This window comes from Rattus norvegicus, chromosome 2, assembly GCF_021556685.1.
Source record: "Rattus norvegicus strain SHRSP/BbbUtx chromosome 2, alternate assembly SHRSP_T2T, whole genome shotgun sequence".
Taxonomy (NCBI): Eukaryota; Metazoa; Chordata; class Mammalia; order Rodentia; family Muridae; genus Rattus; species Rattus norvegicus.
The window spans coordinates 212649522-212721404 of NC_141535.1; the positions used below are offsets into that span (position 1 = coordinate 212649522).

Here is a 71883-nt window from a genome sequence, read left to right on the forward strand (position 1 = left end):
TTTCGGCTTGGTGAGGTTGGAAGAAAAGTGATACAGTTCTAGGAACAAGTGTGAAAAGCCCAAGGCAATCTTTAGTTGCATAAAAGACATCATAACTGAGCGCTGTTCTAAAGTTGATCAAAGGAGCATGCATCTATCCAGGTCATGTGGATGGATCTGAAGATTTGAGGACTAGCTAGGGGTATGATTTTTTTTTCTTCTAGACTGGGAATGCCTTGCCAGTGCAGCAGGCTGAGCTGTTTACCCGCTAGGAGCAACCTGGAGGCTGGAAGCTCACAAGAGATCTGTTGGATAATTTCTCACATGTGTTCATAGCTTCTCCTGAGGGGAGAGTCAAATGTATAAATGAGTGGCTCTATGAATTGTTGGATATTCTCCCCACAGCTCAGAAAAAAAGTAGGTCTGAGGGTCTGAGAGAGGCATAGGAAGGGCAGCATTTGCTCTGAGGTACAGCATCTTGACTCTTTCAAGTGGACGGTCAGTCGTCTGAGCATGAAAACCTTTGCTCAGCTTGCTATGGGTTGTGAAACTGATCAGGCTAGAGAACACAGAGTCCTTCCATCTCTTGGAAGGATGGAGTTGCAGACAGCAAATGCCCCCAAAGAGGCATCTGAGGAAGCACACAGACTGAGGGAACAGGGAAAGCCCAGTCACCTGCTGCGTGGACAACTGCAGCTTGGGGTGAGCTTTTAAGTGTGGCCAGACACTGGTTTCAGCCTTTCTAAGCTCTATGGAATGAAAATGAACCATTGGCCCTTGATCTTCAGTTTTGATGACTTAGGATAAAGTAAGGTAAGTTTGTCACTGGCCACTGTATCTCACACAAGGTTGGTTTGGTATTTTGGCTACATTCTTACATTGTGATTGCTGTGGTCCAGTGTGGCTGCCCCAGTGACCACTGGCACATCACAAACTAACAAGAAATAACACACACACACACGCACGCACGCACGCACGCACGCACGCACACATACACACATTTATTTCCTATGCTCACAGATAGTAGCTGAAGCTTGGGGAAAAAAAGGCTTGCCATTCATGTTTCATCACCTGGGAAGGGTCAAAATCCAGCCCCAATCTCGGTGGTTGGGGACTGGAATTTTCTAGAAACTTGTTCTCACACTTGTAGTACCCCAGTCTAGAAAGTGCATGAAAGCTGGAACTGCCAGCCAAAGTGTCTTCTCATAACATGGCAGCCCTAGAGTCGTGAGAATTCTAACACGTCAAACATGTCATCTGGCTGTTTTTTTAACAGTAAGTATTCTACGAGAAACAGGAGAAGATGAGGGCAAGGGACAGGACGCTGTTCTGTTGATGCAGGACAAGGCTGAGAAAGGCCCATCACTCCATTCTGAGCTACGAGATGGAAAGTTCCGAAGTGATGTTCTCAGTGGTCCTTTTCATCTTTTCGGTAAGGTGGCTTTCCATTCTTTGCAGAAAGCAGCTTGACCAGAATCCTCCTTGAACAATTTCAACATCTCCTGTGACTTCCTGGGGCAAATGGAATTGCTTCTTCTCAGCCGCACCTGGATTCGGAAGGCAGCTAATTTTAGACTCCTTGGTCCAATGCCAGATATCAAAGGAGAGTTGAAAGAATAATCTTTGCTCAATTAGAGTACAAATTCCTTCAACCGGGACCGATTCTGGTGCCTTGTATTAAGATAAGGAACCCCCCATTTATCATGTACCTTTAATCTGAGATCTTTCAAGTAAAACAGGAAAGGGGCAGGGGCCACATCAAGAGCTTTAAGCAAATTACTCACAGAGAGTTGTGAGGAGGAATAGTGAAAGTTGTGTGGATATGAGGTGATTCGTGTAATATTTGTATTCCTTTTGTGAGTGAGAATCAGGCATCTACACATTAAACATTTAATCTTAAGTTAATTTGGGAGTGATGTGAGGGCAGATGCATTTCCTAGCAAAAATAATGGGAGTTTCTAGAAATTGGATTTTCTTCAACTTGAACCAACTTGTATCACATAATTTCCAAGTAATTGCTAATATGACTTCAGAATTATTTTTTGTCTTCTGTCTGCTGAAATATCCACTTTGGATATTGCATTAATTTCCTTTTACTTCGTGTTTTATATTTTTATAAATACAGTGACAATGAGAAAAAGATAATAAGAACTATGAGGACATATTGGACAAAACTTACAAGCAAATATATCCCTTTCTAGTGGGAATCACGGTGGAGATCAGTACAGAATTACCACATTCAAGGCCAGCAAGATGGCTCCATGCTTAAAGGCATTTGCTGCCAAGCCTGCTAACAAGAACTCAATCCCTGAGAAGCATGTGGTAAGAGAGAACAGATTTCTGCAAGTTCTCCTTTGACCTCCACAAGCATGCATAGTGTGTGCTCCCTACATATTTAATAAGTAAATATGAAGAAGAGTTACTGTAGACATGTCCTCACATAGACACGCACCATCATTTCTTTTGTTGAAGGACTTCTTAGTGTCATTTTCAGGCATACATAATGCTTTGCAGCTAACATGAACCATCTTGTAATTTTAAACGTAATGGTAGTCTGAGCATTTTGAGCAGGAGAACTGACCATGTGGGTATTCAGTCAGATGTTGATCTGGAACCCTTCTAATGCCCAGGACTTCCTTGAATGTTGTAGCTGAGAAAGGAGACATCAGAATGTTTCTTTCTCTTCCTACCTCAACCTAGCTACCATCTGAGTTTGGTGCACAGGCCACTGTCTCAGCCGGTTTCATTCACAGCATATCATGTCAAGCAAGAATGTAGCCCCAGACCATGTGACAGTGAATCATCATGACACTGACAGGCATCACGAGTGAGGGCTCTGTAAGATCATTACAGCTGGACCTTGGGCAGATATGTCCCCACTATGATTTATTAGCCATAATCCACATTTCCTAGGGAAATTGTCTTTCTCTTCCCGATATCCCACGGTGCTGTTCTGATAAAGGAAATAGACTACCCTCCCCTCCCACAAAGACCAGCTTTAAATGGTCACATTAATATCTACCAGGTTATTAACCATCAAAACAATTACATGTTTTGTAAACCTGTGACTTACTAAGTAAACCTGTGACTTACTAAGAGTCAAAAGGTTGTCACCAGGAAGTTAGAATTATTAATGGCCAAGGGATTCTCAAAGAGAAATCAAACAGTGGAAAAGAGCGTCTGGAGCTGGGCGCAACAGCAGGGACCTGTGCCAGGAGCAGTGAGGAAGAGCAGAAGACCGGGCAGTCTACATGTGGCTCTGGCAGCATTTATGAGCAAGGCATCCCTTAAACAATGCATGTGACAGGCCGATAATCTCTTGAAAGTGACCGATGTTTTATAGGCAAAAAGGCCTTGGTGGTAGAAGATCAGAAGAGGAGGGAATTATTCTGGGTTGTTGGGTAGAGCTTTTCTGTGCAACTACAAGTATTTTTATAAAAGGCAGAGGGAGACTTTACATGGGCAGAAGACTGTGTGGCCATAGACTAAAGATTGGAGTGATGTAGCCACGAACCAAGGAGTGCTGGCAGTCATGAGGAGCTGGAGGAGACAAGAAGGGATCATGGGAAAATTAGAACTCCCCTAAGACATGTTCTTACTGATCAACCTCCTCTTAGAGGGAAGCTTTCCTGCCTATGAGGTATTTTGTGCTGATTGGCTTTTGTCAAGTTGACACAAGATAGAGTTATCTGGAAAGACTCTCCATTAACAGTCTCTACAGCAGCAGTTTTCAACCTATGGGTCACAGCCTCTTTGGGGGTTGAATATCAGATATCTTATGCATCAAATATTTATATTACAACTCATAATGATTCATAACGATGGCAAAATTACAGTTCTAAAGTAGCAACAAAATAGTTTTCTGGTTGGGGAACTGTATTAAAGGGTCACAGCATTAGGAGGGTTGTCAATGGTTTGGTGGTTAATCCTGTCAACTTGATTGAGTTAAATATTGTTTTAGGATTCCTATTGTGGCCCTAAACACACAACAAACACCATGACCAAAAGCACTTGGGGAGAAGAAGGTTTATCTCATCTTGTAATTCTCAGGTCACATTCTATCACTGAGGGAAGTCAGGGGAAGAACTCAAGGCAGGAGCCATGGAGACATATTGCTTTCTGGCCTGATACTCATATCTTGCCCAGTGTGCTTTCTTATATAATACAGGACTATCTGTCCAAGGCTGGCTGTGCCCTCCCTCATCTATCTTCAATCCAAAATTACCCTACAGGCAATCTGGAGGGAGCAGTTTCTCAACTGAGATTCTTCCTTCCAGATAACTCTACCTTGTGTCAAGCTGACAAAAAACAATCAGCACAAAATACCTAGGAGGCAGGAAAGCTTCCCTTTGGGAATGTCTTTGAGGGTGTTTCCAGGGAGGATCACATCACGAGGACTCTGGGTTAAGGAATGGTTTTGCCTATTGATAGACTCAAATTTGGAATATGTTATTGGGGCGGCAGTGGAATTTCCTGCCTAATGGGAGGAAGTTGGTCACTAGGGTCATGTCGTTGGGGAGCTCAATTTTTTCCCCATGATCCTTTTTCATTGCTGAGTTCTCCGCTTCCCACACTACAAGATGAAGAGGCTCATCTACCACAAATTCTCATCACCATGATGTTCTGTCCTGGTGCCTGGGCCAAGCAACCATCTATTAAACCACCTGAAACCGTGAACCAAAATAAAAATAAATCTTCATTTTCCATCATTTATATCAGACATCATAGCTAGTAATGGAGGGAAACGGGAAAGGAGGCATTTATGGGTCTGTTCACTCTGGAGACATTGGACACCAGGTTCAGGGAAGCAGACATTTCCATCCTCTTAGAGTGAGTATCTTCCAATTAACTCCCAGTCTTGGCTCTCAGCCAGGACTAGAGGCACTTGGTGGGACATTACTACTGGTGAGGTTGGAGTTGACATGGGTCTCCAAGATCATAGTTATAAAAGGACTAGAGATATAAAGCAATGTGCATGTGTAAGACAAAAGCTTAACATCACGCCAAAGGGGTTATATTTTATCCCAAAAGTAGTGGAAAAGTGTAGGACAGTTTTAAACAGGGAACTACAAGGCCTGCTTCATGCTTGGGAGAGGCAACTCTAGCGGACGTGCAAATCAGATTGAAGGGAGAAGGCATAAAGCAGAGAAACTCACTAGTGAGCTATTTCAATAGTGCTGGTGAATGCAAATGAGACCCTAAAGTGATTTGGTGGTGATGCAGTATGGGGGAGGCGATGTTGAGAGATAATTAAGAGATTTGGTCAGCCACATGGAATGATACCACAGCACTGTGAATATGATGATGTAATGCTACCACTCTAGAGAGGAAAGGTAAGAGAAGGGTCTCAGGAAAGCTGAGGGTTACCCTCATGATAACCATAATAGTCTGGGCACAGATACCAAAGCCTGTATTACTGGTCAATAAGCACTGTTTCTAGAGCCTGTAGATAGAAGCATCTAGTCTAATCAGAATGGAGTCTGCCGATGTGTACATTTCTTTTACTCTATTACTCTATTCAAAGACATTTCAACTCTATCTGATGGTTAGAAACAGTGTCAGATGTGTATACTCTAGCTGCAAGGGAAGCTAGAAAGTCAGTACCTAGACTATTTCCGATTCTTACCTAAAGTCTGAAATTCTTCAACAGAAGGCTGGCTGAATGGGCTGGTCAACTACAATTTTCAAATGTCCACTAAGAATATGAAGAATTAGGAAAACAAAAGACCAAGACCAGAGTCCTGAGGGAAAAATTATTTAAGGAACAGAAAGAGTCAAGGAACACCAGTAAAACCAAAGATTCAGAATAGTACACGAGGAGAAAGGATTGAGGAGGTCTGAAGAGCCACTGTATGCAACGGTGTGAGGCGACAAGTGTTCTCAGGGGAGAGCATTTGCAAAGTCAGGTAAGGGTGCTTAGGAGTATGGAGTTGTGTTAAAGAAGACAGAGGAGAATCTCTTCCACGAAGTTTGACTGTGGAGGGGCAAAGGGAAAGAAAGTCGAAACTAAGGTGTGGCAGAGAGTGGAGGGTGTGGACTTGAGTTTTTGAGCCTGGAGCACCTTGACTACGTACTGGGCCAACCCAGTGTTCCCTAAATGTGCCCACAGGCTGTTGGAAGAACAAATTTAGCAATGGCCTCTCCCTTTCTGTTGCCTCGATGAAGTTGCTCTGTTCAGCAAAAGGTATTAGTGTTCCTTTTAAGGTCCTAAACTCCCTATGAATCTGTTACTTTAGGGATTAAGAACATAGCCTCGGCTTTAGTTACAGTGTTTGCAAACATTCACTGTTAAAGACATTCAGGAAGGGTGGAGGCAGGAGACTTGACTTGAGCCCAACCTTGTAGCATCTCAGCTTGGTGCATCTCTACCGGATCCCAGATAGACATGGCATCCAGCCCAGAATGTTTAGTGACTGCTGCTGTCAACTCCCTTCTGTATCATCCTTGAAGACACAGCAAATTGGATATTCTCAGTATCTTCTCACCAACATGCTTGCAGGTCCAATGGCTGATGGACAATCAGCCACCTTCCCTAGACAGAGCACAGGAGAAGCATCAGATCTCTATTTGTCTGAGTTGCAGTACCTTTTAATCCAAAGGTGTCTAACGATTAAAAGCACAGGTGCTGTATATGAATTCATAAAAGCTCCCATCTTCTGAAGAATTCTAAACACTTCTCCTTGTGTTATCATCTCTGCCAGGAAGATATCCACGAGACTTACCCTTCAAGTCGGGAAGCTTCCAAATAAGTGGGGTAAAACAGGTCCTTGCCACCATTACCACCACAGCTTTCAATGTCCGGGAGAGACAAGGGATGTCCTGGGCACTTTCTTCTGACAACCGAATAACAAGAGAGGTCCAGGAGAAAATAGATGGGAAGTGGGTTGGAAAGAGAGCTATGCATCTCGGTCACCCGCCTGTGTCTGTGCATGCTACACAATAATTTTGGAGTGTCATTCTCCATTGACTGTTCATCATCTTTTGAGACAGGGTCTCTCATTGGTTTGAAATTTGCTAAGTAGACTCGGCTGGCCAGTGAGCTCTAGGGATTCACCTATCTCTGCCTCCCCATGTTGGGGTTTTAAGCGCACACAGCCAAACCAAGATTTGTTTTGTTTTTTGTTGTTTGTTTTCTATTCTTTTTTTTTCGGAGCTGGGGACTGAACCCAGGGCCTTGCGCTTGCTAGGCAAGTGCTCTACCACTGAGGCAAATCCCCAACCCATTTTTGGGGGTTTTGTTTTTTAATGTGGGTTTTGAGCATCGAATTCAGGCCTTGCTCAAGCACTTTACAGACTAAGCTACCTCATCAGCCCTCTGTCACCCACCTATAATCCACACAACACGTTTTAGTTTAAAAATCTACTATTTGCAGTATCTGCATAACCATAAGAATATATGACAATCATTTCTTGATCAGTAGGCCACTTTGCTCCCCTCACAAATGCTGTTGAAAGGGGCTCTACTCATTTGTTGAAGGGTAGGCTGACTCTGAACAGCTTCCGCACTGCAGAGCTGAGAGCAACCCCCCTGACCCCTCCACAGCTTCTTAATAGGGCCAGAGGGTTGCTGGAAGGACCTGCTTCTACCCTGTATGGCAGGCCCTACCCAGGTGACTTTTCACGTACACACCCACCACCACCGGTTACTGAGAAGGGTCTGTTAGTTTGTGGTCCTCTGACCCTCAGAGATCCCAGAATCCAAACAAGGGTATAGCTACTGGGTAGGGCAGACATGTATGTGCCTGATTTCTAGCTAGGTTTCCCTGGAGATAATTAAGCTAAATGCCTCTGAGTCTTGGCCAAACTCACGGTAAAATTAGGCAAGGCCTTGAGGAGGAAAGAGAAACTGTACTTTGGGCAAAGTTGTTCATTTGCTGCTTTTTGGTTCCTTTTTGTTTTGTTTTTCTTTTCCTTCATACTGGACGGCAGCTTGCTTCTGAGGAGGTTTCCTTGAGGGCAGACAGGAAGTGCATTGCAGGATGCAATAAACCATGTCAGTCAGGGGTATACAGGAGAGTGAAACAGGGAAGGTAGAACAAAGGGTTCTGCTGGCCTTAGGCTCAGTACTCTTTATGGCTACCAATGCAATTGGGAAAGTAAGGTGTTTCCAGAGGTATCCAAGAAGGAGCCTAGAAGGAAGAAGCAGGCTGCTCCTGGATGCCTCATAAAGGCTCTTTTCAAATCTAGCCTACCTGTGACTGAATGCTGTTGTTGTGGTCCCTGGGTGTGTGGAAGAGTCGTCTTTTTTTAGAGTATGCTACAGAGAGTGCTCCAAGGGTTGTAATTTGAGAGGCCCAAGGAAGCTCTTAGATTCCACCCTCCCCCACTTATTTATTTTATGTATGTAAGGGGTTTTTTTGCCTGCATGTATGTATGTGCACCGCATGCATGTCTGGTAAGATCAGAGGACAGCATCTGGCCCCCTGGAACAGGAGTTACAGATGTTTGAGCCACCATATAGGTGCTGGGAATGGCACCCAGCACCTCTGTAAGAGCATCAAGTGCAATGAATAACCACAAAGATATCTCTCCAGCTTCTCAGATCCGCAGTAGGGAAGGCTCCTGAGGGAGAAGCACCGTGCCATTCCTATGGGGAGCCCCTGAGGTAGATTTGTAAGAATTTTAGAGTCTATCCCTTGGGAGAAAACCAGTGCTGATCAGGACAGCTCGCCAACTGCATCTTACCTGGGTTTAACACTGGGAAGGGGCTCTAATCAGGGGAAATGATTTCAGTGCTAAGTTTTAATATGCTACATACCTACCAACTTCATGTCCTAAACCTTAGCTTTTTAAATCTAGAAGGTAGAGCCAATATAGTTGCAATAATAAAGGAAAATCTTAGGTAACTGTCACATACAGTATGGATGGTGGATGGTGGTGGCCATTGTTCCTAGCTCCTGCCACTCAGGCTACAAGCCCACGTCCTTGTCTTGTCCCATTACCTTTCCTGCCACCATCTGTCACCCCCTACCATCACATCCCCCCATGTCTGTCTTAAGTGTTCTTTTTACGTGACATTGTATTCTCGGCACCATTAAATTTTAACCCTCCTTTCACAAAGCAGACAACAGCAATGTAGACAGAGAGATGACAGGCACATGGGCCAATGGGTGATCTTTATACAAAGAGGCCCACTAAGTAAATATTGGCTTGCTTGATAGCAAATGATGAGTTCAATGTACCTAGGAGTAGCCGGGGGAGAATGGGTTGTCTGTTCTCTCAGCGAAGTCCCACATCTCTTTCTAAACAAAGGAGTTAGCCTGGGAAAACACCACCTGCTTGAACCAAAGTAGTCAAGTGCCTCCAGGCAGAGCTGTGAGAGAGTTTTCCATAAAGGTGCACCTTTCAGCAGTGAAGAAGGCTTGCTGAACGAGGTTAAATGAATAAATCTTACGGATCTTCCACTGCAGAAACTCAAAAGCTCGAGACCGAGCATAGTCTTGTCACAGAGAAGAATATACAACACGTAGGCTGACCATTCCAGCAGACAAACTGGACAAGGTGATATTGTAGTGCTACTTGACTCTGAGTTTCCATGCATTCGTGACTGGAAAGAGAAGCCTTTAGTAGGAGATAGACGATGGTGTTGGGTGTTATGGGAAAGTAAGAACGGGATACTTGAAACATACTGCAAGGTTGCAGAAGGCGAGCTAGCTAGCTTTGCTGTCAACTTGACTGACACAGTCCAGCATTCTCCGAGAGAAAAGTCTTGATTGAAGAATGGCCCAAGTCAGAGTGTCTCGATGGGATGGATGTGCGGATTGTCTTGATTGTTGACTGATGTAGGAGGGCCCAGCTCACTGTAGATGGTACCATTCACCTAGATGGTGGTCCTCGGCTGTATAGCAAGTTAGCCCAACATGAGCCAACCAGCGACGCCCTTGGCTTCTGCTGTACTGATTTGGCCATGAAGTGAATTCCTAACTCAGAAGTAATGCTGTGTGGTAAGCAAGCCTGCCTCCAAGTTCCTGCCTGGAGTTCTGCGATGACTTCCTGCAGTGAGGGACTGTCACCTCTGATGTAAGCTGAGATAACTTCAGTGAGCGGAAGATGGGCAGACAGAATGGTGCTGCTCTGTCATCCCAGCAGTGCAGAGGCCAGCACAGGAGGGTCCCAAGTCCAAGGCCAGTCTGGCTATGTAACAAACCAACAACAAAAAGGTCATTTATTTGCCTGTGGCCCTGAAAGATGGGCAGTCCAAGAGCATGACCGACATATGACATCTAGTGAAAGCTTTATTGTTGCTTATGACACAGCAGGGCATCACATGGCAAAACATACCAGTTTATGTCTCTTATTTTTGTAAAAAATATTTATTTATTTTATGTGTATGAGTACATGTGGTTACCTTCAGACAAACCAGAAGAGGACATCAGATCCAATTACAGATGGATGTGAGCCACAATGTGGTTACTAAGATTTGAACTCAGGACCTCTGGAAGAACAGTCAGTGCTCTTAATTGCTGAGCCATCTCTCCAGTCCCTTATATCTCTTCTTATAAATCCACAAATACCAATACAGGAGCCCATCCAATGTTAATTACTTCTCAAAGGCTCCACCTCCAAATACCATTTGTATATGAATATGGAAATTTATATTTCTAGCACATGAACCCAGGCTCTTGCTAGGCAAGGTCAGGCTCTTCCACAGAGCTACACTCACAGCTCACCAACAGGCCACTCTTTGAGGATATGTTCAAACTACAGCAGAAGCTACCCCAGACCCCAGAACTGGTTAATTTGAGAGCCCCTAAGGTGGCGACCATGGCTCATTGTCTTCTAGCCGTATTCCATACAATCTCCCCCCACTGATTTACACCTGGCCCGTGGGACCATAACAGTATGGCAGAGAGGAGGGAAGAGTAGAATGACTGATAGGTTGAAGATAGTCTATCAGATCATCCTGGAGGATGACAGCCCTCTGCTTTAAGGATGTGCAAGCATCTGTGGAGAGATGGATTTAGAGATGAGCTGAGGGTCCCTGACATCTGTCAGCATCAGTGTCCCCATGAAGTGAGCAAGTCATCGTGGGAACAGATGCAGATGGCCGCAGCTCTAGCTAATGCGTTTCATCATTGCCCTCACGAGCCAGAACCAAATTCCTCACCACAGACACCACGAGAGAGAATAGACTATTATTATAGCGTTCGGCTGTTGAGTTTTGAAGTTATTTATTTTTGTACCCACAAATAGTGAAGCTAGTACTCAAGTCATGAGCATGGGTCTTCTAATAGCCACTCCAGAAATCCCTTAACTGTTCTATTCAATTTCCCACTATCCTAAACTTTTAAAATGTCGTGTGTGTGTGTGTGTGTGTGTGTGTGTGTGTGTGTGTGTGTGTGTGTATTCATATGCGAAGTCGGGAACATGTATGTGTACATATGCCAAATGTGCCAGCAGACACTTTGGGCATCATTCTCAGGAACCAACTACTTTGGTTTTTTAAGCCAATTCACTGCATAGAGCTTACCAAGTAGGCAAGACCCGGTACTCAGCAAGTCCTCAGGACCCCCTCCCGTCTCTTCCAACTGCTGGGGCCACAAGTGGGTGTTGCCATGGTCAGTGTTTTTAACACATGTTCTGAGAGTTAGACCCTCAGCTTGCACAGTAAGAATGTTACTGACCGAGCTATCTCCCCGGACTCCTAAAAAGGTCCCAACTACAGAGGTGATTAAGTAGCTTTATTAATATGCTATAAGGACATGTAACACCATATTTAATAAAAATACACTATATGTCTGAAAAAGGAAGAATGGTTAGGAAAGATGTTTGCAAAGTTACACAAGCTCTTCATTTTCTTCCCAAGTCTCAGTATGAAGGAGGTGGCATTCCATGGCCTCCCTTCAATCACTTTCTTTATATGGTGGCATTTTGGCAAGAGGGTTTCTTTCCTGTGTGGTAGCATTTCTGAAATAGCTGTATGTGGGTTTTATTTGTTTGTTTTCTAAATAGCAGGCTTACAAAAAATGCCCTTGTTTCAACTTGTAAAACAGTGCACTTCAGCAGAAATTCACGGTTCCTGTCAGTGTTTGAACGCAAGAGACGTAGTCCCAGCGAGCTTGTTCTCAGACCCATTTAGCTTAGGCAAGGACAAAGACAGACGTGGGTAACAGCTGCCTCTCATAGGTGTGAGCTCCATTTTGAACAGACCCAGATGCTCAAGTGAGTGAGAGATGATGGGACCTGGCAGGTGGTGGGAAGCGAGGCTGATTCCCTCAGGAGAATTGGTTTCAATCACAGCCCACACAAGGAATACTTAACTGAGATTTGGGGGGTTATTAGGAACCATTAGCACCCCCTCCAAAGCCTGCCTTACAGCCTAAAACTGCAGCCTCTGCCTTCTTCCTAGGCTCCAGAGTTACTTAGGCAACTCTGCTGGATTCCTCTCAGAAGAGCCCAGCAAGTGTGATGTCCCTCACTCTGACTCTTCTCTCTGCTAAAACCTTCAAGCTGCCACATTACTCTTTCGGAGAGATTGTGTCTTCATTGGCACATGCTGCGTCAACTACACCCTCACGGTCGGTACCCAGGGTAAACTGAAAGCGAGTAGTCAGAAATGCTGGCAAGAGGTGCTGACCCAGCACTTTCCCAGTCTTCACCCTAGACCACGGTCTAACAGTGTGATTGGGGGGGGGGGAGACCCGGGCTCCAATTCAAACCTGGACCCTATCACTTAATATCCGTATCATCTCAGCAAATTAGTTTTAAGGATGCCCATATGCATCCCTGAGAGCATTAGTTCTCAACCTTCCCGATGCTGATACCATTTAATACAGTTCCTCATGCTACGGTGACCACCCCCAACCATAAAATTATCTCTTTGCTACTTCATAATGATAGTCTGGTGACTGTTATGAATCGTAATGTAAATATCTGATATGCAGGATATCTGATATGGGACCGCTGTGAAGGGTCATTCAATTCCCAAAGGGGCCATGACCCACAGGTTGAGTCCCACTGCCTGAGAGTGTTATGGTGAAGACGATAGCGACCTGTCATTGTACACTTGCTATGGGCCAGGCATTAGGTGTTGATTTAGTTAATCCTTGCCGCCTTTTGAAGTAGACACTTTTATCCTCTTTCTATTGATAAAACAACCCAGGCACAGAAACACCCTCTTAGTCACGGAGTTGTCAGGTGTCAGAGTCATGCTTCAAGTCCAGGTGGTCTGACCCAAGTCGGATCTTACATTGCACTGCACTGTCTCCATGGAAACATCAGATATTATTAATAATATGGCGACTTCTAGTAAGTATGTTCTTTTCAAACTGCAAGCCGATATCTCAGTGTGCACATTGCTGTCACTGGGTTGCCTGGGCCCAACCATCAATCCCTACCAGTTAGAGCTGCCTCCAGGTCCCACCTCTTGAACTATTTGAGTTCTGTGACGCATTTCCTGAAGAGGCCTGGCAGACTTGGGTGCTGGGTGCCTGATGTCAGCCAAGCAAGGACTGGAAGGCGTTGAGTGTAGTCCAGAGGTGGACTTGTGTTCATCTGTAGCTGTTATCCAGCCAGCCAGAGGCAGAGGATGTGGAAGCCAGTGGGCACACAGCTGGAAACACAGCCAGTACTCCAGGGGTAATTCCTGACTTCCTATTAGAAATAAACACATAGCAGGCAGCTGGTTTTCCCATTGACTTCTTGGCTTTGACAGCTGGTGTCTCTTGCCTATGGCCTAAGATAGCAAAGACGTTAGGCCAGGCCACCGGACTAGAACAGAAAGGGTGGGAAAGGCTATCCCCTTCCTGACCTCTGCTCTGCTCAGCTACCTGTGGGAATCCAATCAGGGGGCTGGAAGAGGATGGGCCCGGAGTGTGGGGGCGGGGGAGGCAAAGGTTGAGCAGGAAGACAAGATAGGAAAATAATGCTGAGTGGGCAGATTAGATCAGCCCAGGGACACCTTCTGATTGAGGTCCTCTGATCTTTGATGGAAACCCCAGGTTTCCTCTATAGCATATTAATAAGCTCGTATTTGGGTGAGGACTTCCCCACAGTAGCTAGTGGAAAGGTGGGTGAGGAGGACACTCTTCCCTATGGGATTAAACTGGATGGCCCAATCTGTGACCAGAAGGTTCCATCACCACAATGGATGCCAGGCTGTGTGCTGTTTATACCTATCTGGGCTAAAGACCGTCCCTTTGGACATGCTAACTGTCCTGGCCTAACGTGCCTCACGTGCGACTCTGCCAGCATGTGGTAGTGGGATGGGCACTCACCCAGGGGTCCACATCCATGTCTGGGAGACCTGACTTCTCCAATGACAGTGCTTCCTGGTGTTACCTCCTGTGTCTCTGTCACAGAGGGTCTCCAGGCTGGCATTGGCTCACACTTTGGACCACATCCTATTCCCCGAGGACGGGATTTACAGAACTGGGTGTTCAGTCTCTAAGCCCCTGGCTTGGAAGTTCTTAGGAGCTGCAAGGTGGCAGCAGAATTAAACTAGCTGTAGGGTCCTTCTGAGTTCAGGGACTTACGCTTGTTACAGCCTATGACGGCCTGATGGAGCTGGCTCTGTCACGGGGTCACAGAGGCTCACACTCTACAGGCAAGGGTAACCGGGTCAGAGACATTACACAGTGCACCCTTTAAGTCGCTTCACCTTTGAATATTAAAATATTGCATTGCAAGATCCAATTATCAAGTTTTTTAACAAGTCATTACGGGATTTATAAAACTGCAGAGGACCTTCGCTTTGGGCAGTCAGAGTCTCTAAGTGCTTATGTGTTTACTCAGTAGTTTGTGCTCACTACGTAGCCTATCCCTCACTTCTCGTCTTCCCTGCATGCCAGGGATTTCATCTTGCAACCCCGCTAAGGCCCGATGTACCCTTCTAACTGGAACCAAGATCCCTTGAGCTTGGCACGAAGTCAGACTACCCAGAGAAGATATTTTCTCGGGGAGTCGAAGTTTATAGCCCAGTGGTATGGCTGAGACCAGAAGCCAGAAGACTAGTTCAATGCTTAGGGGAGGACGAGTGTTCAGTAGCATTCAAGGTTGGACAAGGAGGGTGGAGGTAGTACCTGGTCCAAGCCCACCCTTTCGAGGAAAGCATGCTCTCAGAGAAACCGAAGCTCTGACAAGCCCTACCCTCTTCTCCAGGGGCCCTGCTCTCTGACTCAGCTCCGAAATTAAGCTTCCTTGATCTGAAGGATCCTAAGACCGTCAGACTTAGCAAACAAGGACACAGGATATGAGTCAAATTCAAATTTCAGCTCAACAACGGAATAATGGTTTAATCTAAGTATGACCTTTCGAATAATTACTTCGCATATGAATTCTCCATTGTCTTCGATTTCATTTTGACCACAGATTCTGCAACTCGTCTGCCCCCTTGGGTTGCCACTCTCCCTCCACTTCTCCCAACTCGGGTCGAGGACTGGCTTTTCACAGCTATACACAACGTCGGGCTCCAGCAGAGCTTACCAGGCTGTTTGAACTTAGCTGCTGGTCTGCCCTGCCCAGTCCAGCCCCGCCGAGGTACACTTCACAGACGCGCTGTTGGACAAGCTGCTAACCACTGTGAAAGATCTGGTGCCTGGCAGCCTCGTCTCTGACCCGAGGCCAGCTCTGTTGAGCTTCAGTGCATTCCTTCCGGGCTCAGCTCATCCTTGGCGCTGATACCAGCAGCAGGAGGAGGAGGAGGAGGAGGAGGAAGAGGCTGAGCCCAAACTTCTCTGCTGCCAGCCTGCAGGGTGGGCTCCTGGTGGGTTAAGGTTGTGATTATGGCTTGGGGCTGCCTGTTAGATAAGTGTTTCTGTATTTCATTCCTTGATTTCCATGTTTGGAAATGAGCAGATTTCTTAAAAGTATGTCATTCAATTTGCTTAATACACTAAGGTTGGCCATCTTGTCCCTATTTTGACGTTGAGAAAACTATGATGCTTCAGGCTTATCATAGGTGGGTGCTTAAACTAAAATCCAGCCTTTCTAATTCAAACCTATGTCCTATATACTGCTCAACCTCATCTCTGACCACACATTCTAAGCCTCCAAGTGGTAACCGTTCATACTTCTTCACTTTCTACCCAGTCTTATGTCTTTCACGTCTTGCCATTTGATAAATCTATCTTAATTTTCTTGAGCTTCCTCAGAAAAATTAACACGAACTCGATGAGTTAACGCAACAGAAATGCATTGTGGTAGTCTGTTGTTGTTACCCAATGCTGAAGGGAATACCTGAGGCTCGGTAACCTTACAAAGAAAACAAGTCTTGTTTATCTTACAGTTTTGGAGGCTCAAAAAAAAAAAAATCACGTAAACCCCATTGGTTTGGCTTCTGGTGCAGGCCCAGTGGTAGATGCTATCATGGCAGAGCACCTGTGGCGGCAAGAGATAGCATGACTAGACAGGAAGCCCCACAGAGACCTTGGCCAGGTTCCAGCTGTTATAACACCTTGCCCTTGTGAGAACTCACTCCAGAAGAACAGCATTCCCTCTGAGGACAGCACCTTCAGGGAGGGACCTAACAGCCTACCACAGAGCTGCTCTCCTTCAAGGGTCCCACCACCCCATGATCATCTGGAGGGCAAACCACATCAAATAAAACTGGTCTCACACCTCAGGAGCCAAAAAATCTTGAGTGAGCTATGAGTGAGGCTGACTCCTGGAGGCTCTGAGAGAAGGAAGATGTCCTCAGTCCTTGCTTGCTCCTAGAAGTAGGCATCATGTGGCCCTCCGTGGCTTATGACCTCGTCGCTCAACTTGCCCCAGCATCTTTTATTCTTAATAAAATATTTTAATTTTAATTCAAAATATTGTCATAAAGTCTATTTTGAGGATGCTTTCCCCTCTCCCAATTCCTCATGAGTCCTCCGGCCTCCCTACCCACCCAACTTTATGTTCTTTCTCTTTTAAAAAATAAGACACGAAAATAAAATAAATAATAAGTGAAACAGACAGACAGACAGGCAGATACACCCAACCAAACCAAACCCCTCCCTCCAATTGAAACAAACTCACTGGTATATCAATCACACTACAGGTTAGGCCCCAAGTCCTGGAGTTGTCAGGTGACACAAAAGGAACCCAGTGGTCTTTTTGTGGACTTTTTGTTTCGTTTTTGCATTTGGCACGTGACTCTTTTTCTTTATGTCTGCCAGGGTGTCTCCTTCCACCCAAACTTCCTTGTCTCGGTGGTCACAAAGGCACTATTAAGCTTACCCGAATGCATCGTGACCTCATGTTAACATCCGCACAAGCCCGTGACCGCAGAAGACTACATTCTCAGGTTTTAGACAGGCGTGAATTCTTAAGCAATGTATGTGTCTGTCGGGGGAGCACACACTGCTCAGCCTAATATACCGGTCTTTCTCTGGTTGAGACTCCTCACCAGCACTGGAAAGCACAGAAAACTCTGGATGGAGTATCTGTGTTAAGACTTTGCCCTCTCCAACTCATTGCTTTCAGTAGCTCCCTCTCCTTAACTTCAAAACACTCACGTGTCTATAGCTGACAGCAGCCGCTCTCAGTCCTGAGTGTGTGTGTGAAAGAGTCAAGAGGAGAGGTTTTCGAGACAGGATGCCCTGAGGTAGGGAGGGACAATCCTTGCACAGGGATCTAATAGCAAATGCCCTGCATGTCAGATGTTTATGTTACAACTCATAACAGTAACAGAATTACAGTTATGAAGTAGCACAAAATAATTTTATGGTTGGGGTCACCACAACATGAGGAACTGTATTAAAGGGTCATGGCATTAGGAAGGTTGGGAACTACTGGCCAACAGAAAAGCCTTTTAGATTCCAGACTTTCTGATTTATGGGTGAAGGGAAAAGGTCAGGAATTTGCCTTCCGACCAGTTCCAGAAGATTCTGTAGAAAAAAAGATTCAGACCCTACCATGGCATGTAAGATCCAGCTTCTATTTTTAGTTTTATCTTCCAGTTCCCCAGCCTCAGCCACGAAGCCTGAATCCAGCCAGCAGGGCTCCTCCCTCCTTTCCTCTCTTTCCTCTCACCTCTCAAACCACATTGAAGTGATTTGAATCTGCAGCCTGTCTGGACAATTACTCAACTGCCTGTGTCTCTGGTTTGTCAGTCATAAAATGGAGTAACCTTCCTTCCATAAGCCTGCTGTGAGCAGAATCCCTAACTGTAAAGGTCTGGGAGCTGGGGTCACTAACTGTGAAGGTCTGGGAGCTGGGATCCCTAACTGTGAAGGGCTGGGAGCTGGGGTCCCTAACTGTGAAGGTCTGGGAGCTGGGGTCACTAACTAACTGTGAAGGTCTGGGAGCTGGGGTCACTAACTGTGAAGGTCTGGGAGCTGGGATCCCTAACTGTGAAGGGCTGGGAGCTGGGATCCCTAACTGTGAAGGGCTGGGAGCTGGGGTCCCTAACTGTGAAGGTCTGGGAGCTGGGGTCACTAACTAACTGTAAAGGTCTGGGAGCTGGGGTCACTAACTGTGAAGGTCTGGGAGCTGGGGTCACTAACTGTGAAGGTCTGGGAGCTGGGGTCCCTAACTGTGAAGGTCTGGGAGCTGGGGTCACTAACTGTGAAGGTCTGGGAGCTGGGGTCCCTAACTGTGAAGGTCTGGGAGCTGGGGTCACTAACTGTGAAGATCTGGGAGCTGGGGTCCCTAACTGTGAAGGTCTGGGAGCTGGGGTCCCTAACTGTGAAGGTCTGGGAGCTGGGGTCACTAACTGTGAAGGTCTGGGAGCTGGGGTCACTAACTGTGAAGGGCTGGGAGCTGGGGTCACTAACTGTGAAGGGCTGGGAGCTGGGGTCACTAACTGTGAAGGTCTGGGAGCTGGGGTCCCTAACTGTGAAGGTCTGGGAGCTGGGGTCACTAACTGTGAAGGTCTGGGAGCTGGGGTCCCTAACTGTGAAGGTCTGGGAGCTGGGGTCCCTAACTGTGAAGGTCTGGGAGCTGGGGTCCCTAACTGTGAAGGTCTGGGAGCTGGGGTCACTAACTGTGAAGGGCTGGGAGCTGGGGTCACTAACTGTGAAGGGCTGGGAGCTGGGGTCACTAACTGTGAAGGTCTGGGAGCTGGGATCCCTAACTGTGAAGGTCTGGGAGCTGCGGTCCCTAACTGTGAAGGTCTGGGAGCTGGGGTCCCTAACTGTGAAGGTCTGGGAGCTGGGGTCACTAACTGTGAAGGTCTGGGAGCTGGGGTCACTAACTGTGAAGGTCTGGGAGCTGGGGTCACTAACTGTGAAGGTCTGGGAGCTGGGGTCCCTAACTGTGAGGGTCTGGGAGCTGGGGTCACTAACTGTGAAGGTCTGGGAGCTGGGGTCACTAACTGTGAAGGTCTGGGAGCTGGGGTCACTAACTGTGAAGGTCTGGGAGCTGGGGTCCCTAACTGTGAAGGTCTGGGAGCTGGGGTCACTAACTGTGAAGGTCTGGGAGCTGGGGTCCCTAACTGTGAAGGGCTCAGAGCTGAATACGCACACAGAAAACAAAATAGGAGTTAAAAATTATATTTGCTCATTTTTACTCCTCTTCCTAGGATTCTGTTCCATTCTTCTGGAAAAATTTCTTCCACTCACCTGGATCCAAGGAAGAAGGCTCCATCCGTGTGACATCTTCCCGAACCCTGGGTTCGTTTACTACCTCCTCCTTTCCATCCTCCTGTCACCATTGCTGCGTGTTCTTTATCTGTATTAGCATAACGCCTGAGCCAATCACACTATTTCCCTACACATACGTGCGTTCCTTTCTCCAGGATTTAGGGAAACTTGGCTTTTTTTTTTTTAAGTGAGTAGTTTGGTGTCTTTTTTAATTTTTTGGTTTTGCTTTTTATATTTTTTCTTCTTTCCCTTTTTATTGAAACTACATTTTTTCCCCTCACATAATGTATCCTGATTACAGTTTCCCCTTCCTCTGCTCCTGTCAGTTCCTCCTACCTCTCTGCCCATCCAGATCCTCCTACCTCTCTGTCTCTCATTAGAAAACAAACAGGCTTCTAAGGGAAAATAATAAAATATAGTAAGATAAAGAGGCTAACACGTAGTAAAACAAGCACGTATAGACATCGAGACCCACCTACTCATCCACACACTCAGGAATCCTATTAAAAACACCAAGCCAGAAGCCATAACAAATATCCAAAGGGCACGCAGGGCACAAAAAAGAATATACATTCAATTAAATATATATACTTATATAAATTTTATTAAGTATATGAATATTAAATAAATTTAAAATAAAATAAAACCCCAAGTGATGTGACATTTTGAGACAAAGAGCCTCTAAAGATGACATTATGTTTGTTTTCTGTTGGTCATCTATGGCTGGACATGTGACCTACCCTTAAGAATAATTTGTTTCATTTGCAACTGGTTATCAGTCGGTGATAGTGCCTGGGTTAGGGATGGGGACGTGTGTCCACTTCTCTTTTCAGCTCTAGAACCCCATCTGGTACAGGCCCTGCAGGCCCTGTGCATGCTGCCTCAGCCTCTGTGAGAATATGTGCATACTTAGAAGGCCTTATTTCCTTGTGCCCTCCATCTTTGGCTCTCACACTCTTTCTGTCTTCTCTCCCATAGGGTTCCCTAGCCCTGAGAGGAGAGATTCGATGGAGACATCCTGTTTAGGGCTGAGAGTTCCAAGGCCTCTCACTCTCTGAGTATTGCCTGGCTATGAGTCTCCGTATTTGTTCTCATTGATGGCAGGAAGAATCGTCTGATGCTGGCTGAGAAAGACGCTGATCTATGAGTAGAGCAGAAGGCTATTAGGAGTCATTCCTCACTTTTACGTTTATTGCTACAATCTTCCAGTAGAACAGTATTTGGTTTTACCCTAGGTTCCTGGGCTACCTAGTCTCAGCTTCTTGGTTACCCAGGCAGTGTCAGATATGGGTTCCATCTCCTGGAGGAGGTCTTAAGTCAAATCAAACCCTGCTTGGTACTCCCAGAAGTTTTGTGCCACTCTAGCATTAACATATCTTGTAGGGGTTGGGGATTTAGTCAGTGGTAGAGCGCTTGCCTAGCAATCGCAAGGCCCTGGGTTCGGTCCCCAGCTCCGAAAAAAAAAAAGAAAAAAAAAAAAAAGAAAAAGAAAAAGAAAAAAAAATATCTTGTAGGCAGGACACCACCGAAGATCAGAGGGTCTGTGGCTAGGTTGGTGTTTTCGTTTCTTCATTGGTAGTGTGCAGAGTGCCTTCCTATACTAAAGATGCCAGCACATAGGGGTGAAGCTCTATGTAGGCACCACTTCTATGTCTCCATGTTTAATGAGGAATATAGGTGTTGTCTTCACCAATGGGGCCGTGCCATCACTTTGTGGAGAGCAACCCACAGTTTGGCAGTCTGCAATATTTAGGTTTTCCCATGGGACCTCTTTGGTTAACAACTCAATTAGATGTAAACTGTTCCCTGTAGTGAAAGCATCATTTGGTGGTGAGAGATGTCCAGTTGGGGTTCTGTCCTCCCCTCCATTCTTTGGTAATTTCCTTTAGCACGCGCACACACACACACACACACACACACACACACACACACACACACACACACACGAAGCTTCTACTGTATTAGGTTTCCCTACTACCCTTCAAATGGCCCTTAACATTAGCTGTCTCTCTCTCTTCCCTCTGTCTTAGGGTTTTGTTGCTGTGAAGAGGCACCATGACCACTGCCACACTTACAAAGAAAAACGCTTCATTGGTGCTGGCTTACCGTTTCAGAGGTTTACTCTCTTATCATAATGTTGGGAAGCATGGCAGCATGCATTTAGACATGGTGCTGGAGGAGCCGAGCCTTCCACATCTTGATCCACAGGCAACAGAAGGACACTGTGAACCACACTGACCACAGCTTGAGCACAGGAGACTTCCAAGCCCATCCCTACAGTGATGTACTTCCTACAAGGACACACCTACTCCAACACAGCCACACTTTGGAACTGTGCATCGAAACACATGAGCCTATAGAGTCCACACCTATTCAAACCACCACACCCTCCTTCATTCCTTCCTTCCCTCCTCCTTCTCATTGTTCCTTTCATTCCAGTCTCCCACTACCACCCATCCTTACTATCTATCCTGCATCTTTCCTAACGAGATCTATCTGTCCCCCCTAGTTCCTGCTCCATACCTAAGCTCTGTGGTTCTATGGCTTGCTTTTTGGTCATCGTTGACTCAATAGCTAACATCTACATATAAGTGAATACATACCATAGTTCTCTTTCTGGGTCTAGGTTACCTCACTAAGGATGTTTTTTTCTAGTTACATCCATTTGCCAGCAAGTTTCTATGTTGTTTCTAATTTCTTTTTTTAAGATTTATTTATTTATTATATATAAATACACTGTTGCTGTCTTCAGACACACCAGAAAAAGGCATCTGATCTCATTACAGATGGTTGTGAGCCACCATGTGGTTACTGGGATTTGAACTCAGGACCTCTGGAAGAGCAGTCAGTGCTCTTAACCATTGAGCCATCTCTCCAGCCCTTGTTTCTAATTTTTGGCTACTATGAATAAAGCAGCAATAAACATGGTTGAGCAAGTGTCTCCGTGGTAAGATGAAGCATCCTTCAGGTACGTGTCTAAGAATGGTATAGATGGATCGTGAGTTAGATTAATTCTCATCTTCCTGAGGAACCACCACACTGATTTTTATAGTAGTTGTACCCTGACTATATGAGCTGTCATTTGTTTTATTTATATTTATAGACATTCTGAGGTTTGTAAGATGAAATCCCAAAGTAGTTTCCATTTTCGTTTCCCTGGTGACTAAGGACGCAGAATATTTCTTTAAGTGTTTCTCAGCCATTTGTGTTTCTTCTTTTCAGAATTCTGTTTAGAGATGTACACCACTTTTAATTGGGTTTTTTCCTTGCTGGTGTTTTATATTCTTTGTAATTTGGATATTAGCCTTCTATCAGATGTGTAGCTAGGAAAAATTACCCATTATGTGGGTTGCTGCTTTGTTCAAAAGACATTTCAGAGAACGTTGGTCCTTACCTTACGGAAGCTTTTCAGTGTCATGATCTTGCTACCCACTCATAGAGACAGCCCATACTTCTAGAGCACGAATGTTCCCTTTGTTCTGCCTATAGAATCCATAGGAAGGCTGCCAAGTGTTAGGCTTTCAATAGTTGTGCTTGAATCTCAGAAGAAAATTTGGCCACTACCAATTTTTTTAAACCTAGGACTCTGTGTATGCGAGTCAAGCGCCCTATCGTTGAGCTGTCTCTCAAGACTTTATGTCAACAGGTATTTACACATCTTTCTCTTTATCTATGTGTCTGGGGGATAGCCAGATTCCCATCAGGTTATTCAAACTGGCCTCCACCTCTCTCTGTAGTTCATGCAGACTTCAGATCTTTGCCACTAGGCCCAGCTGACCACAGCTCTTCCTTGGTAATGTGTTATAGTTTATGTAGACGAGGGAGCATTGTAACGGTGCTTTTAAGGGATGTAGTCTTCAAGGAAAAAGTGCTTGATTCTTATGAAGCTTTCAAAATAACCTGCATTTTCTGACGTGACTGAGCTCGTGTCTCAGAGTGATCATGTGAGAAAGGAAACTGGGGGATGCGGAGTTTGTCTGGGAAATCAGATCCAGGGCCTTGCCAGGTATGTGTGTATGGATTTGTTACCAAAACATTTAGGAGGTAAAGGCAGAAAGATCAGGAGTTTATGGTCATCCTGGGCTATATGGGCAGTTTTGAGACAACTTGGGCCACATAAAAATCTTATCTCAAACAAAGAAAAACAGATCCAGAGAGTGTCCTTAGATGATGGCGAGATGCTCTGCCACTTGACCACTGGTCTGTGGCTTAGCACTTAGAATACAGAAGACGCATCTGTAGACAGCTCCTTCTCAGCTTAGGACAGCGGCCATTGAGGTCCAGGTCAACTCTGACCAAGGCAGAGGGAACACCAGAGTGTTCTAGTTTCATCTTTGTTACTGTGTTAAAACACTCTAACTAAAAGCAACTTAGGGGAGGAAAGGTTTGTGTTCCAGCTCACAATTCAAGGTCACACTCCGTCGTTAAGGAGCTCAAGGCTGGAATTCAAAGGCAGGTCAGCTTGCTACTCTACATACTGTCACCTCCCCCTCGCGCCCACTATACACATACATACATGCACACAAACACATACACACAAACACGTACACACACACATGTGTAGATGCACACACATACATACACACATGAGTGTGTGCACACACACACGCTTGAATGCACATTTATTCACACACGCACACACATACATGCATACACACACTTGTACATGCACACATGCACACACACAAGCACACGCACATACAAGAAGTATGGCAAGTGCCACGCAGGACACTGCTTGCTGGCTGGCAGGCAAGTTTATGCTCAGCTAGCTCTCTGATACCGTTTAAGACCAGGAAGGAATGTTTTTCCACACAGTGAGGTGGGTCTTCCTACACCAACTACCAGCCAAAATTCTCTTCTAGAGACACACCAGGCCATTCCTCAATGGAGACTCTGCTTCCAAATGATTCTAGGCTGTGGCAAGTGAGTACACAAAGCCACAGTATACCACTCGAGAAGGGCCTAGACTCCACATTGTTCTAGTGTCATCAGCAAATCTCCACCAAGCCTAATCACATTCCCAGCGCCGTGCTACTGCTGAGACGTAAATCACAGAGCAAGGCACAGACCATCCCTGCCCTTTAGGAGCTGACAGTCCAGCTAGGCAAGCAAACCATGACAGCCAGTCATAGTGGAAGACAGGACACAGAGGGACGTGCAGGGCATTTAGCAGAAGAGTTTATCTCATCTGGGAGCCAAGGATTTTTAATATGGTGGTTGAGAGGTTTATAGGAGTTAACCATAGGAAAGGGCTTCTTATAGAAACCCCCTAGGCCACCAGTCATGTGGACTCAGAATCCCCCGTATTCCCTCCTGACTGGCCCAGCAGTAGCTCTGAGTACTTGCCATGACACTCTGTTTTGCTTGGAGTTCTACTGGGGTCACAGTTAGTTTTGCCTGTTTTGCTGAGTTCCCTGCCACACCTGGACGTCATAACCTTTGTACTTGGTGCTGTTGACCCATTCAGAGATATGACGTTGTCACCACCTATTCGTAAGCTTCACCACTGTCCCCGAATACCACATGACCTCCTCAAAGGTTAGCCCAGGCCAGATCACCCTGCTCCTTGGCCTCTGGTGACTTCAAAGCCAATCTAGTACAGCCCTATTTTCTTCTGACTCATGCCTACAATACGGAGACACCATGTGGCAGATATACACCCCAAAAGATATCCATGCGTTCCCTCTGTGGCAAACCATACGGAAGATAAATATAGTCACTTCTCATTGGCGTGATTATAAACAGAAACACTCCTGTAGTTTACTACTCAGAGGAACATGGTTTTGTTTGGTCTGTGGGGTCTGGTGTCTAAGGCTTACTGCCTTCCTTCTCTTTGCTGAGATGAGGCAGGTGATTGGGGAAAAGGCCTCTCAGTAGGGGTAGGGGACTCAAACCAGATTCCTTCTTACATAGGAGTTTTTGGGAGAAGTTGCTGGTTAGAAGCCCCCAGATTTGACTGCTCTCATGAAAGCCTGAAATGTGGGCCTTAGTCTTCCCTGCAGACTACGTCTTCCATGCGGTGTCAAAGAGAGAGCGTGCTTGGCCTCAGTGGCACCGGAAGTGCTTACTTTCAACATCTACTATTTATTTATCTACGACACAGGCTTCCACAGATGTTCCGTGTTTTTGAAGCTGAGTCCCTGGCCTTATGTGGCCTTCCCTTTCAGCCTCCTTCCTATCTGCATCTCGGTGATAAAAACAGATTGACTCAAGGGCTCAGCAGGTCCGGTGGCTTTCCCCTGGCATAAAACCACTGTTGTGCTTTCTCTTAGATTTAAAAATATGTGTGTGTGTGTGTGTGTGTGTGTGTGTGTGTGTGTGTGTGTAGATTGACAGGTTGCAAAGATAAGACAGAGTTCCTGTGTCTCCCTCTCCTCCTGGTGTCCCTATTGTTAACGCGTTATGTTCCTTTGGAACCATTGCCGCAGTGAGAATCCTAGGTTTGGATCCGGATCCTGTTCACTCCCCGGATCTCACCAGGAGGCCACACTGCCCTGGAGTCATTCTCAGCCTTCTCTGGCTTGTTTCTGACAGTGCCTCACTTTCCTTTGTTTTAATGACCTTGGCAGTTACAGGAGGTGTTGGTCAAGTGCTATGTAAGCTGCTCCTCCATCTGACTCACCCCTTCCTCCCGTCTCTCTGCGTGGCGTATGCGCATGTCTGTGTGTTCACATGTTGTGCAAATGCATGCGTGCAGAGGTTAGGGCACTGAGGCCAGCCCTCCTCTTCACTTTAATTTTTGCAACAGTTTTCACTGAGTCAGGAACTCATTGACTCAGCCGCCTCCAGGAATCCACTTGTCTGGTCTCAGGGCTGAGTTAACCGACTCCTTTTACTGGACCCAACTTTTTATGAGTGCTGGGGTTACTGGGCCAATCTGACCATCCCTCTAGTCTGTTTTCACTTGGTGCTTTGGTTAAATTAAAATGATGTGTTTGTTGGAAGACCCTGGAAGTGCAGCATGGTTCTCATGTCACTCTGTCAAGGATCCATGCCGTCAGCACGACTCACTGAAGCATTAGTTGGCCTGGATCATCTGACCTCATAGGGTGTGCCAGGGTTCTCCATGGTTAGTTACTCCCCAACCTTTCCTGTTCTGTATTGCTTGGAAGCAAACCATGCTCAGGGCTGGTAGGGGAAGGAGGTAAGCTCTGCTTCCTGAGGAGAGGTTATCTATGTATACTATGTGGATTCTTCTACAGGGGACATCTCAGTGATGTTTTGAATGTGACTGAGAAAATTCCTCTAGTATTTACTGTTCGGCCAGCAAGGCTATGGGCATGGATTTTTGTGGGGCTGATACTGCAGACCTCACATAGACTGTCTAATGGAGCTATATACCCCAAGGGGTTCTGGCTTGTAGGTATTAGGGGAGCCGTTTTGACATGCAGAATACAAGACATAGACACACAGAAATGCAACCGCTGGGTACATCATTGAGTCATCTAAAAAGTCAGCAGCTATGCACGAACATACAACCCTCTGCTGTGTACCAAAGGCACAGGGTACGTGGAAGACTGAGTCAGACCCTAAGCATTAGAGGACAGGACTGAATACCTAACCCCAAAGATTGCACACCCACTGTCAGCCCAGAGCCAGGAGTCAAAGAAGTGGCAGAGAGGGACGGTTGCAGAGGAAAGTCCATGGTGCGGCCAGAGAGCCGGTTTAGGGGAAGTCAGTGAGGCTGTCCCTGTAGATCTGAGTGATAAATAGGACTAGTCAGTTGTATGGCTTGGCAAGAACCATCCAGGGAGATCAGCTCACCAAGCAAGCAACTGCATGTGTTCAAAACAAACTAGCATCTATGCAGACATCTGGAGGAACTGAGAGAGGGGATATGTAGAAAGACAGCTTTCCTGGAAAAACAAACCACATGGCACTTTAGTCACATGGGACAGTTCTGCCTTCGTTAAAGGAGTTTGTTCTAGAGAACTTAGTATGTGGAGCTCACTGACGTTTTCACAATAGATGCCTATTTTAAATTGTGGGTAAATGTGGAGGACAAGCCTTTGAGAGATTGTGTGCTGGAACTGGACGCTGCACTAGGAGGAGTATAGACGTGCTCAGAGAGGATTGTAGGATATGCTGGTATGGTCCCAGTCAGCATGAAGGCTGGGGTGGTGCCTGCTAAGGCTCACAGAGAAGAACATTCTAGGCCTTGTGTTAGTGTGAAGGCAATTGTCCTATGCAGGTTTCTTCTCAGCCCAATAGCTGGCTGGTGCAGAGTTCTAGGGCTCTACTTCAGACAACTTTGAATGAGCATCCCAGCTTTGGGGCTGCATCCTCATGCTTGCTTGCCCTCCTCTCAGAACCACTTCTCTGACAGCCTTCCAGACGTTGATTCTGGGAGTGCTTCCCAGTACCCACCTGGGAATGCTCCCCAGTAACCTACCTAGGAGTGCTCCCCAGTAACCTACCTAGGAGTGCTCCCCAGTAACCCACCTGGGAGTGCTCCCCAGTAACCCACCTGGGAATGCTCCCCAGTAACCTACCTAGGAGTGCTCCCCAGTAACCCACCTGGGAGTGCTCCCCAGTAACCCACCTGGAAGTGCTCCCCAGTAACCCACCTGGAAGTGCTCCCCAGTAACCCACCTGGGAGTGCTCCCCAGTAACCCACCTGGGAGTGTTCCCTAGTAATCCACCTGGGAGTGCTCCCCAGTAACCCACCTGGGAGTGCTCCCCAGTAACCCACCTGGGAGTGCTCCCCAGTAACCCACCTGGGAGTGCTCCCCAGTAACCCACCTGGGAGTGCTCCCCAGTAACCCACCTGGGAGTGTTCCCTAGTAATCCACCTAGGACCATCTCTCTGTCTCCAAAGATATTTCCTAGAAACTTGGCCCACGGCCAACAAAAGCTATAAAGTTTTTCAAACAACGAAGATATATTCTCTCACAATTCTGGAAGCCAGAAGCTCCAAATCTAGGTGTCATCAGGGTCACATCCCCAGAAGCTCTAGGGAAGGGTCCTTCCCTGCCTCTCCCAGCTTCTGGCAGTTCCGAGTCTCAGTGGTCTGTTGGCAGGTGTCTCTTCAACCTGTACTTGACTTTCCCATGGCTTCCTCTATGCCTTTTGGCTGCCCTGTCTTCTCTCTTAAAAGTACTTGTTAGTAGCTTAAGGTTCACTCCATTCCTGGGTGATCTCATATGGAGAGCCTTACCTTAATTACATCTACCATAATCTCTGGTTCAACTAACAGGGCCCAGGCAGATGCAGTTTTAATTTTGAAAATTGTTACTATAACTATTATTGCTATTTTTATTGTCGTTGTGTTGGGGTGATGAGTGAGTACATGCCACAACATGTGTGTGGAGGTCAGAGCAACACTGTGGACTCCATGTGGGTTCTGGGGCTTGAACTTAGGCTAGGGCCAAGGCTGGGCTGCCATGTTATACCCGAGGCCTTCTTAAGAGGTTCGAGTAGTCCTGTATTGGAAGCGTCATCTATACGTACACAGAAGCATTCTGCTTTATGACAATAGGATTCCTCCACATGAAGATCAGACTAATATGAGGGCACCATTAAATATCACCAAACACATAAGGAAAGAAAGGGGGCATGAGCAAGTCAATAGAAGAAGCAGGCAGATTTGAAATTACTAGGAAAACAGGAGGTTTACAAGGCTGTTGGTTGCAAAATCAATACATGAGAATCACGACCCTGATGTGCCTTCTTCAGCTAGAATTTTAATGGCTTCATTTAACAAAAACATTTTTTAAATAATAACATTTGTAAAACAACAAATGTAGTGAATTCTGTAGGATGCATGGCACTATCAAGGAAATGATACACCATTACCGTGCCGAGGAGAGGAAAAGACAGCCAGTTAAAGAAGCTGTTGCGCCTAAGACACAACCGGTAAGATAAGCCAAAGAACGAGAACTACGTAAAGAGTATAACTTTATTAAAAAGTCAAATGACGCAATAAGCTGAGGCATAATTGGTTTATGGACTCAGCATCGTTTATTTTTCGGCTGTGCGGTAACCTTAGTAGATTTCAGGACAATGGAGTCAAGACAATTCCACTACAATCCCAACAGAGATTTTTGAGGTAATTGACAAAATAATTCCAAAATTTCAGTAGAATCTAAATGACCAAGAATAGTGAAGAACTCCTGAAGAGGTTGGAAGACAGCATCTTCCTACCTCCCTCCTACCAGGCACCAACTTATCGCAAAGGGACAAAGACAACGTGTTCTTGTGTGTGGATAGAAAGGTTGACCAATGGAACAGAACAAAGAGTCCAGGGTCAGACTGAGTTATTCGTGAAATTTCCACATAGGACAGAGGCAAAGTTGTACATCTCTGAGGAAAAAAAAAAACAGGTTTGGTAAATAAATGAGGATACAACCCACGGTTACTAGGGAAGAAGTAGAACCCTTAATCCACACCCAAATGCTAATTCCTAATCTAAGAATTTAGCACAGACCTAAATGTCAAAGGGAAAACTAAACCTTCTAACTAAACACTTAATGTGTTTATGGTTTGTTAGTACAAAGGAAATTCTTATGTAAGATAACATTACTAATAAAAAACTAATAAATTAGACTACAATCAAATTAATATACCATGTCATTCTTAGTATTGATTGACAGGATCTAGAATCACCAAACAGACAAACATCTGGGCTTTGGAGGCAACATTTCATGAGACCTTTGCCATTGTTTCTGAGGCCATCCTAGAGAAAGGGCTCACACCTTAACTTCATCTAAAGTACCTTTCAGAGGAGAGTTCTCTGGCACCCAAGCCAGGAGGTAGGAGGGGAGCTGTAGACACATCCTCACTGTACCAGCAGGACATGGACATTTCCTTACCGGTGATCATTAATGTACCCATCTAGCACTAGAAAGAATTTAAAACAGCTTTTGGAGCCTGCAAGTGCTGCTTGCATGCCCAATGATGTTGCTCTGTCTCAGTCCAGCAAAGGAGGTGCTCTTGTGTCCATGCACCTTAGGTTTTCCTAAGATATCACTGCCAAGCAGGCACAGTTCTAGACAATTGCCCTAGGTTAGCAACAGACAAAAGCCCAGGAAGCCCACTTATAACGAATGGGACCTCTATCTTTACAAACATCCCAGCTGGGAGGCAGACATGGAGGTCTAGACACTAGAAGCTAGTCAGCTTCCTATCTGGAGAGGGCTGTGTTCCCCTCTGTGAGCTCTCCTCCCTTTTATGGTCTTCTCAAGCCATAACTACAGCCCAATGAAGAGCATTTAGGTCTTGTTTATCACTTTACTGCCACCAATCCTATTCATCCAAGTCCCTCTGCCCTTGACAGGGGTCAGTCCATTCCTTCTAGGCCTCCAGAAGCCTAGAAGATATTGCCACAAAGTCCCCAGAGGGATGTGGCTAATTTTGGGGCAGCTTTTTTCTTTCATTATAGATGCCACGATTCCTTCCTACTAGACAGCACACAAGACAGGGAAGTGAGAACTGGACAGCCCTTCTTCTGTGTGGGAAGCACATCGGCTGAGTCCAAGCAACGGCAGAGGCCCTGCCTTCCAATCCCACCTGCTTAAAACTCCTAGCCTCCCTCACCGGTTATCACCGTGTTTTCTCATCTCCCTCCTAGAGAAAACTCAATGCCCTTTCTCTCATCTAAGTTCATCTCTCTGGATATCCGGTCATAGAAACAGCATCCCAAGAGTGGTTATTCTTTCTGCCTCCTGAGGCCATGAAAGATGTTTCAGGGGTGTGTGTGTGTGTGTGTGTGTGTGTGTGTGTGTGTGTGTGTGTGTGTGTGTGTGTGCCGAGGCAAAAGTTAAGACTCCATCTTTAGGAGACCCTCCCCAGAGAGCAGACTCATGGCCATGGGAGTAATGGAAGATCTTGTAAAAACTTAAGAGGGAAAGAGTCTCCAGCAACAGTCAGCAGCAAAAGTGCCGGTAGCCATGACTGGTGAGAAAAGAGGCAGGACCTCCCCCATGATGTTCCCTTGAATGTGAGGTACCTACTCCCAGGGCTGTCACCAGCTAGGTGTCTGCTTTCATCCAAGCCAACAGGGAGGGCTTCCTAACTTAATCTCCTTTTAGACCACTTTTCTGTCTAAAAGGTCTGCACTCCTGCTAATTGTCCAGAAACTCCTTGTCCCTAGGGCCAGGTTGGCGTTGAGGGATGATTATGTCTTTTCCCCATCACACCTCTGAGGACACACCTGGAACTAAGCTCTATTTTCTTTTTATCTCATTCAGGAATTTGAAGTCTTTTGAGGAAGCTCAGAGATCTGCCCAAAGCCTCCGCTTGTGGCCACTGTTCTTCAGGCAGTGACCTTGCTGACATCATCCTGACCCCTCCCGTCTATTTGAATCTCCCATTCTTTTGTCTGGAGTAAAGGCTTTTGCTCTCAGAGGTCTAATCCCCTCGCCTCCCCCTCAGCGCCCAGCAAAGAGGAAGGGGCCTATTTGCTGGATTCTGGGGTCTGCACTCCTCAAAGTGCACACATACTCCTCTAGTGAATTCCTGCCCTGATCTTCAGCCCTAGAACACAAGCTTCTCTGTTCGCTCACTGCCCTGGGGCCACTGGGATCAGGACTTTTTGAGAGAGGACTTATGATATAGAAATGAATAATAAATCACCCGTCCAACGGGCCAGGATTTGGTGTGCAAGCAAGTTACACCATTCTTCTGGCAATATGAGTCTCTGGAGACAAAAGTAACACCTCGAAGAGAGCTATGGTTCTATAGTGGTTGCCCATGACTAAGGATGTGTAAAGGTGACAGGGCCCAAGACGCAGGCCTTATTATCCTCAAGGCGCCCCCCAAACCCTGGTGGGTCAGTGCCAGATGCCTCATTTCTGAACTTAAAAAGCACATAATTATGGTATTGTTTGACTGCCAAGAATTCTGGGTTAATCTCAGTTTTATTTTGACTGCTACCTAAAATAGCTTGCCCCGGAGGACAGCAGCAAAAGCCGGGAAGCCCAAACCAGAAAGGCAGGACTGTCTGAGATCCAGGCAAGCTCCCACTTGGGAGACATGGAGCCAGCTTCCCACCTCCACAGGCCTCTTCTTAGTTAGATGCTAGCCCACAGCAGCCCCCAGTCCACCTGCATGGCCACCCCCACTACTTAGGATCTGGCCTGAGCCGGGGCAGAGCTGTAGAGAGGTCCAATTTCCCAAACACGCTTATCCCTAGATGCATTCAGGATAGTCCCTGAGATCATTTGGAGCATTGCTCCTGGGATTGGAGCAGACGGGATAAATAATGCCCACAGTTGAAGTAACTGAGTTCCTGTGCCAGTGCCTGCATGGAGCAGCCCTATTAGAGCTGATGATGACTCTGGTCAGTTCTTTGGCTCTCTTCTGACTTGTTCAGAGCTATATAACTAGGAAGAGGCAGAAATAGAACTTCCCCTTGCTTGTCTCCTGCCCAGGGAGCACATGGATACTCAGAGGTCAGAGAGAGACTCTCATTAGGCTTCACAGGAGGAGGGCTTCCACTCCTAAGTGAGCCACAAGAGTGGGCTTGTGATTGGTGCCTCTCAGAGCTTCTGGCACCATAGCTAAGAGACTCAGTGTTAGTGTTGTCTCCCATCCTTGGTTCAATCCATGGATTCTGGCAGTCCACTCTGTCCTCAGGTTCCAGCCTCTGGACTAAGCTGTAAGATACAGAGAAGAGATCAATGACGTTAGTGGGAACACATCCTACCTGGTGTATGAATTTATTTACAGAGGCCTACTGCCGCCTGCACTCCCAGTGTGTCAGTGACTCTGGCACCAGAACCAACAGCGTAGACATAGATATCCAGGAGGAAGATTAGTGGAGTTGACTTACAGTTGTATAATGGCAAGATCATTGGCAAACTGGAGACCCAAGGACACTGGAGCCCAGCTCAGTACAGCTCTGAATGCTTTAATATCAGGAAAGTCAGTGCTGTAGCTCTCAGTCTAAGGCAAAAAAAAAAAAAAAAAAAAAAAAAAAGAATCCTGAGAACCTGGGCTGGGTTGAGGGGTACTGGTGAAAATCCTAAAGTTCAAAGGCCAGAAACCCTGAAGTTGTGAAGTCCAAGGGCAGAAGAAGAAAGGAGTACATCCCTCATCCCAGAGACGGATAGATACACATTCAAGTATTTCTGTGTTGTCCTCATCAGGCCTAGCTGTTTGGATGGCCCCTGTCGGCCTTAATCCTACCTAATCCACTCAAACTCATTGCCAGTCTCCTCTGGGAAGGCCTTCGCAGACACATTACAAAACAACGTTTAGCAGGTTTCTAGATATTGTTTAAGGCAACTCATATAATATTGGTCACACAGGAAAGGAAAGAGGCATTTGAATCAGACATAGGATACTGCATGCTCTGCATAGACAAGTGGAGACGAACTTTATAGGTAGAGTGGATGCTGTGAGGAAGCTGCTGCTGTGTTCCAGCAGGATCGAGATGTCATTCGTTCATTCATTCAGAGATAGGGTCTCTGAGTCGTTTTGGCTCTCCCCGACCTTACTCCGTATACCAAGCCGGCCTTGAACTCACAGAGATCCTCCTGCCTCTGCTTCCCAAGTGCTTGGACTAAAAGCATATGCCACCACACCAGACAAGATGTCCTTCTTGACCCTTCGCTTTCTGATCCTTCTGCGCAACCGGGCACAGGGCTTGGGACTGCAGGGCATGACAGGAACTGAGTAACATCCTCTCCTTACCACTGCTGATACCCGCTCTGCTGACTTCATAGCCTTCCCTACTTCCTTCCTGCCCCACCGACCATCAGATGAATCCCTCCAGCAGGAGACGCCTCTGAAGTGCTGAGGTGCCCAGAGCTGCCCCTCCGACTACTTAGTAATGCTTCCAAGGGCCAGCATCAGCGCGGCTGCAGCACCCACAGAGTTGGCTCAGCCTTGTTCCAACCGCTTAGCATCTGACATACCCTCTCCGCCTGCCCTAGCAGGCCAATGGCAGGGCAGGGGGACAGGGAAGGCACAGGGTCCTGCATCCTCCTCACTTTCTCTACCTCTCAGTAAGGGATGGGAAAAGAGGCCAACAAGGCAGGTGCCTGGCATCAGAGTAAAGAAGTTTGTTCTTACATGTGTCTCTTCTTCGTGGGTCACATGTTCACAAAACAGACTGAGTGCTGGGATTAGAAATACAATCCCATGCCCAGGTTAGCCCCACCTCTTAAAGGCTCTGCCACCTTCCTAGAGACTAACAAACTTTTAGCACAAGGGCTAGTCTGCCCTTGCTTATGAACTGACAAGGCTGTTGCCATCTTTCTAAGTGTGCTTTGGAAGTGAAAGAGCGTTTTAACCTAATAGCCAGAAGTGCCATCCGGTGAGCATTTATTTTACGGTCAAACCAATAGGACTTTGATATACAGTATATCGCTTTATGATGATCTTTTAATGCCACATTGTTTTCTTTTCTTTTTTTTATACTTGATTCTATAGAGCAAGGCTTCATGCCTCACCCTGAATCCATATTTTTTTCTGCATTTAGTGTAGTGCATCCCTTCCTGCACATGCAGCCCATGTCTACACAGCCTGCTGGCCTTCTCACCTTGGGGCATATGGACCTTCATCTTGGGTACCCAGTGGCTGATGGGAGAGTGTCTGATCACAGTAACTAGCCTAGAGCCTGCATCCTCTCTTTGCCATTGCTCCAAGCACAAGTTATTTCTACCAACACCATTGCTGTGATGGGTCTCTGTATCCTCCAGTTGGACATCAGCATCTACCTTGGTAAGCTTTCAAGTCAGCTGGAGGCTGGTTGGTTTGGGGGAGTTCAAAATCACTCTAGCACCCACACCTGCCTGCCTGAGTCCTCTCTATACCTATGATGAATTCAGCTTCTACATAAAGCAGACAGGATAAATGCCCCATTACTGGTATGTTGCTCCATGTGTTCATGCATTTGAACTCTTGGATCCCAACTGCAGATACTATGGGATGTCATGAAACCTTAGGGAGGCAGAACATAGCTAGAGGAAGTGAATCCTCTGAGGGGCAGGCCTTAAAATATATAGTCCAGTCCTACTTCCTGACCTGCTTGTCTTACTGAGCTATGAGGAAGTAAGGAGTCTAAGCCATATGTTCCTACTGCCAGGGTGATGCCTGTGGTCACAGCCATGAGCTCCTCCCTCAGCCATACCCTCCCCATCATGATGGTCTACACCCTCTCAATAAACAAAAAATAAATCCTTCCTCCCTTAGGTCTCCACTAGTCAGATATTTGGTCACAGCAAGAACAGAAGAGTAGTGAGGAAAGAAAATGGTGGACAAACTGTAGCCTCCCCACCTTAGGCAGGGTAGGTTCTGCAGAATCTCTCGGAGGAAGCCAAAGCTTTTATGGTGGCCGCTGACCCCTAAGCCACCTTTACCGGCCTTCCTGTACCGTGTTTCTCACATGATGCCTGCTGCTGTCCCATTCTCTAGAATCCTCCTCCAGAAATCTCCCACTATTTGTGACCAAATCCTTGCCTTAGGATCTGCTCTGAGAGAAGACTATACTGACACATGCAGGCATCAGTTAGCTCATGTCCGTCTCATAGGCCAAGAAACTGCCTTTGAATTTATTCTCTTGAGGTCTTTGAGCAAAAGGAATTTATGTTTGCAAAACAAAATTAGTAGCAGAATTGGGACTAATTCCCAGGTCTGCTGGCTTCAGGCCAAGGCTGATAAATCGTTGCTGCGATTCCAACTTTTAGATATGAGATCTACAGATTTTTTTTTGTTTCAAAATTTCATTTCTCATAAAAGTAGGGAAGTACAAAAGATCTATTTTTGTAATAATTTCTATAACCGAATGGATATCTACATGGCCATTGTTTAAACATGTTTTGTTTTTTAAACAAGGGCAGAGGGCTGGAGGTGCGGCTCAGCAGTAGAATGCTTATCTCGTGTTAGTAACCCTGGACTCTATTTCTAGCAAATAAAAAAATATTGTCTAGGGGATTTAAAAGGCAGGAGAGCTTGCTTTGAGCCATGAAAAGGTCCCAGCCCTACTTCTGGCTCTTTACACCACGCTCAGCCTATACAGGCTTTCTCAGTGTGCAGTTGCCTACAAGGAGGTGGACCTGTCATCCTTCCACTAGAGAAAGATGCTGGCATTCTTGGTCCAGAGGAAATTCATGGGTTTTGGCAGATATCACCCTTTGCTGCATCTCATCACAAATCGGTCCAAGTTGGCTGAGCGTTGCCCCAGTACATTAAAGTCAGTGGCTTGTTCTGACAGAAATCCACAAAGGGTATAGTCAAGGCTAAGCTTGCAGCTTTTATCCTGATGAGCTGGAGAGTAGAAGTAATGATTCATCACACCTATGTCTGAACGCTTCTCCTGAAGAGCTGTTGTCTGTCCAGAATGTGAGGGACTGAGTGCTGCCAGGTTAACTGCCGTGGATCAGCCAAACTGTCTGCATCCATTTACATGGAGTCCTTTCGACGTTTGGAGGGGCTGATGGAGGCCAGCTCTTAGTTCAGCTCTCTGGCACATTCATGGAGGCACAAGCCACCAGTTCTGGCATTCACAGTGTCGTCTGATGAAGGCCAGCTATAGCAATTTTGGAGCCAAGCATCACTAGTGAGGATCCCAGCCTTATCTTTGATAAGCTAAGAGACCTTGGATGGCCAATTGAATCATCTCTAGAGCTCGTCTTAACTTCAAAGGGGCTCTGACTGTGACACAGGAGTACATGAAAATTCCAAAGCGGGGAGTGGGGCTCCCCTTTCCCCTTCCTTCCCAGATGATCACCATCTAGCCAGGGAAAGGGGAGCTTTTTAGTTTGCAAACCAAAAACATCTCTAAGAGATAACTACTTCAAATTTTTAAAAGCAGCAAGAATGGAAGCAGACCCACCACAATCCAGTGTCTGGTACATAGTAGGCATTTTTTGAATGAATGCTCAAGTAATCTAATAAATGGATGGATATTTTATATGAGTTTTGTCACTGAATCCCGTGAAAAGGCACCAAGAGAAGAATGTGCAGAAGTCACTAGCAGAATAAACATCTTTTATATTTTTATCAGACATTTTAAATTTACATTTCAAATGTTATTCCTTTTCCTGGTTTCCTGTCCATAAGTCCCCTATCCCATCCCCCTGCCCCTTCTTCTATAAGGGTATTCTGCCTCCTCAACCACCCCCTTTCCACCTCCCCACCCTGACATTCACCCTACACTGGGGGGGTGTCCAGCCTTGGCAGGACCAAGGGCTTCTCCTCCCATTGGTGCTCAACATAGCCATCCTCTGCCACATATGCAACTGGAGCCATGGGTCTGTCCATATGTACTCTTTGAGTAGTGGTTTAGTCCCTGGGACCTCTGGTTCATATTTTCTTAAAAAAGCTTTTCTTAGCTGGTAAAATGACCAGTGGGAAAAGGTATCTGCCATCAAGACTGGTGGCCTGAGTTCAATCCACAGGACCCAAATGTAGAAAGAGAGAAATAACCCCTATAAATTGTCCTATGACCTTCATGCATGCATGGTACAGTTGTTTCTCTTCTTTTCTTTAGACTTTAGATGGATATAAGCCTTCATGGGGGCTCTGGGATGTAGATCAGTGACAGAATACTTGTATAGCATGTGTGAAATCCTATGCTCACTTTCCAGCACTGGGGTGGAAGCCTATCTATTATTGTACTGCTAGAAATAGATGAAGGACAAACTTTGAACTGGATGAAGTTTCAAAACATCTAGAAACAAAAGAGAAAATGTGAGAGGAATCCATGTCTGAATTAGTACAGTTTGTGAATTAAAGGCTGAAAATATAACCAGTTCTGGGAGGGATTTGATGAATTCATGAGAGCACATCTCCGAGTCAGTTGCTTCCAATTTCTCAGGGACTGTGCATGTGTGCGTGTGTGCCTATGTGTACCTAAAGGACTCCCTTATTGACTCATAGAGACCATGGATTTAGCCTATTTTCTGTGGCTTTATGTTTCTCCTGGGAATATGTTGTAAGCATTAATCATACAACTGTCATTTTCTTTAGAGAATAAATGCTTATTGAGTCCCTGTTCTGTTCCAGACATTGTTCTAGAAGACAAAAAATATAGCAGTAAATAAGACAGTGACCCTGCCACCAAGAACTCCCCAGAAGAATCATATAAGTGAAGAGATAAATTACATCTATTGAAGTAAGCTTCATTAGTATAGTGTATAGCTTTTGCTATCCTGCTTTAAGCTCTGACTGGACAGAGCTACCAGCCCTCACCCAGAGAATATTGGATCCTTGGAGGAAAAACATAGGCACACACATGTAGATCAATTTCAACCTGCCTTTTTGGTTGGCTCAAATGCTGGGCACTTCTAATCTCCCGCAGCTAGCATGCCCCTCCCAAAACTCTTAGCTCAGTACCTCTTAATCTGCTTAGTGTCTCAGTTACCTTCTCCTTGTTCAACAACCAAAAACTGCCCTCAGCTTAGTTGTGTTTCCCATCTGGGGAAGTAGCCTGTGGTCACTTCACCCAAGATCTCAAATGGTTGGTCACCTTTTTCCCTCAGAAGGATGGCCAAATCTCCCTTCCTCCTCCTGTGTCCTACCTTTGGGGCCCTGGAAGTCCTGCCTCTTTCCTTCTTCCCAGTATTGGCCCCTGGCATCTTTATTGATCAATCAAGAACCAATTGGGGAACAGGACCTTAGCATCAGAACCACTCCCTACACATAAGTATGACCATATCCTTTATGATCTCGAAATTCTAGTCTCTAAAAGTCTATGTGTTAGACATGACCATCCAAAGAGTAAATAAATATCTAAGAAGTATCTGGGAGAAGGTGCTACTGAGACAAGGGCTCTATGACTATTATTTGAGTTATAATCATAAATCTGGAAAGTTCAAAAATTAAAAAAATAATCAAATTGGGGCTGAGAGACAGCCAAGAGTGTTTGCTATTCTTTCAGAGGACCTCTTGGTCCCCTGCATCCATATCAGGTGGCTTATAACTACCTGTATCTCCAGGTCCAGGGAATCAGATGCCCTCTTTTGTCTTCCTTGTGTATCTGCATGTATGTGCACATAGATATACATATTCTCTCTCTCTCTCTCTCTCTCTCTCTCTCTCTCTCTCTCTCTCACTCACTCACACACACACACACACACACACACACACACACAAATAGAAATAACAAACTTCTGAGCTCTGTGAGCATTGGGCATACTTGTAGTGCACACACATAATTGCAGGCAAAATACTCAGACACATAAAAATAAATAAATCTTAAAAAATTAAATTGGTAAAAAGTTGTGTCCCCCTTCCCCTTTGAGGGTCATCAGAAAGAAGGGGAACAGGTGACCTCAGGAGGAAGGAGGTTGGGAAGATGTTCTAGAATGTACTAGAGACTGGGAAGTGAGAGACTCTTAGAACTCAAAGGGGGAAGCCTAGATGAAAGGCTCTACAGTAGGGGAGAGAGCTTACTGAACCCACCTCCAGCGGAAAGACAGGGCATCAAATCAAGTGAGGGATGGAGTTGCTATCCCATGGCCAAAGCTCTGACCCATTATTCTTCCTATCTGAAAGAAATGCAGGAACGGAAATGGAGAAGAGCCTGAGGAAAAGAGGGTCCAGTGACAGGCCCAAATGGGGATCCAGCTCAAGGGGAGGCCCCAAGACCTGACACCATTACTGAAACTATGGACCATTCACAAAAAAGGGACCTACCATGACTGCCCTCCAAAAGACCCAACAAGCAGCTGAAAGAATCAGATGCAGATATGTGCACCCAACCGATGGACAGAAGCTGCTGACCCCTCTGGTTGAATTAGGGAAAAGCTGGAAGAAACTGAGGAGGAGGGTAACCCTGTAGGAGGACCAGCAGTCTCAATTAACCTGGACCTCTGAGATCTCTCAAGCCTGGATCACCAACCAGGCAGCATTCACCAGCTGAGATGAGGCCTCCAACACATACAGCAGAGAACTCACAGGTCTGCATTCAGTCAGAGAAGATGCACCTAACCCTCAAGTGACTGGAGGCCCAGGTGGTGTGGGTGGGATGAGGACATCCTTGTAGAGACAGAGAAAGAGAAGTGCTGGAGGGAGGGGTATAAATAAATAAAAAATGTAATTAAAATTTGTGTTTCTAATTTTTCCAAATTCCCTCCCCATTACCACCCATATTTGAGAACTCCCCATGTGCTCAGGAAATATAGATAAGTAAATGCCTGTCTATGTGGGTAGATATGTGAATGGATGGTTGGATGAATTTATAAATAAGCTAAGGAATGAATTATTTATTTGTGTAACATGGCACACTTCTTCAGTAAAGGCTTTTGAAGAACAGAAATGGAAGTCTTGGAAGGCTCTCTAGAATCAAGCTTATTAAGCAACCATTTCTGCTATCTCTTTGTATAAAAGTCCTGGAGCCTGTCTTGAGTTGATAAAAGTATAGCATTTAAGTTTCTAGAATTATGGCTGTGGACTTTTAAAACCCACATGTCCAGAAAACTTGAAGTTCAAAGCTCTGTGAACTTGTAAGCTGCAGGCCAAAGGTCATGTTGACGATGGACTGATGTCAACCGCACACACTGATAAAGTCTTGCTGCAGTGATTTCCTTTATCTTTAATGGACATATTTCATCCTACACGTTGCTCAGAAAAGCTGTCTCTGGAGAGTCTCAACATCATTGATAAGGCTGGCATTCGTGGTGCCACACTTATGATTGCTAATTGGAAAGCAGGGATTGTGGAAGAATCTTAGACCAGGAATCTGAACATACGTTGATACATTTTCCTTATGAGACGTTAACATTGGGTCAATCAGTATTCATGAGAAAGAGTCCTGTAGCTTTTTCCTGTTGCTTCTCTCCCATGCACTCATTCCTACCCACATCTCCCATTCTCCTTCTAATTACAGACTGTACTAAGAGACCCCCGAGTTGTGCTTTATAGTGCAGTAGATCAACTCCAAACACAGCTGCTGTTCGAGCTGGAAATGTAGAGGGCTTGCTTAGCATATGCAGAGCTCTAGGTTTGAACTCCATCACTGTATAACCTGGGCATGGAGGCATTCCTGTAATCTCCAAACTTGGAAGGGTAAGGCAAGATGATCAGGAATTCAATGTCAATGCCATCCTAAGCCATACAATAAGGTCAAGGCCCAACTGGCTAGGGCTACACTTCATTAGATCCCCTCTATCTCTCTCTGTCTCTCTGTTTCTCTCTCGTGTGTACATACATACATACATACACACACACACATACATACATACATACATACATACAATGCACATATATAGTTATATGTGTATTATGTGTTTATGTATCTTCATTCTAACAACCTATCAAATGCCCTAAATCCACATGTGTTTAGCAACAATCATGACAACTATCAGAGAACGTTTGTATCATTACAGAAGCATCTGTTGAACTGCATTACCCCAAATAAAAGGGGAAAGCAAGAGACGAGGGAGATGGTAGTTTTGAGAAAATGCTGATAACATGTAGACCGTTCAGATAAAGAGAAGGAACATTCTAGCAGGACCTTGCCACTGAACCCACAACTGAGCAACAAAGGATGGGTTTTAGGAGCAGGACTAGAGTTTAATTTTGGTTCTCCCACTCACACAGTTTGTGGCCTTGAGTAGGCAGGTGAACTGTACACATCTCAATCTTTTCATCAGGAAAATGGTAGGTAGAATAGTTCCTGTGTCATAGGACTGATGTCAGGATGAATCAGACTTAGAGTAAAGTACTTAGCAACTGCTTAGCATATACACAAAGATCAGGACAGCAAGGGGGGGGGGGTGGAAAGAAATGAAACGACACAAAAAGAAAGGGAAGAATCTAGATATGAGACTACTAACCTGGGAAGAAAGCATGTCCAGAGCTTCAAGGTGAACATGCCCAGGCTGTCTGGCTAGATGGAGAAAGGAACAAAGGCCTTATACTTCCAATTGCCAATGGCCATCATCTGCCAGAGCAACAAAGGAAGTGATCATAGACTGGTCAGTCCCATCTTACTTAAGAATGATATAGGTTGCATGAGTTAGCTAGCCTAATCAGCTGAGCCTGATCCAGGTCAGGGGAACTCCGTGTATCCACGGATACATGGGATGGCTAGCATAGATAGATGGTTGTTTTTTGAGCCACTGAGTCTCCATGGATATGTTTTTTCAGCAAAGTCTAATTGCCTCACGAGTAGCACAAACAGTGCTTCTCAAGAATCTTATGGTCTAACGGAGAAGGCTAACTTTCATCACAAAACTCAAAAAATATGTAATAAGGACAAGAAATTTATAACTAACCCAGCCCAGGGAATCTTTGGCTTGCTTCTTCTACACATTCCATTTGAAGTCTCCCATACTGCGTGGGGTTTAGTTTGTGTGGCCAATAGCTTACAACAGAGGAGGGTGTGCAGTTTCTGAGATTGGATTACAAAAATGCCCACTTTCCATTGTCGGCAGCAACAACAGCAGCAGCAACATTCTGGGAGAAGCTACATCTGCATCTAATGATGTCAGATGAGCTACTGAGAGCCATGCAACAAGGAACTGGGACCTCCACCAACAGGCTGAGTCAGTTCACTGAAGTCTACCACTATACATGTGAGGGAGCCTGGGGAGGGACCCTTTTGCTTCAGATACCTGAAGCCTGGCTGGCAGCATGGGTATGAGACCATGAGCTGAACCCACTTGATTAAGCTGTTTCCAAAAGAAAGTGGGAGAGAACAAATTTTTTTAGTCGCTGTGTTTGGTGGTAATTTACTGCTTAGGAATGGAGAACTAACAAAAGATATGTATAGATTCACAGGGAGAGGGTGTGGAAAGGGATGGAGTGTTCCATACAGAAGGAGTAGCCATAGCAAAGGCCCTCAGAGGGGGGGAACAGGGGCATGGGAGAACCAAGTGCCAGGAGTTCAGAGCACAAGCAGTGCCACGTGAGGCTGAAAGATCAATGGGGACCAGCCCTGATGGGTGTGTCCTTGTACATGTTCCTAAGACATTTATATCCAGGAGCAAAAGCAACAGGTCATTAAGGGTCCAGCATTGAAAGAAGAATCTGAGGGTGCTCAGCTTCTCAGTCTAGTGAGAAAGCAGAGGGGAGAGGAGGGCCCAGTTCTAGAGAGAACTGAACCCTTTTGGCCTTAATCTAAAACATTTTTAGAGACAAGCTTGGCTGTCCTTAACCTGGTCACTTGAACATTGGAGACAGAGAGATAAAGATCTTGGAGACACTAGAGATCTGAAAACCTAAGAATAAGAATCATAAAACAGATTCCCAACCCAAGAGGAAATCGTCTAGTGTCATTTGTGCCCCCTGGACACAGGAACCTAGGAGCAGTCAGGGACAGGACCCTTCAGGTTTCTGCCTGCGCTGAGAGTGGAAAGCCAGTTGTCAGGAGTGCCAATGCACCTGACAGAAGAGCTCTCTGTTCCCAGATCCAGCTGAAAGAAAACAGGTCTACAGGAGTGCTGACACACAGGCCTACAGGAGGTCCAAGCCACTGTCAGAGACAGCAAGACAAGCTAACACCAGAGACAACCTGATGGTGAGAGGCAAGCACAGGAACCTAAGCAACAGAAACCAAGACTACTTGGCATCATCAGAGCCCAGTTCCCCCACCAAAGCAAATACTGGATATCCAAACACACCAAAAAGCAAGATTAAGATAAAAAAAAATCACACTTTATGATGATGATGGAGGACTTTAAGAAGGACATAAATAGCTCCCTTAAAGAAATACAGAACAACACAAGTAAACGAGTAGAAGCCCTTAAAGAGGAAACACAAAAATCCCCTAAAGAATTACAGAAAAACACAACCAAACAGGTGAAGGAATTGAACAAAACCATCCAGGATTTAAAAGGGGAAATAGAAGCAATAAAGAAAGCACAAAGGGAAACACCTTGGAGATAGAAAACCTAGGGAATGTACAAAGCTTAAGTCCAAGTGGATCAAGGACCTCCACATCAAACCAGACACACTCAAACTAATAGAAGAAAAACTAGGGAAGCATCTGGAACACATGGGCACTGGAAAAAATTTCCTGAACAAAACACCAATGGCTTATGCTCTAAGATCAAGAATCGACAAATGGAAGCTCATAAAACTGCAAAGCTTCTGTAAGGCAAAGGACACTGTGGTTAGGACAAAACGGCAACCAACAGATTGGGAAAAGATCTTTACCAATCCTACAACAGATAGAGACCTTATATCCAAAATATACAAAGAACTCAAGAAGTTAGACCGCAGGGAGACAAATAACCCTATTAAAAATGGGGTTCAGAGCTAAACAAAGAATTCACAGCTGAGGAATGCCGAATGGCTGAGAAACACCTAAAGAAATGTTCAACATCTTTAGTCATCAGGGAAATGCAAATCAAAACAACCCTGAGATTCCACCTCACACCAGTGAGAATGGCTAAGATCAAAAACTCCGGGGACAGCAGATGCTGGCGAGAATATGGAGAAAGAGGAACACTCCTCCATTGTTGGTGGGATTGCAGACTGGTACAACCATTCTGGAAATTAGGCTGGGGGCTCCTCAGAAAATTGGACATTGCACTACCTAAGGACCCAGCTATACCTCTCCTGGGCATATACCCAAAAGATGCTCCAACATACAACAAAGACACGTGCTCCACTATGTTCATAGCAGCCTTATTTATAATAGCCAGAAGCTGGAAAGAACCCAGATGCCCTTCAACAGAGGAATGGATACAGAAAATGTGGTACATCTACACAATGATAGCTACTCAGCTATCAAAAACAATGACTTCATGAAATTCATAGGCAAATGGATTGAACTAGAAAATATCATCCGGAGTGAGGTGACTCAATCACAGAAAATTATACATGATATGCACTCATTGATAAGTGGATATTAGCCCAAAACTCGAATTACCCAAGATTCAATCCACAGACCACTTGAAACTCAAGAACAAGGATGACCAAAATGCGGATGCTTCAATCCTTCTTAAAAGGGAGAACAAAAATATCCATAGAATGGGATATGGAGGCAAAGTTTGGAGCAGAGATCGAAGGCACGGCCATTCAGAGCCTGCTCCACATGTGGCATATATATATATATATATATAGCCACCAAAACTAGATAAAGATGGATGAACCTCTAAGAAGTGCATGTAGCAGAGGATGGCCTTTCTGGGCACCAATGGAAGGAGAAGCCCTTGGTCCTGCCAAGATTGGACCCCCAGTGTAGGGCAATGTTGGAGGGTGGCAGGAAGGGGGGTTGGGGAGTGGAACACCCTTATCCAAAGAAGTGGAGGGTGATGGAATAGGGGGCTTATGTCCGGGAAACCAGGAAAGGGAATAACATTTGAAATGTAAATAAAAAATCCAAGAAAAAAAAGAAAAAAGAATCATAAAACAGCTTGTGTTAAGAGTTCAAGGGTGCTGGAGAGATGGCTCTGCAGTTAAGAGCGATGACTTTTCTTCCAGAGTTCCTGGGTTCAATTCCCAGCAACCACATGGTGGCTCACAACCATCCGTAATGGGATCTGATGCCCTCTTCTGGTGTGTCTGAAGATAGCTACACTGTACTCATAAATGAATAAATAATTGAAAAAAAAAAAGAGTCCAAGGGCACACAGGCCCGGGAAGCAGCCCCCAACTACAGCTGGCGTACCCCGGGGACCCACCAACCAGGCCTGCCAGAGAAGCAAGTAGGCAGTGAAGCAGATCGGCCATCATCAGAAAAACTTCCTTCTGCCAGGCAACATGCCGTGAGAGATCTTGGAACACGCTGCTGTAAATGAGAGATGTGTGTATCCAATCCCTCCTCTCAGGGCTCAGAAAACCCGTGTAGAAAGAGTCTAAGAGCCAGAGCAGGTGGAGGACACCAAGGAACAAGGCCCTCTAGATATATCTCGGCACTGATGCCCATGCACATAAGAATTCACCGAGACCGAGGCAGCATGCACAGGACCTGGGCAGGTCTGCAGCACGTGAGGTTCTAGAGCTGAAAGGAGAAGTAGACACAAGTCCCTACTCTTAACCCAGAAACCCTCTCCAACTGTGAATGAAAACTTAAGAGTTCTCCAAAGGAGTCTGACCGCAGAAACAAACTCCTTTAAAGAGTAGGCCTCGGGGTTGGAGATTTAGCTCAGTGGTAGAGCGCTTGCCTAGCAAGCACAAGGCCCTGGGTTCGGTCCCCAGCTCCAGAAAAAAAGAAAAAAGAAAAAAAAAATAAAGAGTAGGCCTCATGTCTAGGAGTAGATGGCCAATAGACAACAAACTCAACATCATCTTTAGAGGTTCCTTGTCTCATAAAGTTATAACTGTCTGTCTGTCTGTCTACCCTACATTTTTCCATATATAATATGGCTTCTGGTTTTGTGTTTTTATGGGATTCCTGAATGTGGGAACAATCGTAGCTGCATCTGTATCTGTTTCTCATGTATTTGGGAGGCTCTTTATCTTCTGTTTGTTTATTTTGTTCTATTCAGATTTGTGTATTTTATTATATTATCATGGTTCTCTAGAGGAACAGAACTTAATGAACACACACACACACACACACACACACACACACACACACACACACACACACACACAGGATTTATTAGAATGGCTTACTGGCTTCAGTCCTGCTAATTCAGTGGTTCTCAACCGTCCCAGTGCTGCCACCCTTTAAGTACAGTTAGTTCCTCACGTTGCAGTGACCATCAGCCATATAATTATTCTCATTGCTACTTCACAACTGCAACTTCCCAGTGTTATGAATCATAATGTAAACATTTTTGCAGATAGAGTTTGCCAAAGGAGTTGTGATCCAGAGGTTGAGAAGCTCTGTGCTAGTCCGACAGTGACTGTCTACCAACGGAAGATCCAAGGATCTAGTAGTTGTTCAGTCCATGAAGTTGTGTGTCTCAGGTACTCCAGGATATGCCAGAATTCCAAAGAAAAGGGCTCTAATGCCAGTGAAGGAATGCACTTGCCGGACACCGAGGGTAAGCAGGCAAGGAGGGCAAGTTTCTGTCTCCTGAGTCCTTCACATAGCCCAGATTAAAGTGGATCTTCCCACCTTAAAAGACATGGACTAAAAGTGGGTCTTCCCACTTCAAATGGTTCAATTAAAAAATCACTCACAGGTTTACCCTCTTAGCTCCAGATGTAGACGGTTAACAACCAAAAGTAGCTGTCTTATTTTATTATTATTTTTAGGTGCTTGCTTGTTTTCTAAAGAGAGGCAGAAAGGGGGTGGGATGGGAGGGGATGTGGGGAGGAGTTGGGAGGAGCAGAGGGAGGGGAACCATAATCAAAACATATTGCATGAAAAAAACCCACCCTATTTTTAGTAAAGGGAAAAAAAAGGGTTCACGGGACGGAGCAGTCACTGCTGTAGTTTGGAAAAGTGTTTCTCCTAGTTCTCTATGTTAAGTTTGTTCCCCAGTCAAGATACATTGTTGGAAATGCTCAAAGGATTAATGAACGTATTATCCTTTTTTTTTCTTTTTTAAATGTCTGGTCCCCAGTGGACCTATTGGGAGATGGTGTCATAAGGTGAAGTCTGCTGGGACTTCCCTTGGTCATTGAGAATGGGCTGTTGGATGAACTGTGGGACTCTGTGACTCTGTTTCTTTCTCTTTTCTTTTGCATCCTGGCCATGAGGTGAGTGACAGCCCTGCCTTCTATAGCCACCACAGTGTGCTACCAGGAGCCAAAAACAACCTTGGTGGCCCACAAGTCAACGTCTCCGACACAGAGAGCTAGACTTACTCATCTGAGGGGTTTGTTCTATGGGTAGAAAACTAGTAATCACTTTGTTTGGAAAACAGAAAGGCTGAAAACAAGAAATTAAGTGGGGTTAGAGGAGTGTCTGGTACAGAACTGGCCAGTAGTCATGAGTTACGGGATTGAATGGCCTGTGTGTACTAGGCCTAAAGTTCACAAGCATCCGCTGAGGCTGCTATGAGCTCACAGCCTTAGGGAACTTTGTGAGCTTTGGGGAGGAATGGTGGTTAGAATGCTGGCACTGTGCTCTGCTTGGGGAAATGCTCAGTAGGATCTCTGAGGTACTGAGTTTTCTGGTTACTTTGGGGTAAGATAAGCCTCTCCCTGCCAGTGTTCCAAATGAGTATCTGCTGGGATCTAGTTTTCCTCTCTTAGAGGTATCCTGCAAGATCTCCGAGGAAGGAAACAGAGAGGGTCAGTAGTAACGCAGCAGGAGTAAGGCTTCCCTGGCTCTCGCTGTATGTCAGGGATAGCAAAATCCTGCTTGCTAGGTTTTCCATTCAGATCCAGGGCCTCCAGCCATTGCGAAGGCAGAAGGAAAAGGCTGCTTGTTTTGAGAAAGAGCCTGCCCCTTGGCCAGCCTTTCTTGGTTTCTATCTTCCCACTTCCCAATCCCTGTCCTACCAGGAGTGCATGTGTATGGTTGGCTGAATTCTGAGACACTCAGACTGTTAATTAAGTTGGCCTGTCTTTCCTTTTCTATTTAAAGAGTATCTAAAGCTATGAGTGTAACCCCCAAAGCATCTGAAAAGCAAAGGAAAACACAGCATCCATGGGGCTCACTTACTCTGTGGTTTGAGCATAGAAAGATAATTTATACATAACTCCCTTTCTCAAAACTGCATTACTTGTGTAAAGTAGATATGTGATTTAATTACACAGTGGCCCATCAAGGGAAAAGATTCTTCTGTGATCTCACAGAAGAAGTGACATCCTGGACACAGAGGAGAATCAAGTTATCAGGATGAAGATTTTTCTTTCGTGTACCATCCCCTAAATAATAAACAGAGACATTTAAGACAACACGGTAGGATTTCCGTGAACCACCCTTCCCTTTTCTCTAGCACAGGAAAGGATCTCCCTTCTTCTGGCTTCCCGTTCTAAAAAGAAACAGAGGGAGGGCTGACTACTGACTGAGCCATTAGTCCTAAATTAATGCCTCTAGTTTAAGACATCCACACACAGGATGTTTTCATCAATTTTCTGTAACCATCCCTGAATACCCTAAGGTATTCAGATATGTGAAATGTATAAGAAATTTATAAAGAATAGACACTTACTATTTCACAGCTCTGAAGGTGGGCAGTACAAGTGCCCCATCTTCTTGCTCTGTCATGATAGGGCAGGAGGCATCACGTGATGAGAGAGCGCGTGTGTTAGCTCAGGTCTCTCTTCCTCTTCTTATAAAGTCACAGAATGAATGTATATATCTATTCCTAATTACTCTCAGGTATGCTCTATTCAGATACCATTAACACATGACTGTGAGGCTCAACTTCCCAACCCAGTGTTTGGGAGACACTTTTTCTTTTCTTTTTTTTGGAGCTGGGGACCGAACCCAGGGCCTTGCGCTTGCTAGGCAAGCGCTCTACCACTGAGCTAAATCCCCAACCCCTGGGAGACACATTCAAACCGTAGCGCGTAATAAGCTAAGAGAGCCGGTTCCATGTTCAGGGAGACACTAGCGAACACTTGTATAGACCTCGGTCCCGCCTTCCTGCAGCTCAAGAGAGCAACTTAGAATTTAGCATTTTTTCCAAACCACTTCCCAGTCTGGCCGACTCCTTGGTCCCACTGTCCTGGTGGGTATGCTTTGAACAGACCACAGTCTGGGAAGGACCAGAGGACAAGAAAAGCGATGTGACATAAAGCAGTGTGGGCTGTTTGGCAGTCACATGATTCCCACTTCACAGGCCTGCTGTTACCACTAGTGCCGAGCGTTACCAACCACTCTCCTTTGGCATCTGTAGACCCCTTGTTCTCTCTGCCCCATGAACTACATGCTTGTGAAGAGAAATAACTCTGACATCCTCACAGCACCCCTCCCCCTCCCCCACCACATTTCCAAACAAAGACTATCAAAGATTTTTCAGAAGAAATACCTTCTTAAAAGATACCCTTCGTTCTCCTGATAGAAAACGTGCGATCCCTACCTTCGCAAGCCTGAGGCTTGGAAGCAGATCCCGATGGGCATTCCTAGAAATGTCGGAATGCTGTCATCACTGTCACCTCTCATGGGGAAGTAGAACAGCCACCTACCTCCTGCCTGAGCCTTGGGCTGTCCCGTGTAGAGCAAAGGCCACCCCAGACACCTTTATTCTTTGGGAAGAAAGAAGCAATTCCAGTCAGTTCAGGTGTTTGAGAGATTATCATGATGGCCTCTTTTATACAGTCACCTATGCAGTTTGAGACAACAATAAAGTGTACGGGGTAGGGCCCTATGGCCCTGACACCTGAAAGCAGGAAACGAAACCAGTTTCTCTCGTTTAGCTTTCTTCCTAATTTTCTAGCATTTAGTTTTCTTCCTCAGTTCCTCACATCTGTGGGGTGTAATGGTCCTCCAGGGAGAGAGAATTACAAGCTACTCATGCAGAGAAGAAAAAGATTATGTCGTCTCTCAAAGGACCCACTATGGCCTAAATTGCAGGAAAGGGAGACATAAAATGACAGGCATCAGAGGAAGCGAGGGAGGCCAAGCCAAGGGAGGATGTTGGCAATGTCTTCTGGATTCATCCTAATGCCTGTTCTCTGTCACTCAGGCTTCATGTATCACTAGTCACTTCTATCTGAAGCCCTGATGCTGGATGCCTGGGGTGGGGTCTTACTTATTTACAATTTGGCTCCAGATGAGGTGAATTAGCATCCCTGGTGTCCAGGGGTTGGGGTTTGGTGCTCTTTCCAGATTGAGGGTACCTGGGTTGTAATAGTCTTGCAAGGGTGAGTAGTGACTTACTAAGGCTGGTGGTTCAGGGGCAGAATTGCCTTCCTTTCCCCAATCACATTCTCCACAAATGAGCACAGGGATGTGATGCTTATCTTCTTCCTTTATTTCACTAGCCCCCAGGCTTGCATTTCCTCCTTGAAACCTCTGAGTCAGTGGCTGGAGGAATGCTACCCCACCCTGTCCTGTCCCGCCTGTGCTCAAAACTCCAGTGACTCCCTCTGCACGCACAGCCTTGCTCAGCCCATTGCTTTTATGCAGTGGGCAGGCAATTTGACGTATTAGGGTCAGCTATTGTTTAGGTAAGATTCAGGTCTGACTCTGTAGGTAGAGTTTTTGACTATCCCACGGAAAGCAGGGGCCGAAATGCAACACACTCACAAGAACATTCAATGTTATGGATTTTTTTCTTTTTGGTGGTCGTATTGGAGTTCCCTTAAAGCTCGTGATGTGGATCATGGCTTAGCCTCACGGGTGCCCTTAATGATCCAGGCCCCTGGGGGATCGTGTTGATATGGTTTTTGTTTGTTTGTTTGTTTGTTTGTTTTTTGGAGCTGGGGACTGAACCCAGGGCCTTGTGCTTGCTAGGCAAGTACTCTACCGATGAGCTAAATCTCCAACCCGTTGATATGGTTTTAAAGCAGGATTATTTCACCTGGATCTACTGTACATCTACTGCATTTGAACACTTTCTGAATAACTTTTATTGTTTTTTTAATTACCTACATAATATATACAAACTACAGGGTATTTGGAAAACAGAAATATCTTTTTGCTATATAATAAGAGTACATACTTTATTATTTTCATTTCAATGGGTTTCTTTCTCGCTTTAAAGATGTACTGGGTCTCCGTGTGCCTATGGACACATGTGTGCAAGTGCTCATGAAAGCACAGGAGTATGAATCCCTTGGAGCTGGAGTTCGAGGTGTTCGAGAGCTGCCTGGTGTGGCTGCTCTGGTCCTGTATGAGAAAAGTTAGCGTTCTCAACTGTGGAGACCTCATTTCTGTCCTGGATTTATTTTCTTTTTTAATGGTATATATACGGTGCCATTTTTAAAAACCAATTTCACTTATAATAGATCATGGATGTATATCCAAGCTACTATGGATATTTTAATGGCTATGTAGAGTTTATATAACCCATTCCCCACTGTTGGAGTTTGTATATATCAAACACTGATAGGTATACTTTCTATGTGTCAACTCAATTAGCCTTCACCGTAACCTAGCATATAAGTCCTACTATTATTTCCATTTGCGAATGAGGACACAGTCACAGAGAGGTTAAATAGCTTGTCCCCAGTCATTCCTAACATTGTAAGTGGAAGATCCAGATTTGAACCCAGACAGTGTGGTTCCAGCCTGTGCTCTGAACACACTCCAAGCCATCCTCTACCATGTCAAAAAGGGAGTGAAGATTCCCTTACCTGGTGATTGCTTCTTCTACACCAGACTTCCCTGGGGAAAAAAAAAGAGAAAGAAATAGTTATGAGTCATTGTTAGAGAGTAAATTCATCAGTTCTTGAGACAACAGGCAAAGAAGCAGCCAGACCGGATGGGTGTTAGGAAGGCAAGCCCAAGGAAGGCCACAGTTTGGGATTGAAGGAGCTTGACCCCCAGGTTACTCACCGCTAGGCAGAACCAGAGAGAGCGCAGCTTCCCCCGACTGATGTTAACTTCCTGATACAGAAAAGGTTGTTTTTTTTTTTCTTTTACATTTTGCATAGGAGCTGCTGCTCTGAGCCAGCCAGCTGGCTGGAGGCCAGAGAGACAGATAGGAAGTGGCTGGCTGGCTGCCACTTTGCTGACCCAGCAGGCATCAGTGGGGCCTGTGTCTACGCTCCTCCAGCCTCTGGGTGACTTCTGGCACGGCCTCTGGAGCTTATGAAAACCTTCCGGCTAACCTGTGGGGGACCTTAGGAGCACAGGGATCCTTACACTGGGTTGAGGTTGGGTTAGGAATGGCCACCTCCATTCCTTGCCTCTCTTTTCAGTATTGATAATATGACATCATTGTTGACCATGATGATTGTTTGACCTCATTAATTCTTCCTTAACTTCTTTAATTCAAGTGACAGTGCTAAGGAATAGAATAGCCCTTATCAACCATGAACCTCATTTTAGTAATAAAGGAAGGCCACCCCAGAGAAGCTAAGTATCCTGACATAAATAGGGAAGGGTGGGCAGGTATAGTGATGCACACTTTAGTATGAACATTCAGAAGGCCAAAGCAGAAAGATTACAGAGGGTTCAAGTTAACTTGGGCCTACGTAGTGAGATACTGTCTCAAATAACACCAGCCAACCAATCAGTCAATAGAAGAAAGGGTATCAGTATAGACAGGATTGCAGTTACAACCTTGGTACAAGCCTGTACCCAGAAGCAGGTCACCACAGAAGTAGCTATGGCTAACAGGGAAATGATGATTGAACTGTGGGCCCATCACTAGTAGAAGAGAATTGAAAAGGCACTTGGAATAGATCAGGAAGAGTTGTTGGGCCAGGGTCTCATGTAACTCAGACTTGCTTTGGATTCTATGTACCTAAAGGCTTGCTTCAAACTCCTAATCCTCCTCCTAACTTCCCAGTGCTTGTGCCACTAAACCCAACTGAAGTTATGTTTTATTTAAGCAACCTAGGCAATCATGTGTAGAGACATGGAGAGTGGAGTGATATAAAATAATATTCCAGTTTCCCTCTCAGGAGGTTTGTCAATTTCGTTACTTCATTTCTTCTTCTACAAGGGAACCTGGAGGGGCTGGAGAGATGGCTCAATGGTTAAGCACACCGACTGTTCTTCCAGAGGTCCTGAGTTCAAATCCCAGCAACCACATGGTGGCTCCCAAGCATCTGTAATGAGATCTGATGCCCTCTTCTGGTGTCTGAAGACAGTGTACTCATATGTAATAAATAAATAAATCTTTAAAAGGAAGAAAAAACAAAACAAAACAAAGGATCCTGGAGCACTCAGACCTACATGCAAAATGAGGGTTGTGTTGTAGAGTGAGTTGGTCTGGGGAGATGTGATTATCCCTGTAGCTTCAGATCCAGGCCCACAAGACGCTCAAAAGCAAGATGTGTTAGTTCTGTGTGCAGCACCAGCTTCATACGGAAACCTACTCCTCAGGTTCTCACTTGAGTCCACCCTTTCCTCACAGAGACTAAAACAACACCGAGTAGAGCCAGAACCAACCCAACTCAGACTTCTAAGCAGAAGACGCGTGGTTTGATCTGACGGCCATTTAAAGACAAGGTGCTTGAAATCCAAACAAGGTAAGAATGGGTCGAAATGCTCTCCTACAAGGACTGGGGAGCTGGAGTACATGCACTGTGTTTTAGAGCTATCAACTCTTAGAGGTATGATACATGCTTTAGTTGAAGACATAAATTGTTTATTTTTCTGTAGTTCTTGAAGTAAACGATAAAAAAAACCTCAAAAGTTCAATATCTGGACTGTAAATCCAACGCCAGTTCTGGGACGCTGAGTGAGACCTCTTTATAAGCAAAACAGTGAACCAAAAGTTTAAAAGAAAAACAAATCGAAGAGTTGCTAGCTAAAGCCAAGGTAGGTATGGCCCCAGATAAAGAGGTAGTTCCCGGCATGGTTCTCTGCAGTCATTCTTCCCACTGAATAGATGCTTTCAAAACGTACAGTGACCCCCTATATCCCACCCATGGCCACACCCCCAGAGGGACTCTAGTCTGCTCCCTCACTGGCTGTGTAACTTTGGCAGTGTGTATCCACTGGACCTGATTGTCCTCGTCCATTTGATAACGGTGCCCCCTCACTGATCCTCCTGTCCCAGGGAGAGCACTCAGTAACTGTCACCTGTACTTATAACGCCCAGTCATTACACTTCAACCACCCCAATCTTTCTGTTCCTTGATGTTTGCATGGTACAAGAAGAGACTTGACTGCTACCCTTTTGGGGATAAAACAAGTCTTTTAGCAGGATCACAGATCAGACATTTTCATTACAATTCATAGCAAAATTACAGTTATAAAGTAGCAAGAAAATAATTTTATGGTCGGGGATTCACCACAACGTGAGGAACTGTGTTAGAAGTCACAGTGTTAAGAAGGTTGAGAACCCCTGGACTGGAGCAAGCTGTCCTCTGACTCTGCACGTGCCCTGTGCCGTCCGGGCATCTCATTCCTGTGCATGAGTAATTAATCAATTATAAAATGAAACTTTATATTTTCCTGTTTATGAGTGCATTTTTTTTTTTCCGGAGCTGGGGACCGAACTCAGGGTCTTGTGCTCGCTAGGCAAGCGCTCTACCGCTGAGCTAAATCCCCAACCCATGAGTGCATTTTTTATTTCTCCTAGCAAGACTCCACATTTTACAAACTGCACATACTATCTACCTCCTCTCTACATCTTAAAGACCTGGCCTGGCCACAGTTCTATTTCTAGGTAACTTCTAGGCAGCCCATCTTCTCACTGAGATAGAACACACCTAAGAGCTCAGACCGCAAAGATCAGCTGCCTTCGCTGGCCTCAGCCCATTTATCTGTTGCCCAGAGAATTCAGCAATGGGTGTGGCCAGGGTCAGGTTCAAGACCTCTGAAGTGTGTGGGCAGCCGCCTCTGTACCTACCACAGTGACATGCGTATTCCTAACTCAGTATTGCGGAAACTAAGAAACAAAGCAGCTCTCCTTCCTGTGGAAACAATGAAGTAGACAAGCAAGGTTCGAAAGACAAGGCTGGTACACCCTGGAAGGCGGAAGCCGGCTGATTCCAGGCCATATAAGGATGAATGGTTTTTAGAGGGGGCTTGGTTGTGATCTGACTTTCTGTCTTTATGACATATTTTGGGTTCAGGTCTGCTGAGAGCAGTCAGTGACCAAAGCAGTAGAAATCAAGTCAGAGACACAGGGCAGCCCCACCATGCAGGTCATCTCTCTGCAGAATCTGTGCAGAACGCAGCCACACCAGAACAGGGCCTGGTGGTCATCAGAGCTATTTGCACTGCTCGACTGTGGCTGTCGTGTCTGAGAACCTGGATCAGGTTGCAGTGGCCACCTGTCCTGGGCCTAAGCTGATAAGTCATTGGCACAGACCTGTTGAGATCTGTTGTTTTAAAGACTCCTTCATGGTCAATGTGCTTGACTTTCTTGTCAACAATCCTCTTCTTGTGTACCTATCTCACCTCTAGACATAGGCTTTCCCCCATAACATCAAACCAGAGACTGGGATCCTGGAAATATTGAAGCAGTGGGAGTCTTGGCTTCAGAAAATGGTTTATTGCTATGGTAAGGTTGTCGGAGAAGAGGGACATGTGTGAGGAAGATTAGCCCCTCTAGATGTGTCTAACCTGAAGCCCAGAGTCCACATGCAGCCAAAGATAGCTAAGAATGTGGCCCAGTATAAAACTTAACCTTTTATAAAACATGAACCTTTTTTTTTTTTGGTAACACAATTATGGTAGGTTTGAATGTAAACTTTGTACATGATAATGCCATGTTGTGAGTGGATCCTTGCTGGATTTCTCTCCTTGGGGGCCAGTGGGATGATCCCTTCCAAATTTAGAAAGGTTATATCGCTTTCCTGAAAAAAATGTATCAGGACCATTGTGCCCACTCTGATTCTGTCTACAGGCTAGAACATGGCACAAGTTCTTCAGCTGCAGGCCACTGTCCAGGCCTTAGTGCAGGTTCTACCCTGTCCCTCAGGTACTTTTGAAGACACCGGAGGTGGGGCTCTCTAGGATGCCTGACTGCTCAGAGGCACAGGAAATGCCTCCTATGTCTCAGGCACCTGCTGTCTCACTGGGAGTCACTCGGAGTGCGCCAGGCCCCAGGGCAAGCCTGTTTAACAAGAACTGTAGGCGCCATGGCCAAAGACAAAATCCTGTTTGCCCATCAGCCCTAGAGCCAGGGCCTGAAAAGTGCATAAAGTGAGGACAGAGGAACCCTTAGTGGCCCCGTAACTCTGCCCACTCTCTGCTCATCGTACAGTCTGTTTTTACCCCCATGGCTTTATACTTTGTCTAGTTTTTGCAAACACTTCCTAGTTTGCCCATGTGTCTTTCAAAGCAATAGTCTGTCTCTGAGAACATGTGACCTGAAGGAGTCTCTAGGGCTTTCCTTACAGACATGGACGGGGATATCCTCCAAATCCTCCTCTGGTAAAATGAGGCCCCATTTCAGTGGCAATGAAGAAGGCTCATTCCCTGGAGCAATGGTCTCCAAGGCCTCTCCTGCCATTCCTGGCGGGGGGAGGCTTTTGGAGGCGGAGAGGACCCTGGGTCCCCCTGAAGGAAGTTTGATGAGGGGCTCAGGATGGGAGAGCCATTGGGCTCCTTTTAAGTCAAGTCAGGCTGTGAGTCCCTGTGCCCCATGCCTACCTGGCATCACTGTGTCTCATCCTCAAGGGCTGATCTAAGAGCTGAACCTTGATAATATCCCATTTCACAATAGGGAAATTGAGGAGCAGGAAAGGGAAATTGAGGAAAGGGAAAGGATTTGGTTAAGATCACTCGGTCTGAAGCAGCAGACACAGCCCTCAGCTCTGGTGGGGCGACCCCAAGGCTGTGCTTGTCACCATACTGTCACCTTTCTCTGGATGCTGTCCTGCAAAGGCTCAGCTCCTGCCCACCCTGCATCAGGAGCTCCAGGATTCCACAGACACCTCAGGGCGGTTCCTCCCGCTCCGTTCTATGTGTACCTGAGAGTAAGCCATTTCCCCCCTCCACAGTCAAGGCGCTCCGATCCCTCCCCTGATGTAATGTTTCTTCCTGTGGGATTCTGAGAGATGTCTCCTGACTGTGTCCATTCGTTCAGCGCAGGAGAATCCTGTCGGGGGAAAGATTATCAAAATATTTGCCATCTTCACAGGGAGTGTTTGCAGTTGTTGCTGGAGCTCTGCTGGATGTGTGAGGCTCCGTTGTTCCTCCTGGCTTCTGTCTGCATCCGCCTGCTGGGGTGTGGGGGAGGGAAGACTATATTTAACCCATAGGTGGAAGCTATGTTTAGCCTCTGAGCCCCTTAGGGATGCTCAAGTGCAGTGCAGATGTCTGCCACCGGCACAACCAGATAAATACGCATTTAGGAATTGTCTCCTGTGAAGAGCTAGATGAGAGCAAACTCTGAAGGTGTTAATTAGCACATTGCTGGAGTCTTAGGTACTCTGAGACCCCAGATGCAGGAAAGAGTCCTGACGTTTTTACTGGCTCTGACCTTGACCTGAGCTTCTCTCTTAGCCTGTAAAATGGAGAAGGGGCAGCAGGAGAAAGGACCCTTGAGTGGCAGGGAAGCTTCTAGAAACCAGGTTGTCCAAGTTCCTTCCCTTCACAAGGGGTGAAAGACCCCATATGAGTTTCACTCTCCTTTTATGTATTTATGTACACATGTGCATGCTGTGAGTGCCTGTGTCTGTGGGTGTGTAGTGTATGTCTGTGTGTAGTATGTGTCTGTATGTAGTATGTGTGTATAGTTTTTGTGTATATTTGTCTATGTATATATGTATGTATGTATATGTCTGTGTATAGTGTGTCTGTGTGTCTGTGTCTGTGTGCAATGTGTCTGTATGTGTGTGTGTACTGTGTGTATATTTTGTGTATGTGTAGTGTGTCTGTGTCTACGTGTGTATATATGTGTGTATAGTTTGTACATGTATATTTGCCTATGTGTGCATGTGTCTGTGTGTAGTGTGTCTGTGTGTGTATGTCTATGTCTATGTGTGTGTTTGTAAGCATGTGTGTACATGGTGTGTGTGTAGTTTTGTGTCTATGTATGTATATGTAGTTTGTGTATGTATATTTGCCAGTGTGTGTATGTGTTTATGTAAAGTGTGTCTGTGTGTATAGTGTGTCTGTGTGTATAGTGTGTCTCTGTCTGTGTCTATGTGAATAGTGTGTCTGTGTGTATAGTGTGTATGTGTCTGTGTGTATAGTGTGTCTGTGTGTATAGTGTGTCTCTGTCTGTGTCTATGTGAATAGCGTGTCTGTGTGTATAGTGTGTATGTGTCTGTGTGTATAGTGTGTCTGTGTGTATAGTGTGTCTGTGTGTATAGTGTGTCTGTGTGTATAGTGTGCCTTATCTGTATGTGTGTTTAGTGTTTGTGTGTATCTTCGTGTATGGTGTGGTGTGGAATGTCTCTTAGGTAGTGTTTCACTATGATACAGCAAGCATTCAGTGAACATGGGCTGTAATTTTGGCCCTTCCCACTCTCGCACATTATGACTACAGTGTAGATCTTGGCAGTCATTCTCATCGGGATGATGCTTTGTTTGAACAATGGACTGAGAAATTGGCTGGAGAAAAAGAAGATTCTTCCAGGGATTTAAAAATGGGGCAGGGGGGGCTAGGAAATTACTGATGCCCGTATGTCATCTGTTCGTGAGCATCTTCTGCTGGCCCCGTGGAACCTCCCATGCTACATCTTCAGTGCCGTAACGTTACCTGCATGGGAATTCTCAAGGAATGGGGAGAGGCAGGGAGTCTAATTTTCTATGGAACCTAGCTTCCCTGAAGTTGGCCCAAAGTGATCTTCAGGAACGGAGAGATAGCAGGAAGAGTGGCTTCAGTTACTGAGGGGGAACTCCACGATGTTTTCTGCTCCTTTAAACTATTTTGTTTCTTCCTCCCAGAGAAGGTGTTTTGCATGTGACACAGTGTGAGTGAAAGACAAGCAGACTGACAAACAAACAAATCAACCAGAAACCATGTCTGAGACAGTCAACTTGGGATTTCAGATAGAAATTCCCTACAGCTCAAACTGACCAAGGAAGTCTCTTCACAGCAAGGTTCAGTGTAGTGAGACTTCCTCTCAGGGGTGTTGTGCGACTGAGGACTCCCCCACATACAGCACAGCACAGCACTCCCCTTCATGCTGGAGACAGCACTCTGCTTCCCTGCCTGCATTCTGTACCCGGCCAAAAGGCAGGAACAAGGATTCCTCCTGTTAGATGCCGTTTTCTTTCAGAGGTTCAGCTTGGCTATAATCTTCCTAGAGGTTTGGGGCAGGTTAGAACCCGTGGTCTGTCATCAGCACTGACGCTTCTGAAGAGAAACTCTAAAGAGGGAAGAACCCAAAGAAAAAACACAATAGTCCCCCTCACCCACTCTTCTGCCACAACGTGGTTCGGCTAAGGTCTTGGCTAGGGAATAAACAGCAGGGGCGTTCGCTGGCGGGCTGAGGATGACTCTGTATCCTCATCTGAAATACTGCTGATCCAGCGTATCTTCCACCCTGTTCAGAGAAGGGAGCCCCAGTTGCCCCCTTGGCTGAGCACCCTCATAACCATTGGGCGACTCTGCCTCCCACTCTGTTTACTGATCACTCTGTTCTTGAGCTATCTCTCCTGAGTTCATTGCTCCTGACCCCTCTGAGGCCTTTCCTCTCTGCAGGGTCAGCTTTATAGTTTGGAAAGATAGCTCAACACTGTTCACTTCCAAGGCCGCTTTTGAAGTGGCTGGTGACCCAGTCCAGGATTTGGACATCGGCAGGGCCCCCCAGAATGTAGCTCAATTGCTCAACAAGATCTTTCTAACAGCAGTCACTACTCCAGAGCAGGTAAAGGGCTATTTGGTTTCCCATAGGAAGACATTTACGGGAGTCCCCTCTCTTACCCAGAGACTGAGGGCAGCATCTTCTCCATTGTAGGTAGAGGGTGCATCCTAGAGTCATGGAGGTGCTGCTACCCACCCTGGGCTGTTCATCTTTTCACCCAGAGAAGCTTTTTAGGTGGTTTGTAACATGGCCCTTGAAGGCCTGTTCGGATGCCTCAGGACTCCCAAGGTGGGTGGCTAAGCAGATTACTGTCCACCCCCACCCCCACCCAAACTGCTCCTCCACTCATGCCGACCTGACTCCTGGGGCACAGGGTGGTCTGAGAACACAGCACTTCTGTGATTCCATCTCTTTCCCTCTTGAAGCTCCTGTCAGAGTATCTGGACCACCTGTTTAGACGTGAATGATTTGAAGCCAAGTTTCTGGTAGCTTTGCCAATAACCAGGAGGGCCACTCCCCTAGGGAACATAGCTAGAGCTGCACTGATTCCTGGGTGGTCCTAAGGCTTCACCGTGAGAGGCCCAGGGAGTAGGGGTTGGTGTCAGGCACCATCTTCCTAGGAGCCAGTTCTAGACACTGATGATAACCAGGACTGAAGGAAGATACAACAATGAAAAAAATCCACAGACCCTCAGTTCACGCTGAATTCATCCTTACAACCCAGTCATCGAAGGTAGTTACAAAAATACCTTTGAGGATCACAAACTTAGGTAGATAGAGCCAGAGAACGGGTGTGTGTGTGTGTGTGTGTGTGTGTGTGTGTGTGTGTGTGTGTATCTGGTGTGTGTGTGTATCTGGTGTGTGTGTGTGTGCGTGTGTCTGTATCTGGTGTGTGTATGTCTGGGGTGTGTGTGTATCTGGTGTGTGTGTATCTGGTGTGTGTGTATCTGGTGTGTGTGTATCTGATGTGTGTGTGTGTGTGTGTGTGTGTGTGAGACTGTGTGTCTTTGTGTGATGCCAGAGTGAGGAAGAGGGTTAGAAGCAACAGTGGCACCTAGAACAATGAGTGCTGAGTTTAAGGAGCCACTCTAAGGTGTTTGAGTTTCAGCCTGTGGGCACAAGAAGCACTTGAAGAGCTTTACCTAGCAGAAAGGTGGAAACTGGGCTTGCACTTTAGAAATATCGCTCGGGTAACTGAATGAAAGATAGATTGAAGATGAGCAGGACTGGAGAGGAGTCTAGTTGGGAAGTCATGGATAGCCTAGGGTGACAGGGGATGAATGATTGTCCTAGAAGATATAAGAACAGGGGAAGAGGCCCAGTTTTTTGAGGACTAATTAGGGATAAAAATACTCGGGCCCTCAGTGAACAATTTAAGGGAGGAGAATGTGGCGTGTGTGTGTGTGGGGTGGAGAGGGTGACTGAGGGGTATATATATGTAAGGGAGTGGTGTGTGTGTGTGTGTGTGTGTGTGTGTGTGTGTGTGTGTGTGCATGCGTGTTTGAACACAGAGACAGAGTGAAAGCAGGATTTAGAGGAATCAGTCAGGAGTTCCAGTTTGGAATCAGCTGGATGGAGGATCCATCCTGGCACAGGGAAACACAGCTAGTTTTGGGTGAGTTGGGTTTAAGATGTGCCAATTTTGAACTGTCTGTGTCATAATCAACATCTCCCAGACCATTTAAATATTAAAAACCAAACCTCAGAAAGCAATTTTCATTACCAATATGGCCATGTATATGGTGACCAGAGACATTGGGCCGAGTTCAGGACCAGATATGCTCACTTGCAAAATGATTGGGGGAAAAGGACCCACAAGGAAAATGAACTGGAAACTCTTGAGCCTCCTGAGGAAACAGTGTCTCAGAGGTCACAAGACTAAGAAGATTCACAAGGGAGGAAGTGAGTAGCAGTGTTCAGTGAAGCAGACAGACCAGGTGGCCCAGTTCTGCACTGCACAAATAACTCACCGGGTGATTCTACAGGGCTGAAAGTTTCAGGGCCTGTATCAGAAAAAGAAGACAGGAAAGAGAAATGGTAGACAGAGGGGGACAGTGACCAAAGCAAGACATCTAGGGTACAGGAAGCATGCCGGCATACATGGCCAAGCTGGGCTAGCTAGCCGAGGAGGAGAAATCATAGACACAGAAGTCAGAGAGGGGGTTGGAGGCTGCTAGGGTGAGATAGGACATATTGATGCACATCAGGAGTGAGGCCTGGTCCTTTCAGGTGGGAGGAGCATGTGGTAAGGATCACTGTGCTGTTGGGGGGAAAAGAGGATGAAGAGTTGAAGGCTTGCTGGACTCAACAGCTAGATCAAGTAGGGTTCAGCTAAGGTTGTAGATCTTGGATTTGTGGTAGACTAAGCTTGCAGGATTGTGAAGCATTTCCAAAGATCTTAGTTCTGGAGAAGATGAAGGAATCTGAGACCATTGGAGAAATATAGCAGAAAGATATGGATGAATTCAGACTGGCAAAAAGACTAGCTCATATGATCGATCAATCGTGAGTTCTGAATGCCCAGGAAAGGCACAAAGAAAGCTCAGGAAGAGACTGATAGACCATGAAGATGTCTGCGCATGGAGGAACGGCATGTAGGGAATGCAAATGCTAGGGACGGGGGCATGTAGGCAAAAGGAGGTGATTGGAATGCTTTGTCAGAGCCAGGTGATAGCAAGGCCCAGGTGGCACCATGTAAGGAACACAGGCATAGATCGCTGACTCGGGAGTGAGTTTATACTAAGTCTGGTGCTTTGGGAGATATTGTTACAGGCTGAAAGGAGACGCCTTTGAAGACTACAGCCACCTCCAGGTGGAAGAGTAGTAGCGGTTATTCCTTGAGTAGCAGCAGATCAGTCCAGCAGTCCACAAATGTGGGATCTTGTCACCTGTAGGCTCTGCGGTTGAAGCTCTCGGTTTAGTTAGATAAGTAGGAGAGGAGCCTGGGAATGTGCACATTCAAGCTTCCATTGGCTTTCATGACCAGGCAAGTTGGAGACTAAAGCTATGAGAAAGAGGAAAGCTTCCACGGAAGGACAATTGGGCTGGGCAGAAGAATAGATGGAGAAGGATGGAAACGTAGGAAGAAGAGAACAGGAGCGGCATGGGTAGGTTAGAGAGGGCATCCATGCCCTTAGGATGGGAGCAAGGATGTCAGAGGTAAGACTCTGGGGCCATGATTGGGCTATGGCCAGGCGCCAATGATGACGGAGACACCATCAGTCCCTGAGGAATTCTGTTGTACAAAATAGCAGCCAACTCAATTGCATGGTGTTCTCATGGGCAGGCTGACTGTGTGTCCTTGAACAAGTAAGGTTGAGTTATTTGTGGCTTTGGGTCCTTTGTTCTCTGAAGAGCTGTCTCACGTGTGAGTAGGGTAGTTAATACTTAGTCAAACTCCATTCCCGCGGTTTCTTTGAGCACCTTCTTTTTCTGTGCCCTCACGCTCCTGGTTCAAACGAACAAATGGCCAGTACCCCATTGTCCTGGTCTTCAGTCTTGCCTTTCAGCAACTCATGAGATTCAGGAATGTAGACCTGGCACTAGGCAGACACTTATGTGGAGTGGGGAGTGATCAGGGTGATGGGACGTTCATGAACCAGGGAAACCCTACCTGTTCCTGTACTCTCCACATGCATTTCTTACCTAAATCCCAGAGTTGAAACAATTGAGCATCAGGGGATAGACCTGCACTGGAGCATCTGTGTCAGATCTGCGTCCTGACCAACACTGTTCAGACCCACACAGTCTCAGAGCTTCAACTCTCTTGTCCATGAGATAGAGATAATGACACCTGGCTCGAGCTGTCTCAAGGGTTTAGGAGGCAAAGCAACGGGATTCCTGTGATCTGTGCTGAAGCAATGGACAGAACCATGATCATGGGGTCAACATCATCTGTACTCTGCACTGGGAGCCTGGAATAAATGGGGTTAGTAGGAGAGGTTAGGGTCCTGGAGCTGCTGTTGAATTCTTTCCCCAGAGTTAACACACTGACAGTATTGGTGTGCACAGAGGCACCTTACCTGTCTTATGTTTCTATTTTGTAAGCAGTGTGGTGACAGTGGATTTTTGTACGGAGTGATTCAAGGTCAGAGACCTACACACAGGGAGACACTATCAAGTGTTTGTGAGTCGGATACTCAGAGCTAAGAAACAGAAACTAGAAATGTAATCATCCGACTCACAGTCCACTGTGAGTCACTGCAGAATGTGTGGGGATTGTTCACTGACTTCCTTCCATTGGGCACTGAGGAAGTAGTCTCTCACTCCCTCCATGTTCATGAACCTGAGACATACAAGGTCACATGGAGATCACACAGGGGTCAGTCTTCCTGGAAATGCTGACAACTGAGAAGTCTGCCTCCCACACCACAGGGACAGGTTCTTTGAGGGGGCAGAGGCCTGGGTAGAGGTACTTTTAGTCCCCAAGTGCAGGAAGAAGGACTTTCCCTCACAACGCCTGAGGGGATGACTGGGACATTCTTTCACAGAACAGAACATTGCCAAGCCTTGGCAGTGCCACTGAACACAATTCACCTGGGACACTGCTGACGTGAGGGTTCTTGGGCAGTGCCCTTGGGTGGGGCTGGGCTTTGGCATTTCTGACAAATGCCTGGGTGATGGAGGTTGACTGCAATTGAGCTGCTTTGTTGCTCTTGGGGGAAGAACAGGCCGGAGAATCACCTCTGTGAGCCATCTATGTGCTATGTGGTGTTTACCACGGAGGAGGCTTGGGTGAGGTTCTGACCATTAGATTCAACGCTCTCCCCACCTCACCCCACCCCACCCCCATCCTCCTGTCTTTGAAAAGTTCCGTTTACAAATATTACTGAGTCCTTCCCTGACATCGTCCACTTTGTGAATGATCTCTGTACCCGACTTACTTCAGTTGCAGTGCAGGGGTTGAACCTCAGCGCTGTGTGAAAGGGGCCCACGTTCCTTCACTGAGCCCTATCCTCATTCTGCTAGACTCTTTGAAGATTCACTTTGCCATTCCCCATGCTACTCAGGCAGTTTGAACAGAACTTCTCTGCTCCCTCTGAAGAGCAAGGACTCACACAGAGAGATGGTGAAGGGCACAGTGTCAGGCACTGCAGTTTGGGGACCTCTGATCTCAGCTATGCTGTGACTGGTCACTCGGCCTTTTTGTGCCTGTATCTTCCCAACTTTGAAACAGGCTTCATAACTCCTCCTTCACACCCCTCTGGATATCTGGAGAGACGGATGAAATGGTACGTGCTAAGGTCTGAGCTCACTGACGGTAAACATAGCTGTTATTCACAAATCAGTCTGCTTTTTCCCCCCTCAGGACATTCTATGCTCTGTTCCTTGTCACACACATGTAGAGCGTGACATTCTAAGGATTACACTCTTTGCATCTGACTCTGTCAGCCTTTGAAAACTTTAGTATTTTCCAAATGGCCTCAACCTAAGAGGAATGTCCCACACGAACCTGAGTGCACGTGCACACTCACACACACACACTTGGGATGAGAGGGGAGGGGTTCCTATGGAGAAACCAGAGAGGAAACGATCAAACTGGCAACCTTGCTCAGGCTGTCCCAGTTGTATTTGCACTGGCATTTTGGCACTTACCACAAGGGGCTCCAGGTTAAAATTCATTATTCTTTGAGAATTTCATACATGCATGCAATGAAAACTTACTTTAAGAAATGAATCAGCAGACACAGCATTGTCTCCATCCCGATGCCATTTTGCTCACTTGTCTTCCAAAGGACTTTTTAAACGTTTGTGTTAACTGTTCACTGTGGTGTCTTCAAAGCTTATTCAAAAAAGAGTACAACAAATTTTTTATCCCGGGAGGATTTTATTTTATTTATGTGCGTGGGTGTTTTGACTGCATGTAAGTCTGTGCAACATGGATACTTAGTGCCTGCAGAGGCCAGAAGAGAGCACTGTAGCCCCTGGAACTAGAGTTATAGATGGCTGTGAGCCACTATGTGGATACTGGGAGGAACTGAACTCAGGTCCTCTGAAAGGGCAGTAAATGCTCGTAAGTGCGAAGCCCTTCTTTCCAGGTCCCTAGAATGACTTTAAATCTCATGAGGTATCACTGTACTGCCTTAACCAGACTGGTTTCAGACAAAACTGTGGGATGAGATCATTGACATTTCTACTTTCTTGGTCATATCACTATTTCCCAAAGCAGTCTTTGTGAGTTCACCTCTTTACGTATTTCACAGTGTGTGTTAGGGTGAGAGTGGGCACCTCAGGTATCCACATACGCTAACACTTGCTCCATCACAGGACAGCACAGAGATGTTCATAGGTGTGACCTTTAGGGTATTAAGAGTCAATGATCGAGGTGTAGGATGCTCTCTGTGACCTTGGATTGTATCCTGTGGCACTTACATCAGAGTTAATACATCAGATGTTCAATATTCATGCTTTATTGGAAAAAAGAACTGAAAGCTCTGGGACTCACAGACCCCAGCAGATGTGTTTATTCTGTGGCTCCCATTTTCTCATCACATCATTGCTTTCCCCACTCCCCGTTTCCACTCATGCTTGAAGCACCAGGTGCTGTTGGGATATCTATAAAAAAAATAGCCAATGAAATGAATGTGTCAAAGAGGTAATAATTCAATTCAAATGGAGAAAATGGATTGTTGAATGCTCACTAACTAGCATTGAAGATGTCATGCATAGTTGTCACAGAGTGTCACAAAGGATATGACTATGGTCATCAAGTTACAGGTAGAGAAACTGAGAAGAAGTAAGGAAGTCACAAAGAATTTCACAGTTAAGTAGCAGATACTCAGATTAAACCAGATGTGTCCAGTTTTGAAAGTATGTCATTATTTATCTTGAGACCTTACAACCTAGTCAGTTAAAGAGCACAAAGTCTGGGTCCCATTGTTTCTGTTCAAAGTTCAATCCCTTTACCTTCTGCTCTCCTACCTGGACAGAAACTGTCCTCGGCTCTGAGAAGGAGACAAGAATACTTCTGCCTTGCCAGGACTGGTGGTGCAGGCTAGCAAATCCAGATACTTAGGAGGCTGAGGCAGGAGGATCACAAATTCAAGGTCTGCTCCAGTTACAGAGCAAGTCAGAGCAAGTTCATGGTCAGCAAAATACCTTGGATGAGATCCTCCATCATAAAAATGGGGATAGGACTCTGTACATAAGTGAGAGGTGAAGCACTCGGGTAGCCAACTCAGAGGGATATTTTCATAATCCAATGAGTTAGTTTATGTAAGGTTCTTAGAGCCATATCTGTGCAAGGTGTGTTGTGTGCATTATGTTTAACTATGAGAGCTTGGTATCCGTTGTGAGGAGGAATCAAATGGCCTAGAAAAACATGAAGGGAATAGGAAAGTCCCTTTCGCTTTCTCAGACTCTCTGATGGAAGATTTCTCAGGCTATCTGAATATCTAGATGCACTTTACACACTCCCACTCAAGTGCACACCCATACGGAAAATTGACCTTTAGATATTAAAAAGGCATTAAGAAAAATAAGACAGAGTCTTGTTATATTCCTGAGGTGCACTGCAAAATGCTGGGTTCAAGTTAGTATCCTGCCTCTGCCTGCCATGTAGAGGGAATTACAGATATGTGCTGGGTAGCCCTGGATAGCCCTGGATAGCCCTGGATAGCCCTGGATAGCCCCTGGTCTAAGAGGGCAGTGCCTTTCTGTCTTCTTTGCTTTTCGTTTCATACTGCATGATGGACTCTCCTCACAGCACTCTCGTCAGCTGCAGTCTGCTCGAGCCATAGTGTGGATGAACTGTAATTTAATTGTTGCAGACACCCCGCAAATGAAGCTGCTGCAAATCTCTTCACATTTAAACCTCAGTATGCTCAGGTAAGTGAAGAATACTTCAACTTCGCTGTTGAGAATTGCTTAGCACCTCTACACAGGTCAGGCATTAAGGCTGTCAGCCTGGCATTTCTGTATTAGGGGAGAAGCTGGCTGCATTTCCTCCTGCTACCCATATTCCTTGTGTCTCAGAACTGAGCAGTTCATCTCACTCCCACACACCCTGTCTCTCCATGGGGTAACTTGGCTTAAACTGAGTCCTTTCCCGTCAGATGGTCAAGAGTGTCACAGAGTATACATACGTTAGTTCCTCTGATTTTCCATACTTACGTGGATATGTACGTGTGTATTATATGCATATCTGAAATTCCATCCTCTCCTTCATTTTCATGAGCATCACCGGTCATGACTGGTTTGACCGTAGTCTCTAAGCCCCACAGTACAGTGATCCTCTGCTAGAGCCCCTTTTCTTGCTCGATGAGGATCTGCACTGCTTCTAGATAGGAAGTCCTGGTAACTGTGTTCACCTTCCTACCTCCCAGATTCAGAATGCTTCCCAATGGAATACAAACAACGAATTTGCTTCTTAAGTAATGTTTCAAATAAAAATGCTTACTAGAAGAGAAAAAAAATTAAAAAGGGAGGGCTATATAAAAAAAAAAGGTTTAAGGCATTTAGAATTCCATAATTACCCAGAGACAGTTTTATTTTATTTCCCTTCCAAATGTTGAATTAGTTAAGAAGCAAATTAAAGAGAAGAGAGTAAAAAGACCAAGACAGTAAATGACAACCCTGTGTTGTGTCCCAGCACTCAGAAGGCCAAGGCAGGAAGAGCATATTCAGGCCAGCCTGGGCTACACAGCAAGATTGTATCTCAAAACCAACAGCAGTGAGAGAGGGGGAGAGAGGGAGGAGGAGAGGGGGAGGAGAGGGGGAGGAGAGGGGGAGGGGGAGAGATGGAGGGAGGAAGGGAAAGAGAAGGAGCAGGGGAGAGGGAGAGAGGAAGGGAAATTGGAGAGGGAGAGGGAGAGAGGGAGGGGGAGGGAGAGGGGAAGGGGAGGGGAGAAGGAGGGGAGGGGGAGAGGGAGAGGGAGAGGGAGAGGGAGAGGGAGAGGGAGAGGGAGAGGGAGAGGGAGAGGGAGAGGGAGAGGGAGAGGGAGAGGGAGAGGGAGAGGGAGAGGGAAACAGGATGCAGACTTTGGTGATGAGGACAAGTCCTGAAGCGACCGATCGGGTCAAATACGGACAAGCAGGTTTAAATGGACCTTTAATAGAAAACGAGCCGGTGTTGCTAGGCACATTTCTTTCACCCTCTCACTATTCAGCAAGTACTGAGCGGGGCCCATTAAACCATAGCCCTCATGCCATGAATTCTCTAGCCAATGTGGCAATGAGTAAGCAGCTGTTCTGCCAGCCTCTTGGAAGCAGACTGACGGACTGCCCGGCTTACTAGCCAGGATTGCCATGACACCAACTCCACGGCAGGAACCTAGAGGGGAATGTTCTGGAAAACACTGCGAGCCTTCCTGCCATGGTCTGCCTCAGAGCTGATATGCCTGTGTCGCCGATTTATTGTACCTTAAGTTCAGGGACCTATGAAGTATTATGCACTTCAGGGACTTCTCGGACTCCGCTCTTGCTGCAGCTGCGCATGCTCAGGTTATCTGGTTGGGCCTCGTCGTCATAGCTGTGTGCCGCACTTGTTTCTTGGTTGGGACTCTGCAAACCTGGAACTTCAGGGATCCTTTTAGCTTAATGTACAGTTCGCCCAGTGCCTGCTGCAGCTGCCGTCAACACATGATGTCACAGGACAGGACTCAACAAATTCCTTTGCGGATCCACAAAGTTGTGGATCAACTCCTGGCTGAGTACTCCCCGACCGAGTTTTCTGCTCAGCCCTGAAGTCATTAGAGCGCTGTCCTTTCATACCTTTGCTCAACCAAGTCAGCTGAGGGCTTCCCTGTCTAAAACTGCAAACAAAGGCTAGCACACAGCCTGAAGAAGTAGGAATCTGAAGACTGTTTATGGTACAACCAACATAGCATTCCAATTATTTAGCCTGCAGGGAGCTTTGGATTGGGGAATAAGGATAAAAGGACAAAGGACCTGGAGGTCTGGAGTTCATTTATTCGTTTAGTAAGCACTGGGTAATAATTCTACACCAGGCCCCTTACTAAGAACAAAACAAAGCCCAATCCAGACAAGGCACACATTCTACAGAGCAATAAATATTAAGCGCCAATAACAAAAACAAACGTGTGATTAGCAACAGCAGCAAATACAAGAGGAGCAGGGAGCTCTGTGCGTATAAGTGGGGACGCGGACCCACGGGAAGAGCAAAAGCAGGCTTTCTGAAGAGCAGGATATCTGAGCTGAGACCTGCTACTTAATCTGCTTTCACCTCAGCAACAAGGGGGCAATGACGCCCCCTTGGACCCACAGAAATGTAGGGCGAAACAAACTTTGTAGCTCACGGAACGAACTTTGAAAAACACCCAGCATTCCTAAAACTAAGCACATGTCTCCATGGCCAGAGGCAGCTGTTCCCAGGCGTCTGCATCTGTCATCAAGCTCAGAGTTACTCACGTGGACTGAAGACTTTGATCACATTCCCTTCCCCTGCCAGGAGCTGGGGTTGGGCAGATGAGGCATTAGCCTCATTCCACCATGTACCTCTCATTTCACTGCTTAAAGTAACCTTTCTGCAATCCCAAATGGATCCGGGTTAGGACCGGATCTGGGTTCAATGCTTCTGAAGCACTCAGAACAGAATTTGGGTGTCGTCACCCCTAGACCTATTGTAGCTGTGACCATTATGGATTCTGGATGCTTGTCCGTTTATCTCTTGGTAATAACTTTGGCCCTTCACTCTTCTTTCCACTGCCACCAGCCAAGTGAAAGCCCTTGTCATGTGACAGTAAGACTATTGCTTCCTGATCAGCATCTACACCAAGGCCCCAGAGGCGAGGTGCTGCCAGTGTGGGCTTCTAAGAGAACCGTGCTCTGTTTGCATCCCGTCCGTAAAAGGTTCTCATAGAAAACATCATTTACAGCTCATACCATGAGAGCCGAACTTCCCTATTTGAAAGAGACCCTAGAAAATGGGTAGGGAAAGACCTCACAGACGGAATTTTTAATGGAAATCTAAGGATCTAGAGAATTGTTGGTTTGGCTGCTAAAAGCACTTGTTGCTCCTGCAGAGGACCTGGGTTCAATTCCCAGCACGCTCATCATGGCTTTTAACTCCATCCAGTTCCAGGGGATCTAACCACCCACTTCTGACCTCCGTGGGCACCAGGCCAGCACATGTGCACAGACAAACACTCAATACACATAAAGTAAAATAACTCTTTTTTTTAAAAAAAGGACATATAAACTCAAACAGAAAAACAAGATTAGAAAACATGAAAATGCAAGCAGCCTCATTTCTTATAAGAGAAATGCAAATTAGAAGTGACCTAAATTCATATTTTACTTAATAAGTTGATGAAAATCCCAGAGTTAAATAACATCTTCTGACCAGGCTGGGTGAAATCAGGCTGGCCTTTTTTTCTGTCATTTATAAATTGACATAATTCCTACGGACAACAAATTGTCATTA

At 45.9% G+C, this 71883-nt stretch overlaps 2 long non-coding RNA genes across 7 annotated transcripts; one reads left to right on the forward strand and one right to left on the reverse strand.

Moving 5' to 3' along the window:
- The first annotated feature begins 17858 nt into the window (after positions 1 to 17858).
- Positions 17859 to 40476, forward strand: LOC120100937 (uncharacterized). Of its 4 annotated transcripts, none has more exons than XR_015676884.1 (6): positions 17933 to 18051; positions 19424 to 19514; positions 22271 to 22452; positions 23067 to 23130; positions 38436 to 38544; positions 39927 to 40476. It is a non-coding gene; the product is annotated as an uncharacterized LOC120100937 (long non-coding RNA). The 4 variants fall into 4 exon arrangements; XR_015676883.1 differs by having other exon boundaries at positions 17991 to 18076; XR_015676882.1 differs by lacking the exons at positions 38436 to 38544; positions 39927 to 40476 and adding an exon at positions 31673 to 31744 and having other exon boundaries at positions 17859 to 18051.
- LOC102555173 (uncharacterized) lies at positions 29422 to 52857 on the reverse strand. 3 transcript variants are annotated; one of them, XR_015676879.1, is made up of 5 exons: positions 52672 to 52857; positions 52470 to 52500; positions 50358 to 50417; positions 33256 to 33368; positions 29422 to 33079 (listed from the first exon to the last, which is right to left on the reverse strand). It is a non-coding gene; the product is annotated as an uncharacterized LOC102555173 (long non-coding RNA). The 3 variants fall into 3 exon arrangements; XR_015676878.1 differs by having other exon boundaries at positions 50252 to 50417; XR_015676880.1 differs by lacking the exons at positions 29422 to 33079; positions 33256 to 33368 and adding exons at positions 36507 to 38232; positions 42205 to 42261 and having other exon boundaries at positions 50252 to 50417.
- Positions 52858 to 71883: the final 19026 nt, after the last annotated feature.